Source organism: Chiloscyllium punctatum, chromosome 4, assembly GCF_047496795.1.
Source record: "Chiloscyllium punctatum isolate Juve2018m chromosome 4, sChiPun1.3, whole genome shotgun sequence".
NCBI classification, from domain to species: domain Eukaryota; kingdom Metazoa; phylum Chordata; class Chondrichthyes; order Orectolobiformes; family Hemiscylliidae; genus Chiloscyllium; species Chiloscyllium punctatum.
This window is the reverse complement of record NC_092742.1, coordinates 138579180-138641406: the sequence shown is the minus strand read 5'-3', so window position 1 is coordinate 138641406 and position 62227 is coordinate 138579180. Positions and strand designations below refer to the sequence as shown.

The following is a 62227-nucleotide window of genomic DNA, read 5'->3' as shown; positions in this document are numbered from 1 at the left end:
GAGAGATCAGAACATTTGGAAAGACAAAGGAGTGGATTAAGATCTTGCTGGGAGGGTGCATAGCTGTTAATGGAGGGGACAGGAACCTGTGCCTGGCAGCATCTCAGTGGCGGTGGTGGAAATAGTGGCTGATGATCTAAGTCCTGCTGCAAAAAAGACCCTGAGCTTCCAGTTACCAGCTCTTTAACACACAAGACTGTTCCCTGGCCAACATCTCTGTCTCAAGCTTACTGCAGTGTTCCAGTGAAACTTGATGCAAACTGGCAGAACACTCCAGAACATATCAAATTGCCTCCTCTTTCAAGGATTCACAATTTCCCCTCCAATGTGGTCAACAATGCTCTCCAGTGTATCTCCTCCACTTCCTGCACCTCTACTCTTGAACCCCACACCTCCAACGCAACAAGGATAGAACCCCCCAGTCCTCACCTTCCATCCAGATACAACATATCATCCTCTGCCAGTTCCACCACCTTCAATCAGACCGCACCATCAGAGATATATTTCCCTTCCCACCCCTTTCAGCATTCCACAAAGACCATTTCCTCTGCGACTCCCTCATTAGATCCATGCTCCCCACCAACTCACCCACCACTCCCATCACCTTTGCTCGCCAGTTCAAGAGGTGTAAAACCTGTGCCCACACCTTCCCCTCACGTCAATCCACGGCAGAGATCCAGCAGAGATTTCCCTGCACGTCCAGACACCTCACCTATTTTATCCTTTGCTCTCGATGTGGTAACCTCTACACTGGGGAGTCAGGACGCCAACTTGATTCAGAGAACATTTCTGGAACACATGCACCAAACAACTCCATCACCCTGTGGCCGACCACTTCAACCCCTTCTCCAACTCCACTAAGGACATGCAGGTTCTGGGCTGCTTCCATCGCCAAATCCCAGCCACCCGACGCCTGGAGGAATAACACCTTATCTTCCACATTGGGACCCTTCAACCACACGGCATCAAGGTTTGCTCACCTCCCCTCCCCCCACCTTATCTCAGATCCAACCCTCCAACTCGACACTGGCCTCTTGAACTGTCCCACCTGTCCATCTTCCTTCCCAATTATCCACTCCACCCTCTCATCATTCCCTCCCATCTACATCTACCTATTGCCTTCCGAGTTCCCATCCCACCAACCCCACACACCCCTCTTATTTACCTCTCAGCCCTCTTACCTTTGGAGAGCTGATGAGTTAAGCAGCCTCCTTTCTGCATTAACAATTCTGTGAACATTTCATTGTGAGCCCTCTAAGGAAATATCAGGGCAGGGTTTGTAAAGAGGTCAGATTGAATGAGGGTCTCAGTGAACAAAAGTGAGACACAGATACAGAAAGGTTTGGGGATGGATTGAATGAAATATTATCAATTTGCACGGCTACCAACATTTCAGCAGTTACAAATGGGAGTGATCAAGAGAGTGGAATTAGAGCAGCAACTAAATCTTAAACATTTATACAGCTAAAGGGGATGCTGGGTAAAGATACCGCAGTTAGTACTTATTTCATTCCAGACACACCAGCCAGGGCACACATCCTTGCTGTGTCTACCATATTGATCTCATTAATATTTTTGTTCATTTGAAGTGTTTCATGTTTAGATAGTCCAGAGAAGACAGCTTCATTCTCCTCAACCTCTTCTGCCAAGGCAATGCTGCTGTTAGAATTCAAGTCACGATGGCGTGTTACTGGCTGCTTCAAGGACTGGAACTGGCAATTGAGACTGAAAGGCAACTGTATAAAATATCTTCAATTGTATTGCCAGATTGTCAGACACATGAGGGGCTTTAAGAAAAAGAACTTAAATGATGGGCACTGAGTGTCAGAGTGCCTACTGTTGTGGGGACATTCTGTTTAGATCCAATCTATTGGTAATTGTTAGAATTGACTTATCCTGGCTCCAGAGAAGTGGGCAGAGCATTATAACGGTCATCGAAGATGGTAACAAATTTCCCAGAGGTTACAAATCGTAAATGACGGAGTAGGCATGAGTTCTGCTGGTAAAGTGTATAAACTTATTCAAAATGGCTCCAACTTACTTTCAGAAACAAGTGAGAGAAAAGCACTTGCATTAGTCCAAATTTAGAAATTCAGGAGAGCTGAAGGGAGAGCTGGTGTTGGCAGTTGTAGTAATGATAGGGAAAAACTTGTTTCACAGAGAGAGAGAGTTCACAGATGGAAAACTCAGCTTTAACATCACATCAACTGCAGAGTCGTCCAATTCTGCAGGTCCTGATCCTTATCAGTAATATAAAAGGGGAAAGCAGCATTCCTAGCTCAGAGAAATCATTCCCATGTTAGGCAGGTTGTCGAATATTTAACCGGTCATGTGATCTGGGAAGACACCAATGTAACGGGACCAGGGCGAAGCTGTGTAAATGTGAAGAAATTTACTTACCCCTCCCAGTGGGACACTCACTGACACAGTCACACTGGGGAGAGGCTGTTCACCTGCCTCACGTATGGCAAGGGATTTACTCGATCTTACAATCTGCTGAGGCACCAGAGGGGGCACAGTGGATTTAGAACCTTCACCTGCTCCATGTGTGAGAAAGGATTCATTCAGTCCTCTGATCTGCTGAAACACCAGCGAGCTCACTTTGGAGAATGACCATTCACTTGTTCCCAATGTGGGGAGAGATTCACTCAAATGCACCTGCTGCTGAGACCCCAGTGAGCCCACACAGGGGAGAGGCCATTCAGATGGTCAGGGTGGGAGAGGGGATTCAGTGATTCATCCTGCCCCCCCCGAGACACCAGCGGGTTCACACTGGGTAGGAGCTGTTTCCCTCTCTGTGTGACAAGGGATTTGCTGAGACTCAACATGACTGAGAGTCCAGTGAGTGCACACAGGGAAGTAGTCATCCCCCTGCTCAGTGTGGTGTAGAGTTCACACATCACTGCAGGACTCTGATTCTGATGTTACTGTCCATCAGAGTCAGGAATGGACCTTATACACGATTACACTGTTGGAGTATTGATGTTGTTGTTGTTAACCACATTAACTGAGCCGGAGTTGACTGAATTTATATTGCCACTTTCTGAACCTCAGGATGCCTCTCTGGGCAGTAGGTCACCACAAACAGCAATGTGACAATGAGCAGGGTTCATCTGTATTGATTTAAATTGTGATCATAGCACTGCTGTCTCACAGCACCAGGTAAAAGGTTGGAGTCCAGCCTTGGTCAACGGCCTATGTGGGGTATCCACATTCTCCCCATAATAGTGTGGGTCCCCTCCATGTGCGCTGGGTTTCTCCCACAATTCAAAGATATGCAGGTTAGGTGGATCGGTCGTCATAAATTGTCCACAGTGTTCAGAATCTGCAGACTACGTGGATCAGCCATGGGAAATACAGTGTTAAAGGGATGGAGTGCTCTGGGCGGGATGTTCTTCAGATGGTTGGTGGGATTTGATGGACCAATGCTCTCCTTCCACACTGTAGGGATTATAGTGTATGATTGAGGATAAAGAATATTCTCAGGGTCGCCTTGGAGGAGGAGCATGTGGTGTGTATCAATGCTCTCTATGCCATTAGATAGAGGTGGGCACCGCAGGGGATACAGTGCTTTATCTCCACCACCACCACCCCCTCACCCCCAACTCTACTTTGATTTAGTCCCTTCCCACTCTGTCACTTGTAATGGTTTGCTTTGACCATAATGGGTTTTGTTTGTAAATATTCAACTGGTGACACTGGTGTGCTACTGCTGGTGATTATATGTTAACAAAAAGCAAAATAATGGAATAATGATGTTGATGGTGGGAAGGTTGCTCAGCTGTGGGAGATAACACTTCTGGGTAGGAGAAATGGGAGAAAAATGCTTCACAGCTCACAGAACAAGAACTGAAAGTAGTTAAATCAAACCAAAGGTTCAGAGAGGGAAGGAATATTTCCCTGGAGTTTGAGTAACTGAAAAGTGATGGGGTCCGGGAGTAGACAGGATTTTGTTTAAAGGGCATTTGAAATTTTAAAAACTGTTATATGCAGATAGTTTCGATTCTTTAAGTTTTATTTATTGTGGAATAAACTTGTACTTTAAAAAAAAACAAATTCACAAACCTTGTGTTAAAGACAAATGTTAAATAAAATCCATCAAACCATCCCTCACTGAAAACAGAGGTGGAAGTGCAATCTCCTGCAGAATCCCTGCCCTGACTACTCCTTCCTACCTGGGCTCCATGGCTATATACATACCTGGGAGATAGCAGCAGGAGAAGGCCATTCAGCCTTTCAATCCTGCTCCACCATTCAATGGGAATCAGCTGACCATCCAGCTCAGTCTCCTGTTCCTGCTCTGTTCCATTCCTCTTTTTTGACTTTACCACGAAGAACTATATTTCAGTCCTCCTTGGGCTTCACTGCCTTTTATACCAGTGATGTTACTGTGTTATTGCTGGGTGTAGGCAGGGGTAATGTGATGGTGCTCTTCCTGGAGGACACACTCAGCCTCCCTCATCATCCTGCAGTAAGATCAACTGAGTTTCAGCAACTAGAGATAGAACCCATTTCCAGGATATAGGCATCACTGGTTCAGCCAGCATTTATACCCCGTCACTAGGTACCATTGAGAAGATGGTAGTGAGCTGCTGTCTTGAACCATTCACCGCCCATTTGGCGCAGATAGACCGACAATGCTGGGAGGGAGTGTTGCAGGATTTTGGCAAAGTGATTCTCCATCTTTGGTTCTTTAAATGCTGATTAACTTAATCACAATCTGCACATGATTTTGAGATTTCAGTCTGCAAATCTTCACCACCGAGCACTCTGTGTAAAGGAATATGCACAGATTAGAAATTCAGAGCAGACTATTCTAGTTTCTCTGAAATATCTTTTTCCCCTTTCTCCCCCCAAAGCTGTAACCCTCCAGCCCACTTACTCTCTCCCACCATTCTGACTCTGCTGCCCCTAATGTACACCCTCCCCATTCTGATGGAGTAACTGATAAACAGATCCATTCCACCACTTCCCGTCCCTGGTTAGACTCTGCACCCTTTCTGGGTTCACTTCCTTTCCTTTCAGTTGCTGCAAGTCAATAATGTAACAGCAGAATGAAACAAAAGGAAACAGAAAGGGAGGTGGCAGATCCTGGACAGAAGAGGAACCTTCAGTCTGGGAGAATGGGTCAGATTCTTCCTTGTTTCCCATTAGTTTATTCCCAGCATTACAATGAACTGGGGATGGAGTGTGGTCCCACAAGGGTGTGGGACCACACTTTGACCCCCCCAACTGATCAATACTACAAGCAGATACGTTCCTCCTCTAGCCAATCACAGTGTGAAATACTTTCCCCTAATTACCCCAAAACACGTGCTCCAAAACCCGCCCACATTCTGTACATGTACAGTGCCAGTTTTCCCCACACACCTGTGGTCCCTGCCTCAGGAATTATGGGAGTTACAGTCCCCATGAAGTCACTGGAGCCCTGTCTCTGGAAAGTGAATGAAACGTGTGGGGTGGAGGGTGTTGTGTATAGGATCCCCATTCAGACAGACAGGACATATGGCTTGTCACTGGGTTTTACTGAGACATCTGGTTAGACAACCCACTTTCTGACGTAAGGAATATAGATTCAGTCAATTGCGGGGTGGAGGGGTCAATAAGGGGAAGCAGTTTTAGGCAGAGGTGGCTCAGTGGCTAGCACCTCTGCGTCACAGCTTCAGAGACCCTGGTTTGATTCAAGCCTTAGGTGACCATGTGGAGTTTACACGTTCTCCCAGTGGCTGCATGGTTTTGTTCGGTGTTCCAGTTTCTTCCCAAAGTCCAAAGATGTGCAGGTTAGGTGGATTCACCATGCTAAACCACAGTGTCCATGCATGTGCAGGTTAAGCCATTAACCATGGGAAATACTGGGAATGGGTGAATCTGAATTATAGGATTGGTGTGGACTCGATGGATGAATACCCTGCTTCTGCACTGTAGGGATTCTATTCTATTCTCATGAAGAAGAATGTACCTATCTCGATGTGTTGTGAATCTGAGGAATTCCCAATTCAGAACGCAGTGGATGCCAAGACAATGAGCAAATTTAATGGACAGATACAGATTTTTAATTGCAATGAACTGAAGGGTGAGAGAGAGAGAGCAGGCGGGAAAATCCAGCTGAGACCGAGGTGAGCTCAATCATCACCGTATTAAATGGTGGAGTTGGTTCGAAGGGCTGCATTGCCTCTCCTGTGCCCAGTGCTTATCTTCTTACGGTAATAACCAGAAAGATGAATCCAAAACTCACCATCTTCACCAAAGGAGATTTTCGGAAAATGTAGGATAGTCAAGTGGAATAGTATTCAAAACTGAGAAAGTGAGGAAGTGTGTAGAAGATAATGATTTTGCAATTTTAAACTGAGGGGTAACAGTGATTTATGGTTATCGACTGTGTGGTACATTCACACAGTCCAGAATACTGTGTTGTGAATATTGATTCTGTAATTTATTACAAAGCCAAGTTCACTGATAATGAAAACCAAAACACCCAGGAAACATCGCCTCACCTCGTAATCTGACAAAAGCCGCGTGATAAATCTGGTTGAATTTCGAACACAGATGGAAAGCGGGGAGATTAAATCCAATCCAATCCCAAGATCCTGTGCTAAAACAAAGAAGACTACAATAGGATGAGACAGGAATTGGTAATGTAGACTGGGAGCAAAGACTTTACAGTGGGACAGTTGACAGACAGTGGAGGAATATCAAAGCAATTTTTTGAAGTGCTCAGCAAAAGTATATATCAGTGAAAAGGAAGGACTTAGAAAAAGGAGTAATCTGTCATGGGTGTCTAAGGAAATAAGGGAGTCTATCAAATTGAAATAGAAGGCATACAAATTGGCAAAGACCAAGGAGAAAGTAGGAGATTAGAAAAACTTCAAAGGTCAACTGAAAGCTTGAAGGGATTGGGTATAAATAGTGATGAGGAGCTATGCCTGGGGACAGAATAGCAGTTTACCCTGCTAGAGGGAAACCTATTGTGTGGGGAACATATTGCCTCTGTAATTGTTGAAGCATTTAACAGTTACCAGAGAGATAATCCTGATCAAGTTCAAAATCACAGCACATTCCAAAAGCTTGTACTGCCAAATAAACCTGTTGGACTATAACCTGGTGATGTGTGGTTTTTAACATCAGCATCCCAATAGACAGCCCCACTGAAACTGAAGTGCCTGTCAGGTACTTGAGGGAGCCACGGGGTGGGGTGGGGCGTGGAGGGGTGTGTGGTTTAACCAGAGTTGAACTGAACTAGACTTTTTAAACTGTTGTTGCCATGGAGATAATCCTGAGAGACAGTCTCTATGCAAAGTCACAAATCACAAAGGTAGAGGAATGGGAGCCGTACATCGGACCTGATGCTGCCTAAAGGCGTTTTGCACGTAAAATACCCAGGTAACTACCATGTCTCATCAATAAATACTCAAGGAAGACCTCTCAGAGTTCTGTGCCTTGTAATTCCTATCCAGCTGGGTTCAGGAAGATGAGCACACAGCAGTCAGTCTTCACAGTGGAGGATACAAAGAACATGCCAGTAATTGATAAGGAGACTGAGGAAGGTGAGGACCTAGAAACGACCATTATCGTGAAACAGTTAGAGCTGGGCAAGCTCATGGAGCTAAAGGTAAACAAGTCTCCTTGCCCTAATGGAATACATCCCAGGATACCAACAGAGTTCGTGGGAGAAATAGCAAATGCACTTAGTTATAGCATCCTACAGCAGAGACAGGCCCTTTGGCCCAAAATGGCCCATGCCGATCAGAATGCCCATCCACACTAACCCCATTTCCCTGCACTTGGCCCATCTGCTTCTGAAACTTTGCAATCCATGTATTTGTCCAAATGCCTTTAACATGTTGTTAGTGTACCCGCCTCAACCACTTCCACTGGCAGCTCAGTCCATATACATACCACCCTCTGTGTAAAACAGTTGCCCTTTAGCTTCCCTTTTATTCTTTCTCCTCTAACCTTAAACTGATGCCCTCCAGTCCTTGGTTCCCTGGGAAAAAGACCGAGTGCATTCACCTTACCCATGCCTCTCATAGTCTTATACACTTCTATAAAATATTCCCCCTCGGTTTCCTCTGCTCTTAACAAAAAAAGTCCTCGCTTGTCCAACCTCTCCCTGTAACTCAGATCCCTGAGCCTGGCATCATCCTTGTAAATTTCTTCTGCACCTTTTCCAGTTTAATAACTGAAACCTACACTGCATTCATCACATTTCCAGTGTTTCCCCACGGTACTGGAACTGACGGGACAACGCCAATGGATTAAAGTCCATGATCGATAATTCACTCCATTACAACAATCCCATTTTCATAGCTTCTGCCATGATGCAGGAATCCTTTTGTCTTTCTGGTTTCGTGGTTAATTGTCCTCATACAAAACCAGTGGCTTAACTGTTCCTGGGAAATGTGCCATGATTTTTTTAGACTTTCAAAAACCAATGAAATCTCTCTCCACAGTCCCCACGCTAACATGGACTTCACTGTCTCAGTACTTTTTCCCAGTCACACTGATATTTGAAATATTCGCCCACGGACAGAATGCACACCTTGCCTTCCAGATGAAAAGGCCAATGGTATTCAGATCGGCACGGATCAAGTAACTATCAAAACTGAACATGAAGTTCAATTTGAATTTCTCAACTGCAAATCCCCCCATTCAGTACTACACAACAGAGAAAACAGAAAGTGCTGGAAATCCTCAGCAGGTCTGGCAGCATCTGAAACGCTGACAGATGCAGGAAACATTGCAGCCTTGAAGAAGTGGTTAGATTATCACACCAGGCACGTGCACTTGATGGCCAGTTTGTAGAAGATGGGGACATTGTGTTCAATAGTTTTATACCAGAGACTCTGACCTCATTTGGTTCCATGTTTCTCTGCGATTCCCTCTTTTTTGGAAGCAGGCAGGAGTGGGAAGCAGTGGAGAATGTAAATGATGGGTGACCTTCCTAGTGAGAGGATTCGTGTACAGTAGCAGGGATCCCTTTGTGGAAGGGCCTTGGTGAGACCACACCTGGAGTACTGTGTATACCTTTGTTCCCCTTTCCCAAGGAAGGCTCTCCTGGTTATTGAGAGAGTAAAGGAGTGTCACCAGCCGGAGTCCTGGGATGTGGTGATAGTTATGGGCTGCAGATGCTAGAGGTCAGAGTCCATACAATGTGGATCTGGGGAAGTGCAGCAGGTCAGGCTGCATCACAGGAGCAGGAAGGTTGATGTGTTGGGTCGGAACCCTTTGTCAGCCCTGATGAATAGTCCTAACCCGAAACATCACCTTTCCAGCCCCATCATATTCATGCTGGTCATCAAGCACCTCTTAATTCTAGTCCCACGTTCTGGCACTCAGCGTGTAACCGATATTGTAGTACCTGGTGTGATCATCTAAACACTTCTTCAAGGCTGCAATGTTTCTGTCACCATTTCAGATTCTGCCCGACCTGCTGAGGACCTCCAGCACTTTTTGTTTTTATTGTGGATTTCCCCCATTTTGCTCAAGCACTTAGAGTCAGAGAGCTGTACAGCTCCATATTTTGCTGACTATAATTCCTGGGATGGTAGGACTGATGGATGAAGAGGGACTCAATCCTCATTTCATCCTCCTTTCCTTTGGCTTTCTGAGCTGCTGACTACACCATTAATATTCTACCTCCCATTCCCTGTCCTGAATCTGACCCATCTAAGCCTACACTTTAGTTCCCATCCCCCTGTTAGACTAGTTAAAACCGCACCAATGGGACTGGCAAAAGCCTCCACCAGGAGATTTCTCCCAGCCCTGCCCAGGGGTAACCGGTCAGGCTGGTACAGGACCCACCCAGAAACGGTCCCAGTGCCTGAAGAATCTAAACCCTTCTCTGGTACACCTTTTCGCCAGTCACACATCCAGCTGATCTATCCTCTTAGTCCTGCTCTCATTAGCACATGGCACTGTGAGTAAGTCTGACATTATTTTATTTCAGGAGCTACATTTTACTGTATCCCTAATCTCCCTATATCCAGCTTTCAGGACCTCATCCCTTTGTTTAGTGATGTCATTGGTATCGGTGTGTTCCACAACCACTGACTTTACCCTCCAACTCCAGAATGTCCTGCAGCTGCTCCATGATAATCGTGGATCCTGGCACCAGGGAGGTAACATACCATCCTGGATTCATGTCTGTGGCCACAGAAGTGCCTGCCTATACCCCTGATTATTGAATCCCCTGTCACTATAGCCCTGCCACTGTCTTTCCTCCGGTTCTGTACAGCAGAGCTATCTGTGGTATCATGAAGCTGGTTGTTGCTGATTTCCCGAGAAGCCACTCCACGCATTCACCCCCAACAGAATCCCAAGCAGGATTCAGTATCTTTCTGAGAAGTAGGTGATCACTGGGGATTCCTGCACTGCCTTCCTGAGCCTTTTATTTGGTTTGATGGTCACCCATTCCCTTTCTGCCTGTGTAACCCTCACCTGCAGTGTGACGAACTCACTAAATGTGCTGTCCAATACATTCTCAGATGCTCCACAGTGAGTCCACTCATAACTCCAGGTCTGAAAAGCAGTTTCCCAGTAGCTGTAGGTGGGCCCACTTCCTGCACACATAGCCATCAGGGACACTGAAAGTATCCCTTATTTCCCACATTGTACAAGAGAAGCACACCACGGGTCTGAGGGCTCCTGTCACAATGTCTCTCGAGATTCAGCTAATTACTCCCATTAAGAGAATTTAAAAGAGCTTTCAACCTTCCTTCACTTCAAACATTTCCATTATATATCAAAAGCCGCAATCTTTACTTAAGCTGATACATTATATTTTAAAAACTTAACAAATACTCTGCAGGTATCACTTACAAATTGGCTGTTCCCATTGGGACCATGTGAATTTCTCAATGGCCTGAACTAAACCAGAGTTTCAGCTTCACCTTCTCCCTGTCTCACCTCCCTCTGTTTTCACCCAACTGCAAAACACACTCATTGAGTCAAACAACACTCAGTGCAGCCCTGTCATTTTCATTGTCTGGTCACACCTACACTGCCCTCAGCCTCCTGCCCTGTTCCAATGCATTGCAATGGGAGCTCAGGGACAGCACCTCATCTTTCAGCTCAGCCCTTTGTAACCCCAGAGTCAACATGGACCTCAGCAGTTTCTGGATGAACAGACAGTTGTCAGAACCTGGAACATTCCACCTGAAAATATGCTGGAATTTGAGTTCACAAAGAATTTTAATGAGAATTTTGCAGGGAGTTGAAAATTAGGAGTTTACAGGTTAACATTATGAAGTGAGTGACTGGGACTAAATCTGACAGTTCCTGCAAAGAGACTAGGTATAATCTGGATAAATCTGTGCTCCCACTCAGGCCAAATCGCCCATGGGGGATTCAACCACAAATTTGAACATCTTTCTGCATTTTGCTTTACAAAAGTATTGGAGATATTTTCCCACAGACAGAACAGACAGCCCTTTCTCCTTCCACAGTAAAATGCTAATGATATCCAGATCCTGATAACTCCGCTGAGTGCAGAAATCTGCTTTTTTGAGATCCCGTCCTCAATTATTCTCATTTAATATCCTATAAAAAGAATTCACAAAACAAGTGCAGGATGAATTGGAAAGACAAATATTTCTCTGGTATGTGTCTGATGTGTAAATGCTCCTCTTTCAAATCACCCCTCCCCCACCCAGGAAGAGGACATGTCCATGCACCTCGCTGTACCATGCCCCCAGTAAAAATGACGGCCATAACCCAGGACCTATCACTGACTGAGGCCCACAGCCGTTTTCCCATTTGCTGTAAACATGGGACCAAGAGTTTCTAATTCAGGACTAACATCCTGTACAGATGTGTAAATAAAACCTCCTAGTCTAAACTGAATCATTTTCCCCCGGTTTCCGCTGCCACTCCCTCTTCCCAGTTTCCGGCTCCTGCACACACCAAGGGCCATTCCGGGTCCATTGACCCTTTCTCAGAACCGATGGCAGCTGGGAAAATTAGACTCCCTACAGTGTGGAAACAGGCCATTTGGTCCAACAAATCCACACTGACCCTCCGAAGATAATCCCACCCAGACCCATTCCGCAACTCTGTTATTCTAAATTTCTCCTGAACAACGCACCTCACCTACACATCCCTGAACACGACGGGAAATTTAGCTTGGCCAATTCACCTAACCTACACATCTTTGGACTGCAGGAGATAGGGGTAAAAGAGTAAATAATAGGTGGGATGGAGTGACCCTTCAACAACATGGCAACATTTACTCATCTCCTCTCCCCGACCTTATCTCAGATCCAACCCTCCAACTCAGCACCGTCCTCAAACTGTCCCACTTGTCCATCTTCCTTCCCAATTATCCACTCCATCCTCTCACCATTACCCCCACCTGCATTTTCCTATCGCCTTCCCAACTACCTTCCCACCAGCCCTACACACCCATCCTATTATCTGTCCTCTTCCCCACCCTCACCTTCCTGAAGAAGTGCTTAGGCCCAATATATCAATTCGCCTGCTCCTTGCATACTACCTGACCTGCTGTGCACATCCAGCGCCACACTTTAACACAAGTTGGAAGAACATCACCTCATCTTGTACCTGGGGACCCTTCAGCCCTCTGGTTTCAATATTGGATTCCATAATTTTAAGTCCTAAGTCTCCTACGTACTAGTGTCCTAGCCCACATCCCATAGACCAGGCCCTGTTATTACATCGCCTGCAATTACACACTACCTATGGTTAGTCACTAACAGTCTCCATAAACAGCTATTCACCCTCCCCCAGCCAGATCGTTATCCATTCCTTTGTCAACTGCTCCCATCGCGTTCTGTTGAATCTATCACCACCTATCAGTTACTCCTTAACCCCTACCTTCTACATATAAACCAATATTGTTTCTCAGGAACATCAGTTCTGACGAAGGGTGATTGGATCAGAAATGTTCACTTTGACTCCTCTTCACAGATGCTGCCAGACCTGCGGAGCATTTTCAGGATCTTCTGGTTGTTGTTTCTGATTTACAGCATCCGCAATTCCTTTGGTTTTCATTTACTGGGAGTTGGTAATTCAGGTCCAGCAGCCTACATCGTGTCTTTATCAGCCCACCCAGTACACAAACTCAATTTCTCTCCCAGTCTCTGCTGTCTCTCCCACTCCCTTCACACTCACTGGGACCCCCCTCACAGTGACATTGCACCTGCACAGCTCATGGTCACGTGTGGGCCTGCTGGCCACACCCCTCATTCACTCCCATTGGCGGGAGGATTACACCAACTCCCCTATTGGTCTGAAGGTGCCATCAATCAGCCAGGTCCCATTGTGACTTGAGTGGTAGGAGGCTGAGGGGTGACCTCAGAGGTTTATAAAATGATGAGGGGCGTGGATGGGATACAGAGATAAGGCCTTTTCCCTGGGGTTAGGAAGTCCAAGACGAGGGGGCATAGGTTTAAGGTGAGAGGAGAATGATATAAAAGAGACCCAAGGGGCAACTTTTTTCATGTGCGTGTATGGAATCTACTGTCAGGGAAGTGGTGACAGCTGGTATAGTTCCACCATTTGAAAGGCAGCTGGATGGGTATATGAATAGGAAGGGCGTAGAGTGATATGGGCCAACTGCTGTCAGATAGGACTAGATTAGTTTGGGATATCTGGTCGGTATGGACGAGTTTGACTAAAGGGTCTGTTTCCTTGCTGTACATGACTGTGGCTCTGCCCTGGGATGAGCTTCATCATTCAGTGAATGGGGCAGTATCACAGAGCACAGGGCCTGGGGGCTATTCAGCCCATTGGGGCTGTACTTTCTTCCTCTGGAGATGCTGCCAATCTGCCCTTTCTCCACTCCCATTTACCAGTAGCCCTCCACATTTATCCTCAAATAGTTAAATTCCAAATCTTTTTTAACAATAACAAAAGCTGCATCTAGCTGTGGTTCAAGCTGTTCCAGATGCTCAGAACCTACTGAGTAAAATAACCTTCACATTTTTAACCTGCATTATTTGCCAATTACCTGAAAGTAGTTACTAAAAATTGTGACAATAAATTCTCTCAGTGTCTCTGTAAATTAAATATCCTGGAAACAAATCTGTTTCTGGTTGAAATCACTGATTAAGCTTGTCAGCTCCAAGGAGAATTGTCAGGTCTTTTGCTAACTCTCCATAAGAGAGAAATCTAACTTAATTTGAATTTATTAGTGTCATAGAGATACACAGCACAGAAACAGACACTTGGGTCCAACTCGTCAATGCCGCCCAGATATCCTAAATTAATCTCGTCCCATTTGCCAACACTTTGCCCATATCCTTCTAAAAGTTTCCTAAACACGTACCCAATTAGATGCCTTTTAAATGTAATCGTACCAGCCTCCACACTACATCAGGCAGCTCATTCCATACACGTACCATATTCAGCTTGAAAACATTGCTCTTTAGATCGCCTTTCTATCTTTTCCCTCACACCTCACGTCTGTGCTCTCTGGTTTTGGACTCCCCTAACCTGGGAATAAGACCCTGGCTGTTCACCCTAACCATGTCCTTCACCATTTATCAACCTCGAAGGTCACCTCTCAGCATCCGATGCTCCAGTGAAAACAGCCCGAGCCTATTCAGCCTCTCTGTATGGGTCAAACCCTCAACCCTGGAAACATCTTTACACATCTTTTCTGAATCCTTTCAAGCTTTATAATATCATTCCGATAGCAGGGAGACCAGGACTGAAAGCAGAATTCCAGAAATGGCTGAATCAATGTCCTGTGCAGCTGCAAAATAATGTCGCAACTCCTATACTCAATGCACAGACCAATAAAGGCAAGTAAACCAAACGCCTTCTTCACCACCCTGCCTATTCCACTTTCAAAGAACCATGAACCTGTACTTCAACGTCTCTTTGTTCAGCAACATTCCCCAGGCCCTTCCCATTAAATGTATAAGTCCTGCCCTGATTTGTTTTTCCAAAATGCAGCACCTCACATTTATCTGAATTCCACTCCATCTGCCACTCCTCAGCCCAGTTGATTGAAGTCTCATTGTACTCGGAAGTAACTTTCTTCCCTGTCCACTGCATCTCCAATTTTGGTGTCTGTGTAAACTCACTAATCATAGCTCCTATATTCACATATAAATCATTTATATAAATGATGAAAAGCAGTGGACCCAACATCAATCCTTACACCATATTGCTCATCACAGGCCTCCAGTCCGAAAAGCAACCCTTCACCACTATCCTCTGTCTCCAATTTTCCAGCCAATTTTGTATAATTTGTTAACCAGTCTGTTATGTTGAACCTTATTGAACGTCTTTCTGAAGACCAAGTTAGTGATTTCCATGCACAAAGCCATGCTATCACTAATTATTTCTTGCCTTTCCAATTACATCCAAATCCTGTCTCTGAGAAGCCCTTCAACAACTTGCGTGACTTCAGGCTCACCGGTGTATTGTTCCCTGGACTTTCCTCACCACCTTTCTCAAATAATGGCGCCCGTCTTACAGCACCTCACCTGTGGCTATTGGCGATACAAATATCTCAGCAAGGGGCCCGGCAATCACTTCCCTAACTTCCCACAAAGTTCTGGGACACACCTGATCAGGTCCCAGGGATTTATTCAGCTTTATGTATTATAAGATATCCAGTACCACATTCTCTGTAATATGGACACTTGTCAAGTTTTCCCGATTTATTTTTCCAAACTGTCTCACTTCCACATCCTCTTTAAGTAAAAGCTGACATGAAACCCTCCCACCTCCGATGGTTCCACAGACAGCCTTGCTGATCTTTCAGGGTCCCTAATCTCTGCCTGGTTACTCTTTTGTCCTCGGTGTATTTGTCGAATCTCTTTGGGTTCTCCCTAAACCTATTTCCCAAAGCTATCTCATGTCCCCTTTGAGCCCTCATGGTTTCCCCCGACTATACTCCTACTGCCCTTTTACTCCTGGAGGGATTCACGCAAACCCAGCTGTCTGTACCTGCCATATCTCTCCTTTATTTTCTTGACCAGGCCCTCAATTTCTCTCGACAGGCACCATTCCCTACACCTCCCAGCCTTGGCCTTAACAGGAACATACTGTCAGTGTACTCTCGTTGTTGCAGGCCTATGGATGCAATGGCAGATGAGGACATAGAAGCAATCATTCTCAGTAAAGAGGTGGTGTTGGGAAATATAACAGCCTAAAGGTAGATGGGTCGTCTGGCTGTGATGGAGTGCATCCCAGGGGACTATAACGATGGCAGAGGCTAAATAGCAAACGCACTCGTGATAATTCACTGAAATGTGCTGGACTCTGGGACGGTTCTGACAGATTAGATAGCTGCAAATGTGATGCCAATATTTTAAAATGGACCTGTTCGCATAACTTCTGTAGTGGGGGAAATGCTTGATCTCTCAAGGAAGAAATAGTGAGCTATCTGGATAGAAATTGTCTCATCGAGCAGACACAGCATCGATTCATGAAAGGTAGACAACACTAAGCTGAGTGGTAGAGATATGTGTGCAAAGGCCACTGTAAGTCTGCAGAGGGATACGGATCGGTTAAGTGATTGGGTAAGGGTCGAACAGATGGAGGACAATGTTGGGAAATGTGAGGTCATCCATTTTGGTCGGACTAACAGCTAACTGATGAAATGGTGAAAACTTGCAGCACGCTGCTGTACAGAGGGAGCTGGGTTTCCTTGTACATGAATCACAGGAAGGTGGTTTGCTGGTGCAGCAGGTAAATAAGACAGTGAAGGGAATATTGTCCTTCATTGCTAGAGGGATGGTTATGCTGCAGCTGTACAGGGTGCTGGAGAGGCCACACCTGGAGTACTGTGTACAGGTTTGGTCTCCTTACTTCAGGAAGGATGTACTGGCACTGGAGAGGGTGCAGTGGAGGATCACTAGTTTGAGTCAGGATTTCAGAGGGTTGGCGTATGCGGAGAGATTGAGAAAACTAGTTCTATACTCATTGGAATTTCGAAGTATGGGGGGGTTGGATAGGAAAAAAATTGAAATTATTAATGGAGTAGATAAACGAGAAGCAGGGAGGTGATTTCCACTGGGGACGGAGCAAACTAGGGAGCAGAGAGTCAAAATAAGGGGATATCAGATTTAGGACTGAGTTCAGGATGGACTTCTTCAGATAAATCTGTGAATCTGTGGAATTTGCTGCTGAGTGCAGCAGTTGATGTTATCAACTTGACTATCGTTAGGTCAAAAGGTAGATTTATGAACAGGAAAGGAATTAAGGGTTATGGTGAGAGATCAGGAAAGTGGAGCTGAGGCCATGAAAAGATCAGCCCTGATCTTATTGAACGGCAGAGCAGGCTCGAGGGGCCAGGTAGCCGACTCCTGCTCCTCTTCCTTCTGTTCTTTTGTTCCCACTTCCAGCTGTCCCTTTACCTGGGAATAGCAAAGAAATATTGAAAGTTCTCGCCTTGTACCGTCAAAATTCGCCTTTGTCCAATTTAGAACACCGTTCAGATCTAGTTTATTATTTTCTGTAACTATTTTAAAACTAGTAGAATTATCAGAGAATCCTGAGAGTGTGGAAGCAGGCCATTCGGCCCATCACATCCACACTGACCCTCAAAGCCTCCTACCTTAAACCTGTAACGCTGCATTTCCCGTGGCTAATCCACCTCGCGTGCACATCCCTGAACAATCTGGGCAATTCAGCCTGGAATATCCACCCAACCTGTATATCTTTAGACAGTGGGAGGAAACCACAGCAAACAGACGAAACCCACACAGGTAATAACAACACGGTGATCATCCCTTTCTTATTTCCCAGGTCAACCTAAATAACTTCGCTGGACGTAATCTCAGAATATCCTCCCTCAGCACAACTGGAATGCTACCCCTAATCAAAAAGGCCACTCCGCCTCCTCTCATGTCCCCCTTTCTATCCTTCCTCTTGCATCGATACCCTGGAACATTATGCTGCCAGTCCTACCCATCTCTGAGCAACGTTTCTGTAATACCCATGATATCCCACATTCAAAACCATACCCTGAGCCCATCTGCCTTCCCTGTCAGGCCTCTTGCATTGAAGTAAATGCAGTGTAACTTGTCAGTTCTACCTGGTTCTGTGCCTTGCCCTTGACTGTCTGACTTCTGAACTGTGCCAGCCTCAGACTTACCTCTTTTCTCACCATCTCCTTGAGTTTACCCACACTCCCTCACTGGTTTACTGACTCCTGAGTAGTACGAGCAAATCTCCCTGCCTGGATATCAGACACCTCCCAAATCAGGTACAATCCATCCTTCTTATGCACATCAACTCTACTCAAGAGGAGATTACAATGATCGAAAGATGTGAATCCTTCTGCCCTACACCAGCTCCTTAGCCAATCATTCATCTCCTCCATCCTGCTATTCCTACTCTCACGAGCATGTAGCACCTGGAGTAATCCACATATTATGACCGAGGACCTGGTTTATGATATTCCAGGCTAATCTGCTATATTCTCATCAGGACTTTATCTTTTCCCCTCCCTTTGTCATTGGTACCAATGTACAATGACCTCCCACTGGTCATTCTTTCCTTTGAGAATATTCTGCTACCTGTCCGAAACATCCTTGACCCTGGCACCAGGGAGGTACCACCCCATTCTGATGTCTCACTGTCAGCTGCAGAAACAGCAGTCTGTGCCCAACTAGAAAGTCCCTTATCATCCTTGAGCGTTTGAAATCTGATATACCTCTCATTATAGTGGAGTCAATCTCAGTACCAGTAACTTGGCTGTCAGTGTAACATTCCCTGAAAGTCTATGACAACCTACATTATCCAAAACAGTAAACTTGTTTGAGATGGGGATAGCCACAGGAGACTCATGGCTGAAAAAATGTGTTGCTGGAAAAGCGCAGCATTAAAGGAGCAGGAAAATCGACGCTTCGGGCATAAGAAGGGCTTATGCCCGAAACGTTGATTCTCCTGCTCCTTTGATGCTGCCTGACCTGCTGCGCTTTTCTAGCAACACACTTTTCAGCTCTGTTCTCCAGCACCTGCAGTCCTCACTTTCTCCACAGGAGACTCATGCTCTACCTACCTCCCTCTCCTACCTTTCCGAGAGGTAACCCATCTACCTGACTGTATCTGCAGTTTTTCAGCCTGAAACTGCCACCTATCACACATCCTGACTCTTGTAAATTCTTCATTACCATTAAGCACCGCTCCATCTGATCCATGTGATCCAAGAGGATTTGCATCACTTCCTGCAGGCTATCCTCAGGATCATTCAAACTCCCCCTACTCTCCTCCAGGAAGTACACATCACTGTACGAATGGCCATCTCTGCACCTTAATCTGTAGACCCAGAAAAAGATAGAGTCTTACAGCTTTACAAAAGACTACTCTCGAATACATTAGAACCTGTCTTTTATATTTAAAACATTCAACCAAAAGATCATAACAGAGGCACTTAAACTAGTAAACACTCACCCTACTGAATGGTGCGGATTTTAAAAAGTAAAACAGAGTAAGATTTACCTTTTAAGAGACTGAAACCCACTGAGCTGATCCCCGGCTGTGAGTTACAGATATACAGCACGGAAACAGACCCTTCAGTCAAACTCGTCCATACCGACCAGATATCCGAACCTAATCTCGTCCCATTTGCCAGCACTTGGTCAATATCCCTCTAAACCCTTCCTATTCATATACCCATTCAGATGCCTAATAAATGTTGCAATTGTACCAGCCTTCACAACTCCCTCTGGCAGCTCATTCCATAAACGCAACACCGTCGCATGAAAAAGTTGCCCCTTAGGCCCCTTTTACATCTTTCCCCTCTCATGCTAAATCTATGCCCTCTAGTTCTAGACTCCCCCACTCCAGTGAAAATACCTTGTCTATCTATCCGATCCATGCTCATGATTTTATAAACCTCTGAGATCACGCCTCAGCCTCTGACACTGCAGGGAAAACAGCCCCTGCCTGTACAGCCTCTCCCTCTATCTCAAACCCTCCAACCCTGGCAATATCCTTATAAATCTTTTGTGAACCTTTCAAGTTACACAACATCCTTGTGATAGGTGGAGAACAGAATTGTGCACAATATTGCAAGAGTGACCAAACCAATGTCCTGAACAGCCGCAACATGACCTCCCAACTCTCTTACTCAATACTCTGACCAATAAAGGAAGTCATACCAAACACCTTCACTATCCTATCTACCTGCACCTCTCCTTTCAAGGAGCTGTGAACCTGCACAACAAGGTCTCTTTGTTCAGCAACACTCCCCAGGACCTGACCATGATGTGTATCAGTCCTGCTAAGCTTTGCTTTTCCAAAATGCAGCACCTCGCACTTATCTGAATTGAACTCCATCTGCCACTCCTCAGCCCATTTGCCCATCTGATCAAAATCCCATTGAAATCTGAGGTAGCCTTCTTCACTGTCCACTACACCTCCAATTTAGTGCCATCTACAAACTTACTAACTATACCTCCCGTGTTCACATCCAAATCATTTATATAAATGAGGAGAAGTAGTGGACCCAGCACCAATCCTTGTGGCACTCCACTAGTCACAGGCCTCCAGTCTGAAAAATAATCATCCATCACCACCACCCTCTGTCTTCTGCCTCTGAGCCAGTTCTATATCCAAATGGCTACTTCCGTGAGATCTAACCTTGCTAACCAGTCTCACATGGGGAACCTTGTCGAACGCCTTACGGAAGTTCATACAGATCACATCTACTACTCTTCTCTCATCAATCCTCTTTGTTACTTCTTAAAAACCAGATCAAGTACGTGACATGATTTCCCATGCAGAAAGTTATGCTGACTATCCCTAATCAGTCCGTGTTTTTCTAAATACACGCAAATCCTGTCGCTTAGGGGTCCCTCCAACACCTAGTCAAGCACAGCGTCTGTAGTTCCCGAGCTTGTCCAAACCACCTTCGTTAAATAGTAGCACCATATTAACCAACTCGCAGTCTTCTGGCATCTCAGCTATGACTATCAATAATACAAAAATCTCAGCAAGAGGCCCAGAAATCACTTCCCTTGCTTCATACAGAATTTTTGGATATACCTGATCAAAGCCTGGAGATTGATCCACCTTTATACGTTTCCAGACATCCGGCACGGTGGCACAGTGGTTAGCACTGCTGCCTCACAGCGCCTGAGACCCGGGTTCAATTCCTGCCTCAGGCGACTGACTGTGTGGAGTTTGCACGTTCTCCCCGTGTCTGCGCGGGTTTCCTCCGGGTGGTCCGGTTTCCTCCCACAGTCCAAAGATGTGCAGGCCAGGTGAATTGGCCATGCTAAATTGCCCATAGTGTTAGGTAAGGGGTAAATGTAGATGTAGGGGTATGGGTGGGTTACGCTTCGGCGGGGCGGTGTGGACTTGTTGGGCCGAAGGGCCTGTTTCCACACTGTAAGTAATCTAATCTAAGTAATCTAATCTAATCTAATCTACTCTGTAGTATGGACAATTTTCAAGATGTCACCATTTATTTCCCCACATTCTACATCTCCCATGTCCTTCTCCACAGTAAATACTGATGCAAAATATTGCATCTTGATAAAACAAACGAGGGCAGGACTTACACGAATTGAAAGTAAGGCTTTGAGTCGTGATATGGAACAAAGAGACCGAGGAGTTCAGGTTTTCTTAGTCTGTGTCACATGTAGACAGGGTGGTTAAGAAGGTGGTTAGCACACTTACCTTCATTGCTCAGACCTCTGAGTACCGGAGTTGGGAATTTAGGTTGAGGCTGTACAGGATGTTGGGGAGGCCTCTTCTGGAATACTGTGTCCAGTTCTGGTTGTGCTGTTATAGGAAGGATATTATTAAATTGGAGCGGATTCGGAAGAGACTAACCGGGATGTTGCCATGAATGGAGGGATCGTGTCACAAGGAGAAGCTGAATAGGCTGGGATGCTTTTTCACCACAGCGTAGGAGGTTGAGGGATGACCTTAGAGGTTTATAAAACCATGAAGTGTGTAGATAAGGGGGTGTGGGGGGATTCAAGACCTGGGTGCATACAATTTTAAAATAGATGAGAAAGGTTTAAAAAAATAAATTGGGGATTTGTTTTTACTTTTACATGTGTGAAGTGAACTCCCAGAAAAAGAGGCAGCTGTGAATACAATTACAATGTTTAAAAGACATTTAGACAAGTACATAAATAGGAAATGTTTGGATGAATGTGGACCAAGCGGAAGGAGGGGCGATTAGATTAGTTGGGAATTATGGTCGACACGGACTGGTTTAACCACAGGGTCTGTTACTGTGCTGTATAAAATTATGACTAACTCTCGCTATGACTGTGAATTCCTCCATCGTCACATCTCCCCATATCACTGTCACCTCATCCAGACGAAACTCTTCCTTATCTCTAGAAATCCTCTCTTGCTTCAGAACTATCACTATCTCTGGTATCACAAACATCTCAATCTCGGTAACATCCTCCAATCGCCTCCCATCTCATCACCCTCACGATCTCTAATCTTGACAACCTCCATAAATCTGTCCTTCTCCACAGTAAACACTGATGCCACACGTTTAGTATCCCCCCAACAACCCCATCTCCTACATCTTCACACATAGGCTGCCTTGCTGATCTTTGAGGTGGCCTATTCTCCCTCTAGTGACCCATTTGCTCTTAATGTATTTCTAAAAACCCTTTCCCTATTCGCCAAAGCGGTCTCCTGTCCCCTTTTTGCCTTACTGATTTTACTCTTAAGTATACTCCTCTTGCCTTCATACTCGAAGGATGTTTGTGATTTGGTGGATTGGAATAAATGCAAAATATTACATCTTGGTAAAACAAACGAAGGCTGGACTTACACTGATTAAAAGTTGGGCCTCGGATAGTGATATGGAACAAAGAGACCGAGGAGTTCAGATCTTTGAACGATGTGTCACATGCAGACAGGGTGGTTCAGAAGGGCTTTAGCACATTTGCCTTCATTGCTCAGATCTTTGAATATAGGAGTTGGGACGTTATGTTGAGGTTGTATAGGATGTTGGGGAGGCCTCTTCTGGAATACTGTCTCTAGTGCTGGTTGTGTTGTTATAGGAAGGATATTATTAATTCGGAGCAGGTTCAGAAGAGATTTACCAGGATGGTGATGGGAATGGATGGTTTGAATTATAAGCAGAGTCTGGATAGGCTGGGTCCTTTTTCACTGGAGCACAGGAGGCTGAGGGGTGACCTTATTAGAGGTTTATAAAATCCTGAAGAGTTTCGATAATGTGAACAGCAGGTGCCCTTTCCAGGAGGGGGCGCGATTCAAGATTGGGGACATCCTTTTCTCACGTTAAAAAGTAAGGCTTTCAAAAGAAGTTCCGGATTTTATTTTTTGTTTTTACACAAAGAGTGGTTCACATGTGGAATAAACATGCAGAGGACATGGTAGCTATGAATGCAATTACAATTGCAGGGTGGCACAGTGGCTCAACGGTTAGCACTGCGACCTCTCAGCGCCAGGGACACAGGCTCAATTCCTGTATTGGGTGACTGTACATGTGGAGTTTGCATATTCTTCCCCATGTCAGAGTGGGTTCCTCCAGGTGCTGCCGTTTCCTCCCACAATCCACAGATGTACAGGGGAGGTGAACTGGCCGTGCTCAATTGCCCATAGTGTTCAGGAATGATTGGGTTGAGTGAATTAGTCAGGTGTAAATATAGAGCAAAAGGGTAGGGGAATGGGATTCTAATAGGAAAAAAAATTTGGACCCGTATATTAATAGGGAATGCTAGGATGGACTTGGACCAAGTGGAGGCAGGTGCGATTAGTTCAGTTCGAATTTATGGTCGACACGGACTGGTTGGACCACAGGGTCTGTGTCGATGCTGTGTAACTTTATGACTCGTTATCTCTGTAAATTCCTCTATGCTTGGAGCTCTCCCTATCAGTGCCACTTCATCCAGCCTTACAAATCCTCCACATCTCTATAATTCCACTCCAGCCTCAAAATCAAAAAAACCTCTATCACAAATATCTCTATCTCTGTAACATCCTCCATCCTCACAATCCTTTCCAACTTGCATCTCCTCCAGCTTCATTATCCTCCCCATATCTAATCCCCTCCAGTCTCTCAAAGCTCTGCTACATGTGCCTTTCGTTGTTTCCAGCTTTCAGGATGCCCAATGTTTATTTTTCACTTGATGATTGCCCTTTACAATTCCTGCGCTGAGCTTCTGAATTTGCTTTTAAACCTCTGTGTCTCACTTTCCTTCCAAAAATATCGACCAATCGCATGTCATCTATTCTAGTATCACCTTTTCTGACCTGATGTCCAATGGAGCCTGTCATATTCCTATAATAAACATCTCAGCGGTAAACAGAACAGAAAAACGCTCTGGTGGTCAATCGATTCTGTGAGAAAGAAAACTACCACCGAAGTATCCTCATCTATTTTCCAGTACTTGTGGAAAAGTGTCATCTATCATGGCATAGCAAGTGCACACTAAATACATCTCAAATGTTTTGGGGATTTGTGTCTCCCACCCTCACAGACAGTGAGGTTTAGTCCAACTGTTGCTCGGTGATGACATCACCCACAGGAACACAGAGCAGCTGGGTCTGTGCAAACCAGAGGTCGCCCACACATTGGGAAGGATGGCAGGGTCCCTGAGACGGGGCACAGGAGAGTTACCAGGATGGCTCAAGGAATGGTGGATTTTAGTTGCAGGGACATGGGTGTTGTTAATACATATCAAGAATACCCATCTATAATAGATGGACTCTCATTCTCAACCTCTCCCCTTGCCTGGGCTGGGGTAACCTTCAGGTTAAACCACCACCACACATCTCTCCCTAATGAGAGAGCAGCCCTCTGGTCTGGTAGGACAATACTGACTTTACCTTTTACACAGTGATGCCACTGTGCCTCGGGGGTGGAGAGAGGGAATGCTGAAGGTGGTGGATGGGACACCACTGAGGCACAGTGCTTTGTCCTGGAGGATGTTCGCTTTCTTTAATACTGTTGAGGGCTGCACTGATGAAGGCAAGTGGAGAATGTTCCAACACGATCCTGATGTGTGCCTTATAGAGAGCAAACAAACACTGGGGAATCAGGGGTTTGGGAAAACTGAGATTGTTCTCCTTGTCGCAAAGGAAATTGAGGGGAGCTGAGAGACAAGTGCTTACAAAACATATAGATCAGGATGTTCAACCTTACACTCATCAACTCATCATAAAAGGATTACTGGACATATATTGAAGATTTTGGGGAGATCTATTGACAGGACGGTTTGATTCAAAGGAGAATTTTTATGCAGAAAATGGAATTGAGCTGGAACAAAATACTCACACACAGTGCAAATATCCAGGTCCTGATGAATGGAGTAATTCAATCAGAGTTTGGTGTTACAATTACTGAGATTCCTATCTGAATATCCACCTGTAGTATCCTGTAATACAAGTTTATAAAATCTGTCACTGTCAGTTCAGGTTAGAAACTCACACCATCCCCTCCTCCTGGTCCAGGATGACTGTACACATTACCCCTTGTGGAGACCAGCAGTCAGTTCAGGGGGAAATCTATGTGGGTTTTATGAGGTTCCACCTTGGGACTTCATGTGACTGAACAGGGCAGATCTTTGACACATGGGACAGAATGTTCCAAGGGTCAGTGAGATGTAGAGAGCAGGATTTGCTTCCTTTTCTTTCCTTCTGTGCTGCCGCTGTGCCTCATCAATAAGACATGGGGGGGGGGGTGAAAGGCTCATGCAGCTCGATGGGCAAGTTGTCTCCATTCTGACCAAAGGGCAGCAAGATCCTCCCAGTCACTCCAAAGAGTCTCTCTGAAAAGACAGCAACTCAGCATGCATCCCACTGTCCGGTGCTCCCTGGAAAGATTTAGAAGAATGAGGGGGGAAATCTCCTAGAAAATGTAGAACATTAAACTTCCAAAAGGATTATAAACAGTTTACAGAGAGGGATTCGGAAAAGTGGACAAGTTGGTAAATGGAGCATAACTTGGGATAATGTGAAGTTGTTCATTTTGGAGGAGGTAATAAAAGAACAGAGGACTATTTAAATGGTGGAAACTGTCGAAACCTGCAACACAAAAGGGACCAGGGGGTAACTTTGCAGGAAACACAGAAAGCTAGCACACAGTTACAACAGGTCATCAGGAAGGGGAATAGAATATTATTCCTGATTTCAGGGGATTTGCAGTATAAGAGTTTGGAGTATATACCTGAGAGCTACTTTATATAGTGCGAGTGAGACCACATAGGGAGTAATGAGAAAAGTTTTGGTCCCTTTATTTAAGGAAATACATCACTTCATAGGAGGCATTTAGAGAAGATTGACTGCGATGATCCCTGGTTTGCAGGGACTATCTTTTAAGAAAAGGCTGAAGAAGTTGGGACTTGACTCATTGGATTTGGGGGAGAATGAGAGGGGATCTTATTGAAACATATAGGCTTATTAAGGGGTATGACAGGGTAAATACTGAGAGGGTGTGTCCCATCATGAGGGAACCTGGAACCAGACTCTGGGTCAGTTGCAGAATCAAGGGTTCTGTTTTTGATTTGTCAACTTTAATGCAACACAGACATGGTTAAGGGGTTTCAGTAGCAATGGAGCTGGGGTGAGGTGGAGAAAAACAACATTTTAGAGATTGGAGTTCCTGGTGTTTGCAATTGTGTAGATGTCTGATCAGAAGGTCACCTTGGGGTCAGAATACGAGAGCAATATTGTGAAGTTCTGCCTCAGGCATTTCCCAATAAGAGGGAGGGACTCAGCAGTAAGTGAAAGTAATTTGTAATAGCAACTGAAGGCAACGGGTTTAACCATTGCAGTGTTTCATTGGAGAAAATTGCAGCCAATCGAGTTGTAGGCGTGTGGTAAGCAGTTTTATGAATGAGTAACAGTGGAGCAATGGAGAGGGATGATAGGGAGAGAGAGCTGGGCATTGTCAGTGTACATGTGAAACCAATACGATGTCACCTCCTGGCAGTATGTAGGTGAGATACAGGAGGGGACAAAGATAGATCCTGGATGAACACCACATATGAGGAATTTAGAAAGGAAAGGGAGAGTGGAGATGGAGCAGGATTTTCCAACAACCGTGAGGTCAAATATTAGTTCTTAGCAGAATTGGAAAGAAGGACATAACCAGAAAAGACAGACAGAACAAGGAACAATATTTGTGAATTGGGGAGGGGGAGTGATGAGGAGGGGCCCGACTCCAAAACTGCTATTTCTACATCAGTGACATCACCCAACTCCACCCTAGTCTCAGCTCATTTACAGAAATACTCGTCCATCCCTGTGTTTTCCCCAGACTTCGTTATCCAAACACAGTCCTGGCCAGCCTCCCACATTCAACTTACATATAATCTCAAGAGTATCTAAAACCCTACTGCCCGAGTGCTCACTTGGACCAAAACTTGTTGATCCATCAAAAGGCTCCTATTAACAAGCAACAATTTAAAATTCTCACCCTTGATGTAATTCCTGGCTGTGAACATCCCTGTCTCCCTGCACCACACAACCTGTGAGATCCCAACAACTCATTTTCTTTCAGACTCCCAAAGATGCATTTATTCATTGCTTCACCGGTCTGGTTGTTTTGACAGTTGCCAAGGCAACACGGTCTGGAATTCCCACCCTGACCCTCTCAGACCTGCTTTCCTCCTTTAAGGTATTCCTGAAAACCTGCTTATTTGGCAATATTTTTGATCACCTGACTTAATATCCCCACCTGTGGCCTTATGTCAGAAATTCTCAATTTCTGTGAAATTATAAAAATGATAAAAATACAAACTGTTGTTGATTTGCACACACATTCTAAACTCTTCACTGTCGCTGAGTAAATAATCTGTAACATCTCTTACCCAAGAACACTGTGGGAGCACCTTCACCACACGAACTGCAGCTGGACAAGGTAGTCAAACATCACCCTCTCCACAGGCAATGGGACTCTGGTATTAATCACTGGTGTCTGTGGAGAGAGAAACACATAGTTGATATTTCAGGGAGTGCTAAATGCATTACAGGAAGTGAGAACGTTGCAGAATTTGATGGTCAGAAATGGAAGGAAAATGCACTCTTTTGTTGAAAAAAAAAGAATTATTCACTGTCAAAGATACTGTGGAAAATTTAGTCCGTTGAGAGAGCAGCACATTGTCAGGGGTTGGGCAGCAGAGGAAAATTAACTTACAAAAGGTCTGTGAAAGTAACAGTAAAACACTAAACAAGCCAAACAGCCTGTGCCCAAAGACTTTAACTTCCCTTCCCACTCCACCAAAGATATGCAGGTCCTGGGCCACCTCCACCGCCAAATCCCAGGCATCTGATGCCTGGACGAAGAATGCCTCATCATCGGTGTTCAGATCCTCCAACCACATGGGATCAATGTGGATTTCACCAGTTTCCTCATTTCCACTCCACCCACCTTATCCCAGATCCAGCCTTCCAACTCAGCACTGCCCTTTTGACCTGTCCTACATTTCCATCTTCCTTCCCCCCCAATCGGCTGCTGCCTGATCTGCTGTGCTTTTCTAGCATCACACTCTTTGACATTGAAAACATCCTGACTCTGACACTGTGTAAATCCTGCCCTATCACTCCCTGCCAAGGAAGGCTGTGCATGCGTCCCCCTACAGCTTGCCCCTCTCAAAGTTGGCAGTCACAGACGTGTCCCGTGGATCACTGCTCCCAATAAAGATGGCGCGATCATTCATGCCTTTCACCATTTGAAGCATTTTCCCGTTTGCCACAAACACGGGCCTGGGATTTTCAAATTTGTGTTTTCCGATGTGCACTAAGATCTATAAAACGTCTCAGCCCGTTCCATTAAAATTTCCTTCCCTTCCTGGTCAATATGTCTTTCCTTAACCATGCCCTGCACCTTCACACATTTCCAATGGCTTGTTCACAACATCACAGTGCTGCCAGTGAAGCTTATCACGTGGTATCACTTTATTCCTGATGAAGGGCTTTTGCCCGAAACGTCGATTTCGCTGCTCCTTGGATGCTACCTGAACTGCTGTGCTCTTTCAGCACTACTAATCCAGAAGCTTATCACGTGGGTGAGTGTAGCCACGCCCCTCATTCACTCAGACCAACCGGCACTACCTTGTCTTCCAGCCCCGTCCCCATCCTGTTATTGGTCCTGCACTGAGATCAATCACCAGAGGCCCTTTGTGGGCGGGAGCATGCTCAGTGCTTCCTGCTTTTGCTGCTGTTCATCAGGTATAAGAGAGAGTGTTCATTCCTGTTTCTCCTAATGTCGGACATTAACAACAACGACCTGCATTGTATGGAGCCTTTCACACTGACAATTCTCCTAAAGTGCTTCACGAATGCTGGAAACATTGATTAAAGAGAACAACTTTAAGATACATCTTTGAGGAGTACAGAGGGGGTTGGGAAGGATATTGAAGAGGTGTTTAGATCAGACAAACCATCTAAAGAGCAACCCACCCAGACCCATTCCCCTACATCTAACACGATGGGCAATTTAGCATGGCTATGCACATGGCCAATTCACCTAACCTGTACATTTTTGGACTGTGGGAGGAAACCGGAGCACCCGGAGGAAACCCACGCAGACACTGGGAGAATGTGCAAACTCCACACAGTTGCCTGAGGCGGGAATAGAACCCGGGTCTCTGGCGCTGTGAGGCAGCAGTGCTAACCACTGTGCCGCCCATCTGCAGCTGTGTCCTCTGCAGCTCCAATCATGGAGTGATGTCTGAGGAGAACAGCTTACAACGGAGACGGTTAGTGGCTAACGATACTTTAGCAACCCCATGTCCTAGCCCCCCTACCCCACACACCAGGCCCTGTTCTCACAGCCTGCCATTACACACTACCTATGGTTAGCCACTAACAGTTTCCATTAACAGCTAGTCGCCCTCCCCCAGCCAGATCTTTGTCCACTCCTTTAACCAGCCCTTCTTCTCGCTCTATCCCCACCTATCCTTTACTCCTTACATCCTCCCCTAAACCCTGCATATAAACGAACATTTTTTCTTTCAGTATCAGTTCTGTGGAAGGGATACTGGATCTGAAACTTTAACTCTGATTTAGATTAGATTACTTACAGTGTGGAAACAGGCCCTTCGGCCCAACAAGTCCACACCGCCCCGCCGAAGCGTAACCCACCCATACCCCTACATCTACATCTACCCCTTACCTAACACTACGGACAATTTAGCATGGCCAATTCACCTGACCTGCACATCTTTGGAGTGTGGGAGAAAACCGGAGCACCTGGAGGAAACCCACGCAGACACGGGGAGAACGTGCAAACTCCACACAGTCAGTCGCCTGAGGCGGGAATTGAACCCGGGTCTCCGGCGCTGCGAGGCAGCAGTGCTAACCACTGTGCCACCGTGCCGCCCATTTCTCATCACAGATACTGCCAGACCTGCTGAGCTTTTCCAGAACCTCCTGGTTATTGTTTCTGATTTACATCTTCCTCAGTTCTTTTGGTTTTAATTTCCCGGGAGTTTGTAATTCAGGTCCCACAGTCTCTGTCCCAGTCTCTGCTGTCTCTCCCAACCCCACCCAGTGACACTGCACCTGCACAGCTCATGGACAGGTGTCGTCTTGCTGGCCACACCCCTCGTTCAATCCCATTGGCTGCAGGACCACACAGACTCTCCTCCCATTGGTCTGGAGCTGCCGTCAATCAGCTGGGCCCCATTGTGATGAGAGTGGAGGGCTAATCCCTCTCTCTGCCCTGGGATGAGCTTCATCATTCACAGTGAATGGGGCAGTATCACAGAGCACAGGGCCTGGGGGCTATTCAGCCCATTGGGGCTGTACTCACTCCCTCTGGAGATGCTGCAAATCTGTCCCAATTCCCCTCCTATTTGCCCACAGCCCCCCAAATATTTCCTTAAAAATTGAAATTCCAAGTCTCTTTCAGAATACCTGCTGAATCTGTGTCGTTCAGAATGTTCCAGATGCTCAGAGCTTACTGAGTACAATAATGTTCACATTTTCACCTTATATTATTTGCCAATTACTTGAAAGTAGTTACTAAAAGTTGTGACAGTGTTATCAATTCCTCTCTCTCCGCAAATTCAAGACCTTGGAACCAAATCTGCACCAGGTTGAAATCACTGCTTCAGCTTCTCAGCACCAAGGATAATTATCTGTGCTGCAGCTTGCTCTCCACAAAAGAGGAACGCATCTTAGTTTATTAACACCATAGACATGTGCAGCACAGAAACAGAACTTCGGTCCAATTCGTCCATGCCAACGAAGTCCCATTTGCCAGCCTGTATCCATCAAAACCCTTACTGTTCACGTACCCAATCGGATGCCTTTTAAATGTTGTGATTTTATCAGTCTCCACTACTTCATCTGGCAGCTCATTCCATACACACACCACACTCAGCTTGAAAACGTTGCCCTTAGATTCCTTTTAAATCGTTGCCCTCTCAACCATGTGCTCTAGTTTTGGACCCACCTAACCTCAGGAAAAAGAACCCCGACTGCTCACCTTATCCACGCCCCTCGTGATTTTATAAATCTCCATGAAATCACCTCTCAGTCTTGGACTCTCCAGGGAAATTAACCCCAGCCTATTCAGCCTCTCCCTGTAGCCCAAATCCTCCAAACCTGGCAACGTTTTTGTAAATCCTGTCCGAACCTTTTCACATTTCACAACATCCTTCCCAGAACAGGGAAATTCAAACTGAAAACAGAATTCGAGAAGTGGCTTAATCAATGTCTTTTAAATGTTGTAATTGTACTCTCCTCCACCCCTTCCCTTGGCAGCTCACTCCAAACATGCACTGCCCTCAAACTGTCCAATTCTGGCAAAGTCCTTGCAAACATTTTCTGAAAGGTTTCAAGCTTCACAACATCATTCCTGGAACAGGGAGATTGGAACTGAAAACAGAATTCCAGAAGAGCCTTAATCAATGTCCTGTACAGTCACAACATGACGGAGAGCATAACAAACGCTGCATTCACTCCCTTGCCTACCTGTGACTCTACTTTCAAGGAACTAAGAACCTGCACTTCATGGTCTCTTTGTTCAGCAAAACTTCCCAGGACCTTACCAGTAAGTGTATAGGTCCTGCCCTGATTTGCCTTTCCAAAATCCAACAGCTAACATTTATCTAAATTTAACTCTATCTGCTATTCCTTGCTCCACTGGCCCATCTGATCAAGATCCTGTTGTATTCTGAACTAACCTTCTTCGCTGTCCACTACACCTCCATTTTTGGTGTCTTGTGTAAATCTACTAACCATACCTCATATATTCACACCCAAGTCATTTATTTAAGGACCCAATAATTGATCCTTGTAGCACACTGCTGCTCACAGTCCTCCAGTCCACAAAGCAAACCTCCATCATCACCCTCTGTCTCCGACCATCAAGCCAGTTTTGTACCCAAATGGCTTGTTCTCCCTTCATTCCATGTTATCTAACCCTGCTAACCAGTCTGCTTTGTGGAACCTTGTTGAATGTCCATATAAACAACGTTCACCGCCTGGCTTAATCAATTTTCTTTGTCACTTCAAAACATTCACTCAAGTTAGTGAGACACGATTGTGCACGTACAAAGCCACATTGAGAACAGTCAATGATTATTCCTTACTTTTCCAAATAGATGGATATCCTGTCCCTCAGAATCCCTTCCAACAACTTGCCTGCCACTGACTTCAGGCTCACTTTTCTCTTGTTCCATGGCCTCTCCTTATCATCTTTTAAAAATAATGACACCTCACCTGTCGCTATCAATGATACAAATACCTCAGGAGAGGCCCAAAAATCACTTCCCTAGATTTCCAGAACGTTCCGGGATACATCTGATCAGGTCCCAGGGCTTTATCCACCTTGATGCGATTCAAGACATCCAGTAACACCTCCACTATAACATGGATACTTTCATGTTCTCTCTGTTTATTTCTCCAAATTCTCGAGCTTCCACATCTTTCTTCAGTAAAAATGACGTGAAATATTCGCATATCTTTCCCACCCCCGGTGGTTCCATAGACAGCCTCGTTAATCTTTAAGGGGTCCTATTCTCTGGTCTAGTTCATTTTTTGTCTGTGATATATTTTTGTTTATTCTCTTTGGAGTCAACTTAAACCATTTCCTGAAGCTATTTCATGTCAAATGGCATCAGCAGCAAGCAACAGAGCTAAACGATCCCACAACCAATGGATCAGATCGGAGCTCTGCAGCTCTGCCACACCCAGTTGTGAACGGTGATGGACAATTAAACAACGCACTGGAGGAAACATCACAGATATCCCCACCCTTACCGATGGAGGGGTGTCACACACCCACGCACCAGACAAGACAACAGCATTTGCAGCAATCTTCAGCCAGAAGTGCAAAGTGGGATGATCCATCTTAACCAGTGGTTTCTAACATTACAGATGTGAGTTTTAAGCCAGTTAGATTCAGTTTGAATAACATCAAGAAGTGGTTAAGTAGTGCAAAGGCTACGGGCCCTACCAATATTCTGGCAATAATACTGATGGTTTGTGTTCCAGAACTTGCCACCCACCAATCCAAGTACCGCTCCAGCACTGGCATCTACCGACAATGTGGAACATTGCCCAGAGATGTTCAACACAAAAACACAGGGCAATCCAACCCAGGCAATTTCCCTCTATCAGTCCATACTCGATCAGCAGTAAAGTGATGGAAGATGTCATCAACAGGGCTACCAAGCAGCTGCTGCTCTGCAACAGTCAGCTGAGTGACACTCAGTTTAGGCTCCACCAGGGCCACTCAGCTCCCGATTGTGTTACCGCCCTGATTAACAACCTGACAACTAACTGAATCCCAGAGGCGAAGTGAGGGTGACAGCCCAGTCCCACTACAAGATCACTATTTCTAGCCGATTCTAACCTTGTCTCAGCTCATATCCTCTCATCTCCAGACTTCAGTATCCAAACATACTCCTGGCCAGCTTCCCACATTCAACCTCCCTGTAATCTTCAGAAAAACTAAATCTCTGCTGCCCAAGTGCTCCCTCGTACCAAAACTTGTTGATCCATCAAAAGGCTCCTATTCATAATCAACAACATAGAGCCACAGAGATGTACAGCATGGAAACAGACCCTTCAATCCAACCCGTCCATGCCGACCAGATATCCCAACCCAATCTAGTCTCACCTGCCAGCATCCGGCCCACATCCCTCAATTTAAAATTCTCACCCTTGATTTAATTCCTGATTGTGATCATCCCTAGCTCACCGCATCACACATCCTTGAAGAACTCGACAACCCATTCTGTTCGAGACTCCCAATGATCTGTTAATTCATTACTTCACCTGTCTGGCTGCTTTTACAGTTGCCAAAGCAACATTTTTTTAAATTCGCAGCCAAAACCTCACAGGTCTGCTTTCCCCCTTTAAGACATTCCTCAAATCCTGCTTATTTGGCAATACTTTTGGTCACCTGACCTAATATCATCAGTCTCTGACCTTGTGTCTAAAGTTCCCAATAATATTTTTGTGAAATTATAAGCAGGATAATAAAACTACAAACTGTTCTTGATTTGGACATTACCTTCAAATCATCACTGTTGCTGTAAAGAATACTCTGTAATGTCTCTTACCTAATCACATTGTGGGAGCACCTTCACCACACAAACTGCAGCTGTACAAGAAAGTCAAACATCACCCTCTCCACAGACAACAGGGCTTTGACATTAATCACTGGTTTCTCTGGAAGGAGAAACACAGTTGATGTTTCAGGGAGTGCAAAATGGATTACAGGGAATGAAAATGGTGCAGAATGTGATCGTCAGAAATGAAAGGAAAATACACTTGCTTATTGGAAAAAAGAATTCTTGACTGTCAAATATTTTCCAGAAAAAAAAATTAATAACCAGCACATGGTCAGGGGCTGGGCAGCAGAGAAAAATTAACTGACAAAAATGTCTGTAAAAGTAATCGTAAAATACTAAACAGACCAAAAATACACCCATTGTTCAATACTGAGTAAGCTAGATATTGACAAAGTGCTCATAAGGGAGCCCAGAGATGAAGCAAAGCTGTATAAACTGTTATGATCCCACAGTCATAGAGATCTATAGCACTGACACATACCCTTCGGTTTAACTCATCCATGCCAACCAGGTATCCGAACCTAATCTATTCCCATTTGCCAACACTTGGCCCATATTCCTGTAAACGCTTCCTAATCAGATCATGCGTCTATTTAGATGCCTTTAACATGTTTTAATTGTACTAGCCTCCACCACTTTCTCTGGCAGCTCATTCCACCCACTGCATGAAAGAGTTGCCCTTTAGGCCCCTTTGAATTTTTGCCCCGTTCACCCTAAAGCAATGTCCTCTACTTTTGGACACCACTGCTCGAGGGAAAACACCTTGTTCATTAACCCTGTTCATGCTCCTCATGATTGTATAAACTTCCATAACATCACTGCTCAGTCTATGGCACTCCAGAGAAAACAGCCCCAGCCTTTTATGCCTCATCCTGTCGCTCAAATCCTCCAAACCTCACAACATCCTTGCAAGTCTTTTATGAAACCTTTCAAGTTTCACATCACCCTTCTGATGGGAGGCAGGCCGGAATTGCACACACTATTCCAAAAGTAACATAACGAATGTCCTGTACAGCAACATGACTTCCCACATCCTATACTCAATGCTCTAACCAATAAAGGAAAATACACTGAACACCTTCTTCATCATCCTATCTACCTGCAAATTGACTTGCAAGGACTATGAACCCGCAGTCCAAGGTCTCTTTGTTCTGCAAGCGTCTCCGGGGCCTTGCCATTCAGTGTATAAGTCCTGGGCTGAAAAACGTGTTGCTGGAAAAGCACAGCAGGTCAGGCAGCATCCAAAGATCAGGAGAATCGACGTTTCGGACATGAGCCCTTGATGTTGCTTGACCTGCTGTGATTTTCCAGCAACACATCTTTCAGCTCTGATCTCCAGCATCTGCAGTCTTCACTTTCCCCTAGTGTATAAGTCCTGCCCTGACTTGATTTTCCAAAATGCAGCACCTCACATTTATCTAAATTAATCCGTATCTGATCGATATCTCACATTAACCTTCTTCATTGTGCACAATACCTCCAATTTTGAATGACCTGCAAACTCAGTTACGACAGCAAGTCATCTAAATGAATGACAAAACAAATCCAGAAATAAAAATCCATTTCTCTGAGTTTGAATGTGATTTGTGTAAATTCTACCCAATAACTGGACCAGAGAAAGGCTGCACATGCGCCTGGCTGCACCTTGCCCCCTACAAAGATGGCGGACACGCATGTGTCCAGTGAATCGTTGCCCCGAATAAAGATGGCGGCGCTCACTCAGGCCTGCAGCCACACTGAGGCAATTCCCCGTTTACTCCAAACACGGGACTGGGACGTTCAAATTTGTGTTTTCCGACGTGCACAACATGTTTGTAAAACCTCTCCCGTTTCTCTCTGTTTATTTATTTCTTTCCTTACCGTATCCTTTCGCTCCATAACTTCCTGAGCATCCATTACAGCGACTCTCCTCCGCGCGCGAGTGATCACGTGGTTTATCTAGTTCTGCCCCTAGTTCACTTTGATTGGTTGGAGGACCAACCTTCCGCCGGGTCCTCCAGATCCGCCCACAGTCCTTTCATTGGTCCGGAGCTGACATCAATCACCGGGGTCCCTTTGTTGGCTAGAGCATGCGCAGTGCATCCTGCTTTTGCTGATATGTTGGGTAATGTGATGGGGAAGTTTACTGAGGGCAAGGATCCCTTTGTGTGAGCTCTGCAGTAGATTTCCTTGATTCATGGAGGGAATTGCCTTCCTACTCATGACTGTATAGCTGTGATTAATGAAACAATGCCAAATGATCCCGTACATAAACATCCCATTTTCACAACATCTGAGATGTTCAGCACATTGTATCAAACTCTTCTTTGGAGATAAATAAAGCATGAAATGGAGCCTCAAGTAATCAGAGGGCATTCATCTCCTCCAGCTTGTTCCCCCCATTCTGTCAGATCATGGCTGGGCCAACCCAGACCTCAACACCTCTTTTATGCTTGATCCGCATAGCCCTCAACTGCTCAATATTTCAAAAATCTATCTGCCCTCTTTTAGGATCATTTGAGATAGAATCATAAATTCCCTACTGCGTGGAAACAGGCCCTTCGGCCCAACACGCCACACTGACCCTCTGAAAAGTAACCCAACCAGATCCATTCCCCTACCACATTTAACTTTCACAATTGTTTGGGCTAGAAAATTCTAGCCATTCACTGAGATTAAAAAATTCTTTACATTTTTTACAAAGTGAATGTTCCCTTATGTAATGTTTAGTTTGAGACTTCATTGGTGCTAGAAGATCGAGTCAACATCTACCCTGTCAAGCTCCTCAGAATCTTGTTTCCATAAGATCACCCCTTATATTATGTGGGTGGCACAGTGGTTAGCACTGATGTCTCACAGTGCCAGAGACCTGGGTTTAATTCCTGCCTCAGGTGACTCTCTGTGTGGAGTTTGCACGTTGTCTGCGTGGGTTTCCTCCGGGTGCTCTGGTATCCTCCCACAATCCAAAAAAAAGTGCAGGTTAGGTGAATTGGCAATGCTAAATTGCCTGTAGTGTTAGGTGAAGGGGTAAATGTAGGGAAATGGGTCTGGGTGGGTTGTGCTTCGGCGGATCGGTGTGGACTTGTTGGGCCAAGGGCCTGTTTACACACTGTAAGTAATCTGTTTGTCGAGATTCTATTGAATAATGACCTAATCTGTTTAGCTATTCTTGATAGGTCAACCTTTTCATTCTCAAAGCAGCTTGCTGAATCTTTTTTTGAATGGTCTCCAATACTGGTTTATCCCTTATTAATATGGGAGCTAACATTGTATACAGTACTCCAAGTGAGGTCTCGGCAGCAGCCAGTATGGTTAACCAATCCTCACTCCATGTAAATACGTTACCCGATACAGTGAGCTCCTGTATTATGCAATTAACTTTTATGCAGCACCCTATCATTGGCATTTTTAAAATCTAAACACAGAACATCATTGGATTGCCCTTTATCAGCCCTGCTTGTTATCTCCTTAATGAACTGTCGCAAATTTTTCATAGTGTCTCTTTCACAAAACCCAGTCTACCATGTTAAATGATAAGCTTTTCTAAATATCCTGCTATTTATTACTTTAATATTCGACTCTGCCGTATTACAAAAGCAGATATTAAACTAACTAGTCTATAGTTTCCTGATTTCTGTCTCCCTTCCCTTCTTGAACAGGTGCATCAATTCACTGGATGCTTCCTGTATCCCCTGATTCTGGAATATTCCAATCGATGCCTTGAATATCTCTGCAGTCAGTTGCCCTAAAAGTGTTTGATCCAGGCCATTAGGTCCTGTCTGCCATTAGTCCTATTAGTTGGTCAATACTTTGTCCCTTGTAACAAAGACTGTTATAGCATTTTTCTCCCCATGAGTAACTTGCTTATTTGCTCCCTTTAGGATGATAACGGTATCCTCCTTCATGAAGATCAATGTAAAATATAGGTTTAAATTATCTGCTGTTTCCTTGTACCCATTAACAATTCCACAGTCAGAACCTCCAAGGGTTCGATGCTGACTTTCGATACTCAATTTTTATATACCTGTACAACTCTTGCCATTCATTTTTGTTTCTTGTCAATTTAATTACATGATCAGTTTTCTCCCTTTTTAGTCATCCGCGGCTATGTCATTCTTTTCCTTGTGGGTACTGCTCTTGACTGCCTTTGTTACCCACGGGCGGTTCACCTTTCTCTTCGAGTTCTCCTTTTTGCTTCAAATTAACTTTTGCTAAGAATTATGTAAAACAAAACTCATCATATTACAGTGACTGAGGATGTGATGTTTATAAACATTGGATGCCTGAATGTTCCCATTGGGTTTTGCTGTTTCAAAGAAGATCTGAGATCATCTGCAAAGGAGGTGGCAGCTGATTCACTGTTAATTTCCAAAATTAATTTGAATACTTGAAAAAAGAAATTATTTGCAATACTGTGAGAGCAGGGATCTAGCCAAATACCTATTTTAAAAAGGTGGCACAGTTGTGATGGGTTGAATAGGGGCCTCTGATTTCAAAAGCACAATGTGATCCAAGTTGTCTTCTAATCTGTGCTGTACTAATTCTTTCTGATTGAGATGACCTGGTTGGCATGTGCGCAGGTTGCAGCAGGATCTCTGACTGCCACAAACCGATCTGGGGGAACAGCTCCTGTGTCAGTGACAGTGCTGTTGGACTCATAGAGGCAACAACATTCAAACTTCATGAAGCAACTGCGAACCAGGGCTGCAAACCCACAATCGAAAGAAATGCAGGTTAGGTGAATTGGTTATGCTAAATTGCCAGAGTGTCCAGCGATGCACAGTTTCGGTGCATTAATCAGGGGTAAACATTAAGGAATATGTTTGGTTGGGATACTCTTTGGAGGGTTGGTGTGGATGTATTGGGCTGAAGGGCCTGTTTCCACATCGTAGGGATTCCATGCTATGAGTAATTTTGGGGATCTAACAGAATCCTGGTATTCAGAGGGTTCTCTGTTAGTTAAAATAGTATTGTACACTCAGCTTACATTACCTTCTGAAGCAGTTTGAGTTAGACTGCTCTGTACAATTTCACAGAACAGATGCTCTGGAACCAATCATGGAACAACTGTTTTAGACCTGATAATATGATTGATTAATGAGCTCAAAGTAAAAGACCTTTTTGGTGAGATGCAATGCAGCATGATAGAATCTAGCTTTAGGGTGAGGAATTTGGTTCTTCAACTAGTATCTAAACTTAAAGGCAGTCACAAGGGGATAAGGTAGTAGTTCGCTAAACTGGAATGGGACTATAGTTAGAATGTTAAAGCAGAAGAATATATTCAGTTATTTTATAATTCTCAACAATATATATTAACTTGTAAAAGAAATGCACGATGAACAGCGGTGCATAGCTGAGGGAATTATGAGGGACATCAAATTGAAAGAAAAGATGTACAAAACTGCAAAGATGATGGTAGACCAGAAAGTTTAAAAATTTCAAACTATCGAAGGATGAACAAAACAACAGATGGAAGATATTTTGTCCCTTGTCAGAGAGACTGTTGTAACATCTTTGCTCGCTTTTAATACCTTGCTTATTTCCTAGCATTAGGGTGGTAACAGTATCTTCCAGATTAGTAAGATAATTGGGCAAATTAACCCACCAGTTACTCAGCCTAAAACACAGTGCTCTTGTGATGCTGTGGTAGTGTCTCCAACTTTGAGCCAGAAGGCCTGAAACTGTCCCACCTGCTCCAAAGGTGTCATAATGCATTGAAATAGGTTGATTGGGAAAGCAATATGAGACAAACTTCAGTAATTGAATGGACAATCTAGAGGGACTCTGGAAGTTCCAAACTTGACTGTTTTGTATCCTCACCTGAGGCCTGATCTCAATTAATCTGCCTCATTTAAATGGAATTGCCTTTTCTTGTGTTGAATATAATTGAAGTTTGTCCTGTCTGCATGCCCCCTTGTGCAAAACATGTTGCAATCTGTCAAAGAACAAGATTGAAATCTAAGATCAGCTGATAGCCTGTTCAAGGGCTTAAACCAGTGGCCTCTTCCACTGGGACAGTAGGAGCTACAGAATTGATCCCATTTCCCATTAAACTGAGACAGGAGGTGGTAAGCTTGCTGAAATGTCTTTCACTGAAACATTTTTGATTTAAAATAAATTACTTTGGTTGCGGTGCAATTGAATGTGGAGATTTAGTGGGGAGTATCGACTGTTATCTCTTTGTTTCATCGCAGAAGGAATGAGACCAGTCCAACGCCAGCCGAAACTGCGGAGAAACTGCCAGATATTAAAATGCATAACTCTGCTTCATTAGCCAGTCTGACTGAGTCATCCAGACTCAAACATCATGACTGGAGGTGAGCTTTTTGTGTTCACTGTGGATGCTTTTACAGAGTTCAAAATTAATGCATAATATATTTCTTGAGAACTGAAAACAACAAATACTGAAGATCACAGGAGGGAGCCGATGGCTGAGTGGTATTACTGCTAGACTGTTTATCCAAAGATCCAGGTTGCATTCTGGAGAACCAGGTTCGAATTGTGCCACAGGAAATGGTGGCATTTGAATTCAGTGAATATCTGGAATTAAGAATCTCATGACCATGAATCCTTTGTCGGGTTAAGGAAAACCCATCTGGTTCACTAACGTGCTTGAAGTAAGAAGCTACCATCCTTACCTAGTTTGTCCTACATGTGACTCCAGACACACAGCAATGAGCTTGACTTTTAACTGCCCATTGGGCAATTAGGGATGAAAAATGAATGCTGCTGAGCCAATGACACCCTCATCCCATGAACTTCTTTTTAAAAGAAAATATCGATGGAGAGACCAAGCTAACATTTTGAGTCCAGATGACACTTCATCAGATCTCTGATCGAGTCATCGAGACACATCGTTAACTTGCTTGGTCTCCAGGGATGCTTTCTGACCTGCTGTCAGCTCCAGCATTTGCTGTTTTCAGGACAGGTTCCACCATCTGTAGTAATTTCCTTCTATACTTCTTCATTATGTTGTTTATTAAATGTCCACTAAATTGCAGCTACTACTCAACACCTTACCCACAGAGTACTGTGGCCCTGGTGTCTAAAGCCTCCATTAACTTGTTCAATTACACCATAGTTTTGTACAATTGCAAAATGCCACTGTGGCTGAAAAGAATAGAATCATAGACATCAACATGGAAATGAACCCTTCGGTCCAACCCATCCATGTCAACCAAATTTCCCAAACTATGCCAGTGCGGTTTGCCTGCATTTGGCTCATATTCCTCAACCTTTCCTATTCATGTACCTCTGCAAATGTCTTTTAAATGTTGTAACTGTACTTGCATCTACCACTTCCTCTGGCCGTTCATCCCATGTAGCGACCAATCTCTTTGTGAAAACATTAGCAACTGATAGTTTCACTGTTCACTACGGTGTGTGAATCACTGGGGATGATTGTTGGTTCAGGACCACCCCTGTCTGAGCACAGCTTGAATGTAGCTTGGGCCTCCTTTGGGGTTTTACCACATGCTGCTCAAGGCTTTGTGTTTGCGCAGTGAGCTGTCTATGGGTAGGGTGTTGTGAAAGGAAGGAGGAGGCATGAAGGAATTAATGAATTTATGGAATGTGGGTGTCACTGGCTGTGCGAACATTTATTGCCTCATTCTAATGCCCTTGAGAAGGTGGTTGTGAGCTCCCTTTTTGAATCACTGCAGTCCGTGTGGGTTGTAGACCTATCGGTAGTGCTGTTGGGAGGGAATTCCAGAATTTTGGCTCAATGACACTTCAGGACTGCTGAAAGATTTTCAACTCCAGATGGTAGTGGCTTGGAAGGGAACCTACAGGAGGTGATGTTCCCATGAATCTGCTTCCCTTTTCCTTTTATTTGGTATTGGTCATAGGTTTGGAAGATGCTATTGAAGTGTTATGAATTGATGTAATGTATCGTGTAGATAGTACATAGTGCTGCTCTGGGCATTAGTGGAGGAGGGAGTGAATGTGGTGCCAATCAAGCAGTCTGCTTTTCCCTGACACTGTCAAGCTTCTTGAGTGTTCTTGGAGCTGCACCCAAACCTAGCCAAGTAGTGAATATCCTATTGCACTCCTGAGTTGATTCTTGTAGATGGTGGACAGGCTTCAGAGATTTGGAGGGTGGTTTACTTACCGTAGTTATATGGAAAGTCCACTTCAATTTCTAGTCAATAGTAAACCCCCAGATTGTTGATGGTGGGGGATTCGGTGATGGTGGGTTTGAAGAAAGAGGCTGCAAGGTTTTTGGTGAAGGAGCTTCAGGCTGAAAGCTAGGGAGGGGGGAATAAGGTAGAGGCTAGAAATGGATAGGAGGGGAAAGATGCTGCAAAGGAGACATCACGGTCTTTTCTCTGTACTGGGCCCAGCTGGTCTGCTGACACTACTGTAGAGATATTGTGCCTCACCTCACCAAATCAAACAGCCTCTCACCATAGTCTTTCCAATACCATGCCCATTAAACACCTTGTATTAGTCCATTCCTCTTACTTCCTCCTTTTGAAATAAGAACATTAGAGCATCATAATTAGGAGCAGGAGTATTAATCCACCCCCTTGTACCTGCTCTGCCATTTGATACAGACATGGTGAATCTCATCTTGGCCTGAACACCACTTTCCTGCCAGCTCTCCTTAACCCTTCAACCCATTACTAATTAAAAACCTGTGTGTCTCTTATTTAAATTTACTTCATGTCCCAGAATCCACATTGTTCTGAGGTTGTGAATTCCCAAGATTCACCATTCTCTGAGAGAAGTAATTCCTCCAACTTTCCCTTTATTGTAAACTTACGACGACTCATTGTAGATTGAATCATCTTCTCTGCATCTACTTGGTCAACCCCTTGACCATTTTATAGACCCTCAATGATACCACCTCTCATTCTTGGGCTCCAATGAATATGAATGGAAATAGTGTTTGTCGTTCAGCTTGTGACATTTTAATAAATGTGGCAGAGGATGTTTGTTCAAAACTGAGCTGGACAGTTAGTGCTTTTCAAATACGAAATAGTTGATGAGATTAAGTACATTAAGACATTGGAGTTTTGTTTTTAGGAAGATTTACTGTTGGGAAGATTTGGTTAAGGGAATTTTGCAGTCAAAGCTGTGGAAGATTAACCTCCACCCATGTGTGAGGTAGTACACTGTGGTCAAAAGACTAAAGAGACCACTTCCTCTTTGGAAATATGTCCTTAAATAGGGCAGAGGGATCTGGAGATAGGAATGAGTCACTGGCAGCAAATAGCACCGGTTTGTGAGGTTAGATGGAGAAGTAGGTCATGGGTTTATTTCTGGGGTGACAGAATGGAAATGTGTTCGATATGTGTAGGACCATGGACAGGTCACCCTTGGAGCACTGCACACAGTTCGGATCGGGGAAGGTAAAGAATAGTTACTGGGATTATATCCAAACTGAGTTTGAATTCATCAAGTAAGATTGGGCAGTCTTGTCTCATTGAAAAAGAGTGACATGGTCCAGTTACGTTTGATCGGGTAGACATGGAAAAGATGTTTCTGCTTGTGAATGACAGAATCCACTGGATCTGGGGATATAATTGTAATCACTATTAAATCTAATGGGGAATTTGCAGAGGGCGACAAAGTCTTTACCAAAAAGGGGTTTGACTGTAGAACTTACTTCATCAGGAATAATTGAAGCAAATAACAGATGAATTCAAGGAGGAGCTTGGAATACAAGAAATCGAAGAAAACTATGTTGATGGGTTTAGGTTGGAAAGGAAGCCTGAGTAAATCACAAATACTGAGAACCTGTTTTTGTGTCCTGAAACTATACATCTGTGTTGTTCTGTGACATTTCTATAGGAGCAGCAGCAGCAACAGTAAACAAGGCAGCTCACCCTTACCATTCTTGGAGAAAAGCAGAACCTCTGGTCACACAAAAGGGAAATAGCTCTATTGAGGAGGTGGTTCAAACAGTGGCCAACGACTCGATCCGCAGAGACAGTGTGCCTTCATTACCTGGTGAGAAAGGTGAAGGTGAATTCTTTAACCAGGAATGATGTTTTGTCCTTCCACTGATCTCATGACTTAAGCGGGGAAATGTGTCACTTCAGTTAGATGATTTGAATCAATTAAATCTTTTGCTACGTTAGCACTCCTTCCCTACGCAAAGGATATGTGGGTCAAATAGGCACATGTCCTGCACTGATTTATTTCAAGATTCCTTTATTCAGTCATGTGCTTAAGCTATTCAATCCAACTTCCTTGTGTTTCCCTTGGATCTGTGGTTGTGCATAAGGAAACTTAAACAATGTGTGAATCAATATCAAAGTTGTGTTGAATCAATAATTGTAACCCAACTCTGCTCCTTGAGCCGATAATTAACCCAAGGATTCGAGCTCAGCCCCTAACTTCAAGTTCAAGTTCTAAACCTTTCAGTGAACAACGGAAAATAACAAAGAACAACGTCAATCATTTATTGTCCCTCCAGACTCTGCTTCTGTTGCCACTGAGTACTCCCATGAGATCGACAAGTCAATGACGAAAGATGAGATTGAAGAGAAATCCGTCCATTCCCGTCTGCTATCAGAGAGCCATCACTGCTTTAATATGGGGAAGAAACGCAGCCAGCAGCATGATTCAGATGAGGACATAGTGCGGGACCAATCGGCTTCTACAATGGATTAAGGTGGTACCAATTACTGCGATGTCAGTGCTTGGAATAGTTGCTCCTCTCCATGTTCGAGGTACTTTGCCATGAGATTCAGATGGAGAGGACGAGGACCATATGGTGTAACGAGTGTGAGCCAACAGTTGGGCGGGGCCTGTGTTTTTGAAAAATAAAGCGAGTACCACTTAGTAACAATGTGCCCAGAGTTTATCAATCATGAAGGAGAATACATATTTAACATTGTTAATCTTTGTGATCGAGTTCCCATGTCGTGAAGACAAAGATTAATATTTAATAGGATTCATTGCTCCCCCAATCAGATAAACACAAGGCAAATTTGACTGTGAAGAATGTCCCTGAATTTACACCTTTCTACTGTCCATTAAAGGTAATAAGATGCAAAAGATGTCCTTGCAGAGGAATTTGATTTGAACAAGAGACTTTTGTGTAGATAACAAGAGATATTCTCATTGGAAGGGGATATGGTTAGTGATATCCTGCACGGATTGATGCTGGGGCCCTGATTATTCATTATTCATAATGAAAGGAAAGCCACATTCAAAATTTGGGTCCACTCTGCAGATTACTGTGATTCCAAGTGGAGGTAGATGGAAGCATAGCATTAGAAAGTAATATTGATAGATTCAGTAAATGAAAAATAAGCGACAGATGAGTTTGTGCAGGCAAGTGAGAGGTGGGAATCAAAATAGGATATTTCTTGATTGTGAAAATAGAGAGAGAGTGATTGATCCAGCTGTATAGTTTATGAATATGTCACAGACAGGTTCAGAAAAGTCATCAAGGGGCCGGTGGAATGTTGACATTGATCTCGACCGAAGACGAGATACCAAAGGATTAGAAGTCATGCTTCAGCAAATCCGAACGTAGTTAGACCAAGCTGTCAGGGCTGGGCACCACGGCTTAAGGAGAGTATCCCTCTGGGTGGAAGTGCAGAGTAGACTTACTGAAGTGATATTTGGATTCCAAGGCTTAAGTTAAGAAGAAAGATTAAACAGATAAAGTGTTAGAGTCCGAGCATTGAGGTGTGATAACGGGGAACACTTTTATACACAGAAATGTATGAAGTTGGATAAAGTTCCACAAACAGCGATTGACTGGAAATCATTTGCAAATTCTAAATCTGAGATTGGTAGATTTTGAATGAAAATGCTGAAGGATTACGGGACAAAGACAGGGATTTGTCATGATGAGGAAAATTACGATGATTTGGGTGAATGGTGGAATAGGCTCAAGAAGCTCAATAGCCTCCTCGTGTTCTGATAGTGATGTAACCATGGCTCCCTTTTTCTCTGCAAGTGAAACTCCTGTTGTGTTTTTGGTTATTATCAGAACCTGGCACAAGTTAGTGACTGGAGTCCTGAACAGAATATCATCAGGATGAGGGCCTTTGCCGGTCTTAATGTGTTTCACAGATGATGAAATGACACAGACAGCACTCTCCTTCCCTCTCTCACCCGCTCTCTACCCCACTCTCCCCCGCTGCCGGCAACTCCCTCTTAACCCCCCACCCCTCTCCCCACCCCTCTCCTCCATCGCGCCCCGCTCTCGCCTCCCCTCTCGTGCCCCCCTCACCCCCCATCTCCCCACTCCTCCACTCTCGCCCACCCCATCTCCATCCACCTCTCGTCGCCCCCTCTCGTCGTCCCCCTCTCGCTGCCCCTCCTCCCTTTTGAACCCTTCTCACCCCCCTCGTCCCCCTGCCCCCTCACACACATTCACGCCCTCACTCTACCCCCTCCTCTATCCCCCACCCCTCCCTCAACCAACCCTCCCTCTACCCCCTCCCTCTACACCCACTACCCGTCCTCCCTCTACCCCCCTCCCTCTCCCCCTCCCACTCCCCTTCCTCTCCCCCTCCTTCTACCCCCCTCCCTCTACCATCTCCCTCTACCCCACTCTCCCTCTACCCCCTCTCCCTCTACCCCTTCCCTCTACCCCCTCTGTAACCCCTCCCCATCTCTCTCTTTCTTCCTTGCCTCTCCCTCACTGCCACTCTGCCACTCTCGCTCATTCTCGCTCCCTCACTCCCTCATTCCCCTGCTCCCACGCTTTCATGCTCCTACTCTGCCAATCGCGCTCTTTCCTTTCTCTTTCTTGCTCTCTCTTGTATCTGCCCTCTCTCTCTCTTGCTCTTTCTTCCAGCTCTCTCTCGCGCTCTCTCTCTGGCTCATGCTCCCTCTCTCTTTCAGCCCTCCCTCCCTCTCTCACAACCCTCTGTCTCTCATCTCTCTGTCTCTCACTCGCCCCCTCTTTCTCTCGCCCTCTCACTCTCCCCATCTCTCTCTCTCTACCTCTTTCACTCCTTCTCTCTCTCGCTCTCCTTTCCCCCCTCTCTCTCATATCCACTTTCTCACCCCCTCTCTCTCTCTCTCTTTTGCGCGTGGCCCTCTCTCTCTCTTACACCCACTTTCGCCCCCTCTCTCTATATATCTCTCTCTTTGTTCCTCCTGTCACCATCGCTCTCACCTCTCTCGCTCTCTCTTTATCACCTCTCCCTCTCACTCCTCACACTCTCTCTTGCTGTCTCTGTCGCTGCTCTGTAACCCCTTTCTTGCTCTTTCTCGATCACTCTCTCCCTCACCCTCTCTCCCACACCCTCTCTCCCTCTCTCTTTCCCTCACTCTCTCACTCTCTCTCTCGTATTTGCCCCCTCTTTCCCTCATTCTTGCAACTCTCTCCCTCTTTCTCTCCTTTTCTCTCTCGCTCATTCTCTGTCTCTCACTCACTCTCGGTCACTCTCTCCCTCACTCTCGCCCCCTCCCTCTCTCTCTCTCGCCCCTCCCTCTCTCTCTCTCTCTCGCGCCCCCTCGCCTCCCGACTCTCACCTCTCTCTCTCTCGCTCCCTCCCTCTCTCTCTTAGCCCCCCTACCACTCATTCTCGTAACCGTTTCTCTTTTTCTCTTGCCACCCTCCCTCTCTCTCTCTCTCTTTCTCGCCCCCTCCCTCTCTCACTCACATCCCCTCACTCTCTCACTCACACCCCCTCCATCTCTCTCTCGGCCCCCTCCCTCTCTGTCTCGCCCCTCTACTCTCGATCTCGCCCCCCTTCTCTCGCTCTCGCCACCCCCTTTCTCTCTCGCTCGCGGCCTCCCTCTCTCGCTCACCCCCTCCCTCTCTCGCTCGCCCCATCCCACTCTCGCTCGGACCCCTTCCTCTCTTGCTCGCCTGCCCCCTCCCTCTCTCACTCGCCTGTCCACTCCCACCCTCTCTCGCCCCCCTCCCTCCCTCTCTCACCGCCCCCTCCCTCCCTCCCTTGCCCCCTCTCTCTCTCGCCCCCCTCTCTCTCTCTCGCCCCCTCCCTCTCTCTTTCTCTCTCTCCCCCCTCTCTTTCCCTCTGTATCTCCTGTCCCCTCTCTCTCTCTCTCGCCCCCCTCTCTCTCTCTCTAGCCCTCCTCTTTCTCTCTCTCTCTCGCTCCCTCTCTCTTGCCTCTCTCTCTCGCTCTCGCCCTCCTCTCTCTCTCTCTCTACCCCTCTCTCTCTCTCTCTCTCGCGCCCTCTCTCTCTCTCTCTCTCACTCTCGCCCCCTCTCTCTCTCGTCCCCCTCTCACTCTCTCTCGCCCCCCTCCCTCTCTCTCTCTCTCTTGCCCACCTCTCTTTCCCTCTGTCTCTCCCGCCCCCTCCCTCTCTCTCGCCTCCCCCTCTCTCTCTCGCCTCCCCCCTCTCTCTCTCTTTCTCTCTCTCTCTCTCTCTCTCGCCCCCCTCTCTCGCCCCTCTCTCCCTCTCTCTCTCTCGCACCCCTCTCTTGCCTCTCTCTCTCTCGCCCTCCTCTCCCTAGCTCTCTCGCCCTCGCCCTCTCTCTCTCGCCCCCTTCACTCGCTCTCGCCCCCCTTTCTTTCTCGCTCGCCCCCTCCCTCTCTCGCTCGCCCCCTCCCTCTCTCGCTCGCACCCTCCCTCTCTCGCTCGGACCCCTCCCTCTCTCACTCGCCTGCCCTCTCCCTCTCTCACACCCGCTCCCTCCCACTCTCGCCCCCCCTCTCTCACCACCCCCTCCCTCTCTCGCCCCCTCCCTCCGTTGCCCTCTCTCTCTCTCTCGCCCCCCTCTCTCTCTCTCGCCCCCTCCCGCCCTCTCTCTCTCTCTCCCCCCTCTCTTTCCCTCTGTCTCTCCTGTCCCCCCTCTCTCTCTCTCGCCCGCCTCTATCTCTCTCTCTCTCGCCCTCCTCTCTCTCACTCTCTCGCCCCCTCTCTCTCTCATTGTCTCGCACCCCTCTCTTGCCTCTCTCTCTCTCGCCCGTCTCTCTCACTCTCTCTCCTCTCTCTTTCTCGCTCACCCTCTCTCTCTCGCCCCCCCCTCTCTCGCCCCCTCTCTCTCTCTGTCACTTTCTCTCTCTCACTTGCCACCCGTTTTTTTCTCTCTCTCTCTCACCCCTCCCTCCTCTCTCTCGCCCCCCTCTCTCGCCCCCCTCTCTCTCTCTCTCTCGCACCCCTCTCTTGCCTCTCTCTCTCTCTCTCTCGCCCTCCTCTCCCTCTCTCTCTCGGCCTCTCCCTCTCTCTCTCGCCCCCCTTCGCTCGCTCTCTCCCCACTTCTCTCGCTCTCGCCCCCCTTTCTCTCTCGCTCGCCCCCTCCCTCCCTCTCTCTCACCGCCTCCCACTCACTCTCGCCACCATTTCTCTTTTTCTCTCGCCACCTCCCTCTATCTCTCTCGCTCCCTCCCTCTCTCTCTCTCACCCCACCCTCTCTCTCACACCCTCCCTCTCTCTCTCACACACCCCCTCTCTCACTCACACTCCGCCCTCTCTCTCTCGCCCCCCTCCTCTCTCTCTCACTCTCTCCCTCTCTCTCTCAAAACCCTTCCTCTCTCTCTTGCCCCCTTCCTCCCTCATGCCACCTCACTCTTGCTCCCTCCCTCTCTCTCTCACACACCCCTCCCTCTCTCTCTCACGAACCCCTCCATCTTTCTCTCTCTCGCCCTCCGTCCTCTCTCTCTCACCCCCTCCCTCTCTCTCTCTCTCACCCCTTCATTTCTCTCACTCTCACCCGCTCCATCTCTCTCTCACCTCCTCCCTCTCTCTCTCGCCCACTCCCTCTCTCGCTCGCCCCCCTCTCTCTCTTGCCCACTGACACCCTCTCTCAACCCCTTCCCTCTCTCTCTAGCCCATTCCTCTCTATCTCGCTCCCCTCCCGCTCTCTCATGCCTCCTCCTTCTCTCTCTCGCCCCCTCCCTCTCTCTCTCGCCCCCCTTCCCCCCACTCTCGCCACCTCCCTCTATCTCTCTCGCCCCTCTCTCTCTCTCTCTCTCGCCCCCTCCCTCTCTCTTGCCCCTTCCCTCCCTCTCTCTCGCCCCCTCCATCTCTCTCATCCCCCTTCCTCTCTCGATCTCGCCCCCTTCCATCTCTCTCTCACCCACCTCCCTCTCTATCTTGCCCACCTCCCTCTCTCTCTCTCGCCCCCCTCCCTTTCTTTCGCCCCCCTCTCTCTCACACCCTTTCTTCTCTCTCTCGCCCTCCTCCCTCTCTCTCTTGCCCCCTCCCTCCCTCTCTCTCTCACCCTCCTTCTCTCCCTCCCCCTCCTTCTCTCTCGCCCCCTCTCTCTCTGTCTCGCCTCTCATCCTCTTTCATCCCACTCCCTCTCTCTCTCGCCCCCACCCTCTCTCGTCCCCCTCCCCCTCTCTCTCGCCTCGCCCTTCACTCACCCCCCTCCCTCTCTCACTCGCCCCCTCCCTCTCTCTCTCTCATCCACCCACCTCTCTCTCTCTCTTGCCCGCCCCCCTCTCTATCTCTCACCCATCTCCCTTTATCTCTTGCCCCTTCCTCTCTCTCCCCTCCTCCTTCTCTCTCTCGCACCCCCCCTCCCTCGCCTCCCTCCCTCTCTCTCTCGCCCCCTCCTCTCTCTCAACCGCACCCTCACTCTATCTCGCCCCTCCCCTCTCTCTCGCCCCTTCCCCCTTTCTCTCTCGCCTCCCTCCCTCTCTCTCTCTCTCTCGCCCCTTCTCCCTCTCTCACTCGCCCCTCCCCCTCTCTCTCAAGGCCCCTCCCCCCTCTCTCTCGCCCCCTCCCCCTCTCTCTCGCTCACACCCTCGCTCCCTCTCTCTCTCGCCTCCTCCTTCTCTCTCTCAGACCGCACCCTCTCTCTCTCGCCCCCTCCCTCTCTCACTCGCCCCTCCCTAGCTCACTCACCCCCTCCCTCTCTCACCCGCCACCTTCCTCCCTCTCTTTCCCAATCCCCTCCCCTTCTCTCTCTCTCTCACCCCTCCCCTTCTCTCTCTCTCGCCCCCTCCCCCTCTCTCTCGCTCACCCCCTCGCTCCCTCTCTCTCTCTCGCCTCCTCCTTCTCTCTCTCGCACCCCCCTCCCTCTCTCTCGCACCCCTCCCTCTCCCTCTCGCACACCCCTCCCTCTCTCTCGCACCCCTCCCTCTCCCTCTCGCACCGCTCCATCTCTCACTCGCCCCCTCCCCCACTCTCTCTCGCCCCCCTCCCTCTCTCTCACTCCCTCCCACTCACCTTCGCCACCCTTTCTCCTTTTCTCTCGCTCTCTCCCCCTCTCTCTCGCGCCCTCACTCTCCCTCTCTCTCGCCACCTCCCACTCTCCCTCTCACCCCCTTCCTCTCTCTCACCCCCTCCCTCCCTCTCTCTCTCACTCCCTTTCTCTCTCCCTCTCTCGTCCCCCTCCCACTCTCTCTCGCCCCCTCCCTCTCTATCTCTTGCCCCCTTTCTCTCTCTCGCCCCCTCCCCCATCTTTCTCGACTCCACCATCTGTCTCGCCCCCCTCCCCCACTCTCTCTTGCCCCCTTCCCTCCCTCTCTCTCGCCACCTCCCTCCCTCCCTCTCACCCCCTTCCTCTCTCTCTCGACCCCTCCCTCTCTCTCTCACACCCAACCATCTCTCTCACCCTCCTCCCTCTCTCTCTCTGCCCCACCCCTTCTCTCTCACACCACCTCCCTCTCTCTCTCCCCATCCCTCTGTCTCACCCCCTCACTCTCTCTCACCCCCTCCCTCTCTCTCTCACCCCCACCCCGTCACATCCCCAACCCCCTCTCTCTCTCTCTCGCCACCTCCCACTCTCCCTCTCACCCCCTTCCTCTCTCTCACCCACTCCTTCCCTCTCTCTCCCACCCCCTTTCTCTCTCCCTCTCGCGTCCCCCTCCCACTCTCTCTCGCCCCCTCCCTCTCTATCTCTTGCCCCCTTTCTCTCTCTCGCCCCCTCCCCCATCTTTCACGACTCCATCATCTCTCTCGCTCCCTCCCCCACTGTCTCTCGCCCCCTTCCCTCCCTCTCTCTCACTCCCTCCACTCACCTTCGCCACCTTTTCTCTTTTTCTCTCGCCCTCTCCCTCTCTCTCTCGCGCGCCCTCACTTTCTCTCTCGCCACCTCCCTCTCTCTTGACCCCTCCCTCTCTCTCTCACACCCAACCATCTCTCTCTCACCCTCCTCCCTCTCTCTCTCTGCCCCACCCCTTCTCTCTCACACCACCTCCCTCTCTCTCTCCCCATCCCTCTCTCTCACCCCCTCACTCTCTCTCTCACCCCCTCCCTCTCTCTCTCACCCCCATCCCGTCACATCCCCAACCACCTCTCTCTCTCTCTCTTGCCCCCCTGCACTTACCTCCCTCCCTCTATCTCTCGCCCCCTCGTCTCTCTCTCGCCCCTCCCTCTCTCTCCCTCACCCACCCACCTCTCTTTCTCTTGCCTGCCCCCTCTCTCACCCCTCTCACTTTCTCTCTCGCCCCTCCCTCTCTACCTCGCTCCCCTCCCTCTCTCTCTCTCACCTCCTCCTTCTCTCTCTCGCCCCCCTCCCTCTCTCGCCCCCCTCCCTCTCTCGCCCACTCCCTCTCTCTCCTTCTCACCCGCCCCTCCTCTCTCTCTCTTGCCGCCTCCCCTCTCTCTCGCCCCTCCCCTCTCTCTCTCGCCCCTCCCCCTCTCTCTCTCACCTCCCTCCCTCCCTCTCTCTCTCACCCCATTCTCTCTCCCTCTCTCGTCCCCCTCCAACTCTCTCTCGCCCCTCCCTCTCTACCTCGCTCCCCTCCCTCCCTGTCTCTCTCACCCCCTCCTCTCTCTCACTCCCCCTGCCTCTCCCTCTCTCTCGCCCCCTCCCCCTCTCTGTCTCGCCCCCCTCAACCCCTCCCTCTCTCTCTCTCGCTCACACCCTCGCTCCTTCTCTCTCTCGCCTCCTCCCTCTCTCTCTCATCCCTCCCTCTCACTCTCGCCCCTCGCACTCTCTATCACGCCCCCTCACTCTCTCTCCCCTCCATCCCTCTCTCTCTCCCCTCCCTCTCTCTCTCTCGCTCGCCCACTCCCCCTCTCTCTCTCAACCCATCTCTTTCTCTCTCTCGCCCCCTCCCTCTCTATCTCGCCCCCTCCCTCCCTCTCTCTCGCCCCCTCCCTCTCTCTCCCTCTCGCCCCCTCCCACTCTCTCTCATCCCCATCCCCCTCTCGCTCGCTCCCTTCCCTCTCTGCCCCGTCCCTCTGTCTCTCTCGCCCCCTTTCTCTCTACCTCTCTTGCCCCCCTTTCTCTCTCGCCCCCTCCCCCATATCTCTCGCCTCCCCAATCTCTCTCGCCCCCCTCCCTCTCTCTCTCGCCCTCTTCCCTCTCTCTCTCTTGCGCCCTCCCTCTCGCTCTCCCTCTCGCGCCCTCCCTTTCTCTCTCTCTCTCTCTCACCCCCCTCTCTCTCTCTCTCTCCCTCTCTCTCTCGCACCACTCCCTCTCTCTCTCTCGCACCACTCCCTCTCTGTCTCTCGCCCCCCTCCCGCTCTCTCTCGCCCCTCCCCCTCTCTCTCTCGTCCCCCCACCCTCTCTCTCTTGCCCCCTCCCTCCCTCTCTCTCTCGCCCCTCCCTCCCTCTCTCTCTCTCTCTCTCTCTCCTTCCCCCTCCCCTCTCTCTCACCCCTCCCTCTCTCGTCCCTCTCCCTCTCTCTCTCGCACTCCTCCCTCGCTCTCTCGCACTCCTCCCTCTCTCTCTCTCCCCATCCCTCTCTCTCTACTCCCCTTCCTCTCTCTCTCGCCCCCTCCCTCTCTCTCTCACCCCCCTCTTGCCCCATCTCCCTCTCTCTCGCCCCCTTCCCTCTCATACCCTTCCCTCTCTCTCTCTTGCCCACCTCACCCTCTTTCTCACCTACCCTCTCTGTCGACCTCCTTCTCTCTCTCGCCTCCCCCTCTATTGCCCCCGCTCTCTCTAGCCCCCCTCCCTCTCTCTCTCGCCCTCCTCCCTCTCTCTCGTCCCCCACCCTCTCTCCCTCATGCCCGCTCCCTTCTCTCTCGCCCCCCTCCTTCTCTCGTCCCTCTCCCTCTCTCTCTCGCCCGCTCCCTTTCTCTCTCGCACTCCTCCCTCTCTCTCTCGACCCTATCTCTCTCTACCTCCATCTCTCTCTCACCTCCCCACTTTATCGCCCCCTCTCTCTCTCGACCCCCCTGTCTCTCTCTCGCCTCCTCCCTCTCCCGTTGCTCTCCCTCTCTCTCTCACACCCTCCCTCTCTCTCACACCCTCCCTCTCTCTCTCACTTCCCTCTCTCTCTCGACCCTATCTCTCTCTACCTCCCCACTTTATCGCCCTCTCTCTCTCTCTCGCCCCCCTCGCTCTCTCTCACCCTCCTCCCTCTCTCTCTCGTCCCCCTCGCTCTCTCTCTCATGCCCGCTCCCATCCCTCTCTCGTCCCCCTCCTTCTCTCGTCCCTCTCCCTCTCTCTCTCTCATCCCCATCCCTAACTCCCTCGCCCCCTCTCTCTCGCCCCCCCACCCTCTCTCTCTTGTCCCCCACCCTGTCTCTCTTGCCCCCCTCCCTCTCTCTCTCGCCCTACACCCTCTCTCTCTCACCCCCCATCTCTCTCTCTCGCCCCCTCCCTCTCTCTCTCACCCCCTCTTGCCCCATCTCCCTCTCTCTCGCCCCCCTCCCTCTCTCTCTCACCCCCCTTCCCTCTCATACCCTTCCCTCTCTCTCTCTTGCCTACCTCACCCTCTTTCTCGCCTACCCTCTCTGTCTACCTCCTTCTCTCAATCGCCTCCCCCTCTATAGCCCCCTCTCTCTCTCACCCCATTCCCTCTCTCTCTCGCCCCATTCCCTCTCTCTCTCGCCCCACTCCCTCTCTCTCTCGCCCCACTCCCCCTCTCTCGCCCCACTCCATCTGCCTCTCGCCCCTCTCCCTCCCTCTCCCGTCCCCCTCCCTCTCTCTCTCTCTCCCCCTCTCTCTCTCGCCCCACCTCCCTCTCTCTCTCTAACACCCTCCCTCTGTCGAACCTTCACCCTCTCTCTCTCGCTGTACTCTCTCCCTCTCTCACTCGCCCCCTCCCTCTCTCTCTCATCCCTCTCCATCTCTCTCTCGCCCCCCACCCTCTCTCTCTTGCCCCATTCCCTCTCTCTCGCCCCACTCCTTCTCTGTCTCGCCCCACTCCCTCCCTCTCTCGCCCCACTCCCACCCTCTCTCGCCCCCCACCCTCTCTCTCTACCTCTCCTTCTCTCTCTCGCCTTTCCCCCCTTGCCAACCCCCTCTCGCCCCCTCCCTCTCTCTTGCTCACCTTTCTCTCTCTCTCGCCCCCCCTTGCTCTCCTTTCACTCTCTCTCTCTCTCGCCCCCTTCCTCTCTCTCTCGCCCCCCTCCCTCTCTCTCTCATGCCCGCTCGCCTCTCTCTCTCGCCACTCTCCTTCTCTCATCCCTCTCCCTCTCTCTCTCGCCTCCTCCCTTTCTCTCTCGCACTCCTCTCTCCCCTCTCTCTCACCGCCCTCCCTCTCTCGTCCCCCTACCTCTCTCTCTCATCCCCCTCCCTCACTCCCTCGCCCCCTCTCTCTCGCCCCTCTCTCTCTCGCCCCCCTCCCTCTCTCTCTCGCCCCACTCCCACCCTCTCTCGCCCCCCACCCTCTCTCTCTACCTCTCCTTCTCTCTCTCGCCTTTCCCCCCTTGCCAACCCCCTCTCGTCCCCTCCCTCTCTCTTGCTCACCTTTCTCTCTCTCTCGCCCCCCCTTGCTCTCCTTTCACTCTCTCTCTCTCTCGCCCCCTTCCTCTCTCTCTCGCCCCCTCCCTCTCTCTCTCATGCCCGCTCCCCTCTCTCTCTCGCCACTCTCCTTCTCTCATCCCTCTCCCTCTCTCTCTCGCCTCCTCCCTTTCTCTCTCGCACTCCTCTCTCCCCTCTCTCTCACCGCCCTCCCTCTCTCGTCCCCCTACCTCTCTCTCTCATCCCCCTCCCTCACTCCCTCGCCCCCTCTCTCTCGCCCCTCTCTCTCTCGCCCCCCTCCCTCTCTCTCTCGCCCCCTCCCTCTCTCTCTTGCCCTATTCCCTCTCTCTCTCAGCCCGCTCCCTCTCTCTCTCGCACCCCTCCTTCTCTCGTCCCTCTCCCTCTCTCTCTCGCCCCCTCCCTTTCTCTATCGCACTCCTCTCTCCCCTCTCTCTCACTCACCTCCCTCTCTCGTCCCCCTACCTCTCTCTCTCATCCCCCTCCCTCACTCACTCGCCCCCTCTCTCTCGCCTCTCCCTCTCTCGTACCCCTCCCTTTCTGTCTCGCCCCTCCATCTCTCGCCCTCCTCCTTCTTTCTCTCTCGCCCTCTCTCCCTCTCGTCCAACTCCCTCTCTCTCTCTCATACCCGCTCCCTCTCTCTCTCATGCCCCCTCCCTCTCTCTCTCTCGCCCCCTCCCCTCTCTCTCTCGTCCCCTCCTTCTCACGTTCCTCTCCCTCTCTCTCACCCCCACTCTCTCTCTCTCGCTCTCTTCCCTCTCTCTCTCGCACTCCTCCCTCTCTCTCTCGTCCCTTCCCTCTCTCTCTGACCTCCTCCTACTCTCATCCCTCTCCCTCTCTCTCTCGACCCCTCCCTCGCTCTCTCTCTCCCCATCCCTCTCTCTCTCTCTCCCCCATCCCTCTCTCTCACACACTCCCTCTCTCTCTCACTTCCCTCTCTCTCTCGCCACTATCTCTCTCTACCTCCATCTCTCTCACGCCTCCCCTCTCTATCGCCCCCTCTCTCTCTCGCCCCCCTCTCTCTCTCTCTTGTCCCCCACACTCTCTCTCTTGCCCCCCTCCCTCTCTCTCTTGCCGCCTCCCTCTCTCTCTCGCCCTACACCCTCTCTCTCTCGCCCACTCCCTCTCTCTCTCTCGCCCTACACCCTCTCTTTCTCGCCCACTCCCTCTCTCTCTCTCGCCCCCCTCACTCTCTCTCTTGTCCCCCACACTCTCTCTCTTGCCCCCCTCCCTCTCTCTCTTGCCGCCTCCCTCTCTCTCTCGCCCTACACCCTCTCTCTCTCGCCCACTCCCTCTCTCTCTCTCGCCCTCCTCTGTCTCGCTCTCGGGCCCTCCCTCTCTCTCTCTCTCTCTCACCCCCCTCTCTCTCTCGCTCCCTCTCTCTCGTACCACTCCCTCTCTCTCTCTCGCACCATTCCCTCTCTCTCTCGCCCCCCTCGCTCTCTCTCTTGTCCCCCACACTCTCTCTCTTGCCCCCCTCCCTCTCTCTCTTGCCGCCTCCCTCTCTCTCTCGCCCTACACCCTCTCTCTCTCGCCCACTCCCTCTTTCTCTCTCGCCCTACACCCTCTCTTTCTCGCCCACTCCCTCTCTCTCTCTCGCCCCCCTCGCTCTCTCTCTTGTACCCCACACTCTCTCTCTTGCCCCCCTCCCTCTCTCTCTTGCCGCCTCCCTCTCTCTCTCGCCCTACACCATCTCTCTCTCGCCCACTCACTCTCTCTCTCTCGCCCTCCTCCGTCTCCCTCTCACGCCCTCCCTCTCTCTCTCTCTCTCTCACCCCCCTCTCTCTCTCGCTCCCTCTCTCTCGCACCACTCCCTCTCTCTCTCGCACCACTCCCTCTCTCTCTCGCCCCCCTCCATCTCTCTCTCGCACCACTCCCTCTCTCTCTCGCCCCCCCCACCCTCTCTCTCTTGCCCCACTCCCTCCCTCTCTCTCTCTTGCCCACCTCACCCTCTCTCTCGCCTACACTCTGTCTCTACTTCCTTCTCTCTCTCGCCTCCCCCCATCGTGCCCTCTCTCTCTAGTCCCCCTCTCTCTCTCGTTCACCATCCTCCCTCTCTCTCGTCCCCCTCCCTCTCTCTCTCATGCCCGCTCCCCTCTCTCTCTCGCCACTCTCCTTATCTCGTCCCTCTCCCTCTCTCTCTCACCCCTCCCTTTCTCTCTCGCACTCCTCTCTCCCCTCTCTCTCACCGCCCTCCCTCTCTCATCCCCCTACCTCTCTCTCTCATACCCCTCCCTCACTCACTCGCCCCCTCTCTCTCGCCCCTCCCTCTCTCGTACCCCTCCCTTTCTGTCTCGCCCCTCCATCTCTCGCTCTCCTCCTTCTTTCTCTCTCGCCCTCTCTCCCTCTCGTCCAACTCCCTCGCTCTCTCTCATGCCCGCTCCCTCTCTCTGTCATGCCCCCTCCCTCTCTCTCTCTCGCCCCTCCCCTCTCTCTCTCGTCCCCTCCTTCTCACGTTTCTCTCCCTCTCTCTCACCCCCACTCTCTCTCTCTCGCTCTCTTCCCTCTCTCTCTCGCACTCCTCCCTCTCTCTCTCGTCCCTTCCCTCTCTCTCTGACCTCCTCCTACTCTCATCCCTCTCCCTCTCTCTCTCGACCCCTCCCTCGCTTTCTCGCATTCCTCCCTCGCTCTCTCTCTCCCCATCCCTCTCTCTCTCTCTCCCCCATCCCTCTCTCTCTCAGACACTCCCTCTCTATCTCACTTCCCTCTCTCTCTCGCCACTATCTCTCTCTACCTCCATCTCTCTCACGCCTCCCCTCTCTATCGCCCCCTCTCTCTCTCGCCCCCCTCGCTCTCTCTCTTGTCCCCCACACTCTCTCTCTTGCCCCCCTCCCTCTCTCTCTTGCCGCCTCCCTCTCTCTCTCGCCCTACACCCTCTCTCTCTCGCCCACTCCCTCTCTCTCTCTCGCCCCCCTCGCTCTCTCTCTTGTCCCCACACTCTCTCTCTTGCCCCCCTCCCTCTCTCTCTTGCCGCCTCCCTCTCTCTCTCGCCCTACACCCTCTCTCTCTCTCGCCCTACACCCTCTCTCTCTCGCCCACTCCCTCTCTCTCTCTCGCCCTCCTCCGTCTCCCTCTCGGGCCCTCCCTCTCTCTCTCTCTCTCTCACCCCCCTCTCTCTCTCGCTCCCTCTCTCTCGTACCACTCCCTGTCTCTCTCGCACCATTCCCTCTCTCTCTCGCCCCCCTCGCTCTCTCTCTTGTCCCCCACACTCTCTCTCTTGCCCCCCTCCCTCTCTCTCTTGCCGCCTCCCTCTCTCTCTCGCCCTACACCCTCTCTCTCTCGCCCACTCCCTCTTTCTCTCTCGCCCTACACCCTCTCTTTCTCGCCCACTCCCTCTCTCTCTCTCGCCCCCCTCGCTCTCTCTCTTGTCCCCCACACCCTCTCTCTTGCCCCCCTCCCTCTCTCTCTTGCCGCCTCCCTCTCTCTCTCGCCCTACACCCTCTCTCTCTCGCCCACTCACTCTCTCTCTCTCGCCCTCCTCCGTCTCCCTCTCGCGCCCTCCCCCCCTCTCTCTCTCTCTCACCCCCCTCTCTCTCTCGCTCCCTCTCTCTCGCACCACTCCCTCTCTCTCTCGCACCACTCCCTCTCTCTCTCGCCCCCCTCCCTCTCTCTCTCGCACCACTCCCTCTCTCTCTCGCCCCCCCACCCTCTCTCTCTTGCCCCCCTCCCTCCCTCTCTCTCTCTTGCCCACCTCACCCTCTCTCTCGCCTACACTCTGTCTCTACTTCCTTCTCTCTCTCGCCTCCCCCCATCGCGCCCTCTCTCTCTAGTCCCCCTCTCTCTCTCGTTCACCATCCTCCCTCTCTCTCGTCCCCCTCCCTCTCTCTCTCATGCCCGCTCCCCCCTCTCTCTCTCGCCACTCTCCTTCTCTCGTCCCTCTCCCTCTCTCTCTCGCCCCCTCCCTTTCTCTCTCGCACTCCTCTCTCCCCTCTCTCTCACCGCCCTCCCTCTCTCAACCCCCTACCTCTCTCTCTCATCCCCCTCCCTCACTCCCTCACCCCCCTCTCTCGCCCCTCTCTCTCTCGCCCCCCTCCTCTCTCTCTCGCCCCTCACTCTCTCTCTCGCCCTATTCCCTCTCTCTCTCAGACCGCTCCCTCTCTCTCTCTCGTCCCCCTCCTTCTCTCGTCCCTCTCCCTCTCTCTCTCGCTCCCTCCCTTTCTCTATCGCACTCCTCTCTCCCCTCTCTCTCACTCCCCTCCCTCTCTCGTCCCCCTACCTCTCTCGCTCATCCCCCTGCCTCACTCCCTCGCACCCCCTCTCTCGCCCCTCCCTCTCTCGTACCCCTCCCTTTCTGTCTCGCCCCTCCATCTCTCGCCCTCCTCCCTCTTTCTCTCTCGCCCTCTCTCCCTCTCGTCCAACTCCCTCTCTCTCTCATGCCCGCTCCCTCTCTCTCTCATGCCCCTCCCTCTCCCTCTCTCTCGACCCCTCCCTCTCTCTCTGACCTCCTCCTACTCTCATCCCTCTCCCTCTCTCTCTCTCGACCCCTCCCTCGCTTTCTCGCATTCCTCCCTCTCTCTCTCTCTCCCAATCCCTCTCTCTCTCCCCCCTCTCTCTCACTTCCCTCTCTCTCTCGCCACTATCTCTCTCTACCTCCATATCTCTCTCTCCTCCCCTCTCTATCGCCCCCTCTCTCTTTCGCCCCCCCTCGCTCTCTCTCACACTCCTCCCTCTCTCTCTCTCGTCCCCCTCGCTCTCTCTCTCATGCCCGCTCCCCTCCCTCTCTCGTCCCCCTCCTTCTCTCGTCCCTCTCCCTCTCTCTCTCGCCCCCTCCCTCTCTTTCTCGCAATCCTCCCTCTCTTTCTCGCCCCCTCCCTCTCTCTCTCGCCCTCTATCTCTCTCTGTCTCTCTCTCTCGCCCCGTCCCTCTCCCGTCCCCCTCCCTCTCTCTCTCTCTCTCTCTCTCTGTCCCCCACCCTCTCTCTCTTGCCCCCCTCCCTCTCTCTCTTGCCGCCTCCCTCTCTCTCTCTCTCACCCTCCTCCCTCTCTCTCTCTCGCACCCTCCCTCTCGCTCTCCCTCTCGCGCCCACCCTCTCTCTCTCTCTCTACCCCCCTCTCTCTCTCTCTCCCTCTCTCTCGCACCACTCCCTCTCTCTCTCTCGCACCACTCCCTCTCTGTCTCTCGCCCCCCTCCCGCTCTCTCTCGCCCCTCTCCCTCTCTCTCTCGCCCCCCCACCCGCTCTCTCTTGCCCCCTCCCTCCCTCTCTCTCTCGTGCCCACCTCACCCTCTCTCTCGCCTACCCTCTGTCTCTACTTCCTTCTCTCTCTCGCCTCCCCCCATCGCGCCCTCTCTCTCTAGCCCCCCTCTCTCTCTCTCTCGCCGTCCTCCCTCTCTCTCTCGTCCCCCTCCCTCTCTCTCTCATGCCCGATCTCCTCTCTCTCTCTCCCCCCCTCCTTCTCTTGTCCCTCTCCCTCTCTCTCTCGCCCCCTCCCTTTCTCTCTCGCACTCCTCTCTCTTGCCCTTCTCTCTCTCGCCCTCCTCCCTTTCTCTCTCGCCCCCTCCCTCCCTCTCTCGCCCGCTTCTCTCTCTCTCTCAGCCCGCTCCCTGTCTCTCTCGCCCTGTCCCTCTTCCTCTCGCCCCCTCTCTCTCTCACACCACTCCCTCTCACTCTCGCTCTCCCTCTCTCTCTCACACCCACCCTCCCTCTCACCCACTCTCCCTCTTTCTCTCACCCCCTCCCCTCTGTCTCTCGTCCCCCACCCTCACTCACACCCCCCTCCATCTCACTCTCTCTCGGCCCTCTCCCTCTCTATCTCGCCCCCCACCCTCTCTCTCTTGCCCCAATCCCTCTCTCTCGCCCCCCTGCCCTCTCTCTCTCTCGCCCCTCTCCCTCTCTCTCTCACCCCACTCCCTCTCTCTCTCGCCCACCCTCTCTCTCTACCTCTCCTCTCTCTCTCCTTTCCCCCTCGCAACACACCCTCTCGCCCACCTCCCTCTCTCACTCTCTCGCCCCCTCTCTCTTGCTCTCCTTTCTCTCTCTCTGTCTCTCTCGCCCCTAACTCTCTCTCTCGCCACCCTCCCTCTCTCTCTATCTCATGCCTCCTCCCACTCCCTCTAGCCCCCCTCCCTCTCTCTCTCACTCTCGCCCCCTCCCTGTCATTCTCTCTCAGCCCCTCCCTCTCTCGTCCCCCTCCCTCTCTCTCTCATGCCCACTCCTTCTCTTTCTCATGCCCCTTCCCTCTCTCTCTCTCTCGCCCCCCCACCCTCTCTCTCTCACCCCCTCCTTCTCACGTTCCTCTCCCTCTCTCTCGCCCCCTCTCTCTCTCTCTCGCCCTCCTCCTTCTCTCTCTCGCCCCA

The 62227-nt window shown here is 49.1% G+C and overlaps 1 long non-coding RNA gene across 3 annotated transcripts; it reads right to left on the bottom strand.

Annotated features, from left to right (window-relative positions):
• Positions 1-3783: 3783 nt before the first annotated feature.
• LOC140475976 (uncharacterized) lies at positions 3784-36386 on the bottom strand. 3 transcript variants are annotated; one of them, XR_011960393.1, is made up of 6 exons: positions 36318-36386; positions 27738-27844; positions 25202-25301; positions 21604-21708; positions 6495-6592; positions 3784-4770 (listed from the first exon to the last, which is right to left on the bottom strand). It is a non-coding gene; the product is annotated as an uncharacterized lncRNA (long non-coding RNA). The 3 variants fall into 3 exon arrangements; XR_011960392.1 differs by lacking the exon at positions 27738-27844 and adding an exon at positions 34446-34552 and having other exon boundaries at positions 36318-36379; XR_011960394.1 differs by lacking the exon at positions 27738-27844 and having other exon boundaries at positions 3785-4770; positions 36318-36344.
• Positions 36387-62227: the final 25841 nt, after the last annotated feature.